The sequence below is a fragment of the Natator depressus genome, chromosome 1, assembly GCF_965152275.1.
Source record: "Natator depressus isolate rNatDep1 chromosome 1, rNatDep2.hap1, whole genome shotgun sequence".
NCBI lineage: Eukaryota > Metazoa > Chordata > Testudines > Cheloniidae > Natator > Natator depressus.
This window is the reverse complement of record NC_134234.1, coordinates 209,045,464-209,106,411: the sequence shown is the minus strand read 5'-3', so window position 1 is coordinate 209,106,411 and position 60,948 is coordinate 209,045,464. Positions and strand designations below refer to the sequence as shown.

The 60,948-nt window shown below is 47.9% G+C and overlaps 1 protein-coding gene across 1 annotated transcript; it reads right to left on the bottom strand.

Moving 5' to 3' along the window:
• Positions 1-8,236: 8,236 nt before the first annotated feature.
• On the bottom strand, positions 8,237-41,395 carry CLCN1 (chloride voltage-gated channel 1). Its single transcript, XM_074948015.1, has 20 exons — positions 41,323-41,395; positions 40,739-40,870; positions 39,882-40,010; positions 39,638-39,771; positions 37,985-38,062; positions 33,341-33,419; positions 32,899-33,024; positions 28,353-28,437; positions 24,789-24,890; positions 22,293-22,377; positions 21,661-21,810; positions 19,413-19,482; positions 17,791-17,901; positions 17,483-17,696; positions 16,938-17,071; positions 15,740-15,966; positions 11,044-11,082; positions 10,426-10,530; positions 9,186-9,272; positions 8,237-8,629 (listed from the first exon to the last, which is right to left on the bottom strand). Exons 1-20 carry the CDS (start codon positions 41,393-41,395, stop codon positions 8,237-8,239), a joined length of 2,553 nt encoding a protein of 850 aa, XP_074804116.1.
• Between the last annotated feature and the right edge of the window lie 19,553 nt (positions 41,396-60,948).

Genomic DNA, 60,948 nt, shown 5'->3' with positions numbered 1-60,948 from the left:
TACTTCCTCTTCCAGATTATTCATGAAGATTTTAAATAAGATGGACCTGGAACAGTCCTGCTTGACACCTCTCCAGCTTCAACTTTGCCATTTGCCAGCATGATTTCTTTACAGTTCTTCGGACAGTTCTTAGCTGCACATAGCAGTTCTCATATCCCAGTCACTTTAAATTATGACTGAGAGTGAGGGCAGGTCTACACTTATAAAGCTGCAGGTCTACACTTATAAAGCTGTAGCGCTTTAGTGAAGCTGCTACTATGCTGACAGGAGAGCTTCTCCCATCGGCACAGTTAATTCACCTCTGCGAGAGGAGGTAGCTATGTTGATGGGAGAAGCCCTTCCCTCGACATAGCTTTGTTTACACTGGGGCTAGGTTGGTGAATCACACAAACATCTCATAAAATATTGGACCAACATCCAAGTATGTTACAACTCCTGCTTTCTCTGTAACCACTTATATTGTATATCTCAGGAGCAAAAGGCAGCCAAGTTTGTTGTCAACTTATTCTTCATAAATCCTCAGTGCTGCCTTTTGCTCACAGTTCTGTTGCACTTGGGGTTAAAGGTTAGGCTTTGAGGAGATTGTAGCTTCAGCTTGTGTGGCTGAAATGCTGACCTTATGTTAGTGACTTTCCTTTTTCTACCTTGATTTTTTCTTTAATTTTCCTTCATTGTTCAGAGTCACAGGTGACTTTGCCGTTTATTACTGGGCAGCTTTAAGACATTTATTTAAAAATAAATAGTTTACATTTTAAAATCTGTCTTCATTATGGTTGTTTTAAAACTTGTTCTTGATTGGAAAATAAAGTCAGTAATAGCTCTCACATGTCCTCTCTCTCCATGTTTGTCTCTTTCTAGGCATTTATACAGATTAGTCATCTCAGTAGTATCCAAGTTCTTCCTTTAGCATCTTCCAGCTCAGGGACTTTAAGGCTTTAACATTAATGAACCAAGCCTCACAATGCCCCTGTGAAGGTACCATTGGTAATTATAAATTCTCCCCATTGTATAGGTGGGGAACACTGAGGAACGGAGTGGAGACTGGTTCTGTTATGGCTGCTCTGTGTGAATCCACTGAGTTGAGTTTGGGAAGGAGAAGGAGGCCCCAGGAGCATTGTCTACCCCTTAGCACACCTTGGCCGGAGGCGGCTCCCAAAATGCTACTGCTGCCTGTGCTCTCCGAGTGAACTGGGAGGGATGTGTCTGGGCACAGAGGGAAGTAAGGGGACGTGGAGAAGGCCTGGCTTCCCTTCCACCCCATATACCAGCCATTGTGGAAGTGCAGGCCTGTGGGGAACACATGCTATATCTGTCTTTCAGCTGCAGCAAGTACTGCTGCTCAGCTCCCTCCCTCCCTTAGTGCCTCCCTCCACACTGCCTTGTTACTGACAATATCCCCTCCCAGGACACGTACTCCACTAGCTCTCAGAGCCACCAGGTCCAGCAGGAGCCAGAAGTCTGGGTGGGGTTGTCTGTCTTCTCTGGAGAGAAAAGGGCTCAGGAAATCACCCAGAATCAGTTTCTCTCACCCTCCCCTTACTGCAGTGCTCCCTGGCTAAGCACTGGGCTACCAACATCCAGTGGCAACAGGCCATTCCGAGCATGTGGAATATTGCATTCTTCAAGTGAGGAAACGGAAAAGCACAGAGGTATAGAAAGGCTAGGGGAGCTGGGCAGGGCAAGGTGGTGCTAGGGAGTGATACAATCTGCTTTCAATTCTGTATGCTCCAGTGCTTCTTGGCTTTAAAGAATTCAGTTTTGCAGATGAAGGTTGGGCATATAGACCTGGGTTTGAATTTGTAGAGAAAGTTCAAGGCTTTGGTGATGGTTCAATTGTGGGATGAGGTTTACAGGTTTTGGGAAAAGATTTTGATTTTAAAGTAAAGCTCCCTGTGTGTGTTTTATGGGGTAGAAGCTGGAGATTCAGGTTCTGGGCTGAAGGTTTGGGATTCATGTTGTGGAGCAAAGGTTTCCAGGTCAAACTCTGAGGCTTCCTGCAGAGGTGCCAACTCATGTACCTAACCTTAACCCTCACCCTAACCCCAAGCGCCCACTCCCGCTCCACCTCTTCCCACCCCTGCTCCGCTCCTGCCCTGCCCCCACTCTACCTCTCCCCCCAAGCCCCCACCTTCACCGCACCTCTTCCTGCCTCACGCCACATTCCGCTCCCTCCCCCAAGCTGCCCAGCCCTCGCTCCTCCCCCTCCCCCCCCCACAGTGCCTTCTGCATGCTGCAGAACAGCTGATTGTGATGGGCAGGAGGCGCTGGGAGGGAAGGGGGAGCTAGCTGCTGGTGGGTGCTCAGCACCCACCATTTTTTCCCCATGGGTGCTCCAGCCCTAAAGCACCCATGGAGTTGGCATCTATGGTTTCCTGTACAGCACACAGGACCACTTCTATGCATGGAGAAAGGTATCCAGAAAAAAACAGGTCTAAGGGAGTGTGGTGCCTTTACTGTGTGTAACGGGAAGCCTGGGCAGAGTCAGAGACCAGCCCTCAGGGGAATCCTTCACTGCTCTACAGCACCTGTGGCCTGGCTACATGGCACAAAGGGGCTGCAGAGCAGCCTTCAGCATTCCTGAGGAATACCCAGGTACCCTATGAGAGCTCTGCACATGCCCTGCAGGATTTGCCAGTGCTGGGGGCATTCTGGGCCAAGGGCAGGAGGAGTCATGGACAAAGGATTCCTACACCTGATTATTCCCCAGCTTCCACAAGGTCTTTAGGCACTTCATCAGCTGAGGTACATATTGAGGTAGATCGGGGGTCTGATCTTACTAGCTCAATGACTGAACTGGCCCCCAGGATCAAGCGGACACAAACTTCCTTCCCTTGTTCTATTTGCTGGCCTCAGTACTTTCAGATGATGAATCCCCTTTTCAGCAGGGCATAGAAATGGCTTCTTATACTTTTAAGGCCAGAAGGAGCCATTATAATCATCTAGACTGAGCTCCTGCGTAACACAGTCCAGAGAACTCACCCAATAGTTTCTGCATCGAGCCCATAACTTCTGGATGAGCTAGCATGTACCTTTTAGAAAGACATCGAGTCTTCATTTAACAACGCCAAGTGATGGAAAACTCACCAAATCCATTGGTAAGTTACCTTCAGAGTTACAAATGTATGCCTTAGTTCTAGCTTGAATTTGTCTATCTTCAGGTTCCAACCACTGGATCTTGTTATGCCTTCTGCAAGATCAAAAAATCTCTTCCCCGTGAATCAATCAACTCACCTCTTAGCCTTCTCTTGGATTAACTCAACAGTTAGCTTCTTATAGCTCTTACTGTAAGGCAGGCTTTCCAGACCTCTAATTATTCTTGTAGGTCTTTTCTGAGTCCTTTCCAATTCTTCAGCATTCTTTTCAAAGTGGATAATAGAACTGGAGCCACTATTCCAGTAATGGGCTTATCAGTGCTGTATCCTGGGGTATATGAATCCACAACCAGTTCTACTTTTTTGCCCAACGGTTGAAGTGGAAGTCTATTCCAGGTGTTCACATGCATCATAGGCTACTGTATTGATATAGCTATACCAGCAAATCCTTTGATAGAGATGCAGCTTATATCGGCAAAATCACTTTTTGCTGATATAACTGCATGTACACCAGAGCTTTTGTAGCATAGCTGTCATAGAAATGTAGGGCTGTAAGGGACCTCGGTAGGTCAACTAGGCCAGTCCCCTGCACTGAGGCAGGGCCAAGTATACTTAGACCATCCCTGACAGGTGTTTGTCCAGCCTATTCTTAAAACCTCCAGTGTGGGGGATTCTACAACCTCCCTTGGAAGCCTGTTCCAGATCTTAAACTACCCCTCATAGTTAGAAAGTTTATCCTAACATCTAATTTAAATCTCCCTTGCTGCAGATTAAGCCCATTACTACTTGCCTACCTTCAGTGGACATGGAGAACAACTGATCACCAGCCTCTTTAAAACAGCCCTTTACACATTTGAAGGCAGTTAGCACATTCTCCCTCATGCTTCTTTTCTAAGACAGGACATGGCCAGTTTTTCTAATCTTTCCTCAGAAGTCACGTTTTCTAAAGCTTTTATCATTTTTGTTGTTCTCCTCTGGGTTCTCTCTGATTTGTCCACATTTTTCCTAAAGTGTGGTGCCTAGAAATGGACACAAGACTCCAGTTGAGGCCTCACCAGAGCATGACAATTACTTCTTGTGTCTTACATACAACACTCCTGTAAATACACCCCAGAATGCTATTAGCCATTTTCACAACTGCATCACATTGTTGACTCGTATTCAATTTGTGATCCAATATAATCCCCAGACCTTTCCAGCAGTACTACCATCTAGACAGTTAGCTATTTCAGGGCGTGAGTTTTTCACATTCCTAACCCACAGACAAAAACTCTTTAGTGTATACGAGGCCTTATTTTGAGCTGCCCCAGCCCTTTGTGGGCATCAGCCCAAGATTCCCCCTCTTTGTATTTCTCGGTCCCCATCTTAAGACCATAAGAACGGCCATACTGGGTCAGACCAAAGGTTCATCTAGCCCAGTATCCTGTCTTCTGACAGTGGCCAATGCTAGATGCCCCAGAGGGAATGAAAAGATAAAGGTAATCATCAAGTGATCCATTTCCTGTCGCTCATTCCCAACTTCTGGCAAATAGAGGCTAGGGACACCATCCCTGCCCATCCTGGCTAATAGCCACTTTAATGATCTGTCCTCTACGCATTTATCTATTTCTTTTTTGAACCCTGTTATAGTCTTGGCCTTCACAACATCCTCTGGCAAAGAGTTCCACAGACTGACTGCGTTGTGTGAAGAAATACTTGCAATACAATATTTGTTTGTTTTAAACCCACTGCCTACTAATTTCATTTGGTGACCCCTAGTTCCTGTGTTATGAGAAGGAGTAAATAACTCTTCCTTATTTACTTTCTCCACACCAGTCATGATTTTATAGACCTCAGTCATATCCCCCCCTTAGTCGTCTCTTTTCCAAGCTGAAAAGTGCCAGTCTTATTAATCGCTCCTCATACAGAAGCCGTTCCATACCCCTTTTCTGAACCTTTTCCAATTCCACTATATCTTTTTTGAAATGGGGTGACCACATCTGCACATCTGCATTCAAGATGTGGGCATACTATGGATTTATATGGAGGCAATATAATATTTTCTGTCTTATTATCTGTCCCTTTCCTAATGACTCCCAACATTCTGTTTGCTTTTTTGACTGCCGCTGCACATTGAGTGGATGTTTTCAGAGAACTATCCACAATGACTCCACGATCTCTTTCTTGAGCGGCAACAACTAATTTAGATCTCTTCATTTTATATGTATAGTTGGGATTATGTTCTCCAATGTGCATTACTTAGTATTTATCAACATTGAATTTCATCTGCCATTTTGTTGCCCAGTCACCCAATAATGAGAGACCCTTTTGTAGCTCTTCGCAGTCTGCCTGGGACTTAATTATCTCTTCTCTGTCTGTATCTGTCTCTGTCTTGCTCTCATGCACACACCTCTCTCCCTTTCTCTGATTTTTGATTTAAAGAGCCAGCTTCAACATCAGCCCAAGCCGCAGACCTTGCCATCCCAGAGAGGTAAGAACTCAGGCTTGGTGGCAGCTCACAGAGCCCTAGTGCTGATGGGGTATGACACACCAGATAGTTGCAGGTACTTTACGAGAAGATAAACCTTTATTGTTTCCTTTCTTTCCCACTTCCCCATGCTTTAAAACTTTAAGAAAAAGAGAAAAAAAGGGTGGCTACTCTGTTCTCCCCCCATGGGGGCAGGGAGGAGACAGGGCCTGTCTGAGCACTGCTGCCTGGGGGAGAGGCAGTCTCTGTGAATTGGGCTGCTGCCATGAGGCTTCCACCCCCCTTCTATTTACTTGTGTTAGTCTTAAAATTATGTTGCCTCTATGTAAAACTGGAAAAAATAAACACCAGCTCAAAAAAGAGTATGAGAGAAAGCATCTGTCCCCAAAGGGGAGGGACAGACATAGAACACAGAGATTCCAGTGCAGAGGGAAGGGTGAGCTGGGCAGGGACCCTGGGATTGCCAGGGAATTAAATCAAACCCTTTCTTCCCCAATATAACTGCCCCCAGCTGGACACAGGCCAGGTCAGGTCACAATGGAGACCCCCAGCTTCAGAAAGGGTTCTTGTTTACATGTACAAGCCTAATTGTTAGAATTGAGGCCAAGGAGGAATTCTCACTAGTATATTGGCAGGTGCCCCAGGATTTTACCTGCCTCTGGAGCATTGCAGGGGAACCATCTGCTTAAATAAGCTTGGCAAACCCAACATAGTTGATGTCTCCCAGTTGTCTCTGAGATGTCTCCCAGAACAGGGAACAGGGCAGGAACTGCGAAACGTGCTGCCTCTGGCTTTGTCATAGTCTCCAGGCAGCCAGCTCGTGGAGGTGCACCTGGCCAGGCATCAGGACATACCATAAAGTGCCTGGGATCTCCTCTCCTCACAGCCTGATCAGTGGGACTGTGTCTGGCAGAGCCCCAAGGACTGCTCCTGGTTTCTTTTATGAAAATTTAACAGTAGAAAGCTGCACAATGGCTGGGGAAATCTGCCGACCCTACAGCATTGAATTTTGCCATTGTACTGAGAAAACCTGGCAGGGATAGTGAGTTAGCCTGGCAGTCTCTCATCTCCCAGAGTCAGGGTGTCACATGCATGCACCAAGCTGCTGCAGCGTCTCTCCTCCGGACACAGGTGAAGATGGAACTGGAATAGCAAAGGGTGCTGCAAGTTACAATTGAGCTGTATTGGCAGAGATGTGTGGAGGGTACCCACTCCTGGAGTAGCAGGAGAGAGCAGTGTTTAAAGACAGGGGCCTTCCTGTGCTAGCAAAGGGGAAGGCAGGGGAGTGGTTTCTCTCTGCCGTTTCTCATTTCTCTCTCATCAGCCTGCTCCCAGCCTACAATCCCCCTCCGTGGACGATCTTATATTTTAAGACTATAACTTCATAGAAATTGCTGATAGTGGTTCAGAAACAAACACATGAATATCTGAAAGATAAAAATATATATACAGTCTTACTGCCATTTGCCCATGCCTTTGTGACCTCTGACCAACCCACTCCAATCTTGGCCATTCTGCTTAAAGACTTCAGCGAGCCAACCGGACAGCAAGGAGTCTTTCCTCCCGTCCAATTCTTTTTTAAAGTCCTGAGTATATTAAAGAACAGTGACACAGATCAGGCAGCCTTTCCTCCCTCCCAACCATGCTTATGGGAGCAGTAAGAAACCTCCCTCTTTGTGGCAGTGCTGGCAGGCCCAGGAGAAGCCCCAGCATTCCTCCCACCAAGAAAAATAACACAGGGAGAATCCAGAACAAGACCCAGTGTTTCTGGACAAGAATGTTCTTGGTGCACAGGATGGGAGAGGGGCCTGAAGGGGCTGCAGGGGCATGGAGTGCTGGGATTCTGAGATAGAAAGTTGCTTCCAGGATACAAGTGTGGGCAGCGTGTGCGTGTGAGGTGTCTGGGAAGATGGCAACCACCCTTAGGAACTGCAGAAAAGAGTGTCGTGCTAATGAATGAGCCACTGTTTATAAAGCTATTATTACCCCAGGGATGCTGGGTATCTCTAGGTGCCAGGCTGGCTCAACCCACAATCTCAGGGGATACAGCTGTGGCTGGGTGGATTGTACAGGATGGTCCTCAGGGGTCTTGCCCTCTCCCCTCTCATTGCCTGCACAATCCCCCTGGCCCTGTAAATTTTCACTAGTCAGAAATCCTGGGTTGTGGGGAGGTTCCTGCAGGAACTGTTGGGGGGTGGGGGAAGCAGAGAAAGTCATGCTGTTCTGCAGGGTGTTTGGGGAATGGAGAAGAGGAAGGCCTGTGGCCCCCATCTGCTCCCCACCACTCTCTCACAGTGGCACAATCTATCCAGACCATCTGCCCCTGCAGCAGGTGGTGTCCATGCCTCATTACGGTTCCTGCTGCCTCTCCCCTACAGGCTTACCATGAGTGCTGTGAAAGAAAGAGTAGGGGCCTTAATCCCAGCCACCCTCTTGCCACCTGGGGGAGTCCATCTCCCCCCTCTCACACACACACCCCCATCTGTCCCAGGTAGTACAACACTCCAGGCAGTGAGGGCAGCAGACAAAAGGGCAGTCCTGTGACTCCTCCCCCAACTAAGCTACTGCGGATGCTGGAGCACTGGCGAGAGAGTCCCCAGGCCTCTCCCTGAGGAGCATGTGTAGCAGGGCTGGCTCGCTGAAGGGAGTGGAGTGGGACATCCCCTCCTCCCACCGGTTATAGGGGCACATCCTCTTCATCCTCCTCCTCCAGGTCCGTGGAGCGCAGGCTCAGATCCTTGAGGATGTCTGAGATGTTCTCAGCAGCGGGGCCAGACAGCTCCATCTCCTCCAGCTCAGCGTCAGCAGCTGAGACAGAGCGCAGCCCTTTCCCCTCCTCAGGGAAGGGCGGAGGCTGTGGGGAAGGGGAGCTGGAGGGCAGTGGACTCCCCATCCCTGAGTCCGCAGCTCCTCTCACAGGCACCACACAGCTGTCCTGTCGGCTCCACACCTGTGAAACCTGGCTACTCTGGTCATTGCTGACTGAGGTCCTGTTGGTGTCACGGAAGCTGGCGAGGGGCGGACGGAGGCGGACACCAGAGCGCGTGGAGCCCTCAATTGCCTTCTGGAGCTATTGGAGGAGCAGAAGGTTAGAGGAACAGAGAAGGAATTAAAGGGCAGCTGATAAACCACAGCACAACAGTTCAGCTACTCTCCAAAATAAGGGGGCAGGAGACTAGCCCCTGGAGAGATCAGATTTTGCATTGCTACAGTGCCTTTCATCCCACAGCACTTGGCAAACTCCATGCCATCTCAATGTAGCCACTTCTGGGAGGGACACTGGCTAAATGGATTCGGCACAAGCCAAACAGGTAAGAGCCTGCATCTCACAAAAAGGAGTAGGGGATCTTTAATATCCATGTAAAGCAGACAGGCCCTTAGTTTGTTAAGGCCCCTTCTGAAAAACTCACATCCAGAAACGGAATTTCTCCCCTCAGAAGGGAAAAGGGCTAAGTCAGTGCTGCCAGGACTTGAAACTGGAATGCTAGGAAATGTACTGACTGCAGAGCTGAAACTTCCATCCCAAAGCTGGTTCTCACCTGCTGTGGGATATTGCGATAACACACAGAATGTCTGAGGCTGAGCAGGAGGTGGGAGTGTCTGCATGAAAACTTGACTGTATTTACCTCTTCCAAAGCCAGCACTCCCTTCAGCTTCCCCTTACTGGTCACATAGGCATGGCTGAGGCCCAGCAAGGAGAACAAGGTGTGTGTCTGTGGGAGAAAACACAAGAGAATCTCCATTACCAGTTGCAAAGGGCTTGATGTCCTCAAAGGCTGGGAATGAGAGTCTTGGCGCTAAGCCTAAGCCTGAGATCCCCTCTGGGCTCCAAAGCTAGGAGTGGGAATCCCAACTCAAATTCCTTTGGGTTTGGCACCACCCTGGTAAGAAGCTGCCCTAGGAGTGGGAAATCTAATGTTAATCCTTGGTGGGAGTCTCATTGCACTTACAGGGTGGTAGTGGGGACTCCAGAGGACCTGGAACTCCTGGTATATACCAGTAGTTAGCCCAGAGCAGCAGTCCCATACAGCTCAAATATTCCTTTTATTCCTGGGACTTCTAATCAGCCAGGACTCCCCTCAGGTCACACTGGTGCATGCTTGGGATGCTTTAGGGACACCCAGAACATTCTCACACTAGCTCACATCCCCACACCTGGCATATGGCTACGAGGGATCAGATCCCAGTCCACCCAGAAGGGACCAATGCACAGTGGGGTAGATCCTGCTGTGCTCTGGGGCTGAGAGTATGGATTCCAGCAATGCAAAAATCAGTGACAGACCCCTAATAAATACAATGATAAAGGCATTCTCAGGCAGGGAGGGTGAATGCCAGTATTCATGTGCTGGGATGGAGGTCCCTGGTCCGACAGGAGCCAGGAGTGTGAATCCCACCCCCACTGCTGCATGTGGATCTTGCAGCGCTCAGACCGGCTAATGTATGAAACCCATCATTAGTGTATCATTGCTTTTACAAACACCTAAGGTGTGGCTGCTTCTGTACTCAGTGCCTGAGAGTGGGAATCCCAGTGCTAATGTGTGTGTAACTAGACAGCCCCCAGAGGCTGGGAGAGGGAATTCCAACACTAATGCAATGGCTGGCTAGATCCTGGTGTGGTTCTCTGAAGCTCTTTTATTAAACTAATCTGCTCACGTTCCAGGAGACTGCAGTCAGACGCTGTGCTGATGGGAGCTCAGTGAGCTCCTCAGATAGCAACGGCAACAGAGAGAGAGCAAGAGAGAGAAAAATGCAAAGCGAGGGGAGGGAGACGGGGAGAGGGGAGGGGATGAGCCCTGGGGTGGGCTAGCACAGAGACAGACAAGTTGGAGAAGGATGGACTGTAGCTGGGAGGGAGGTCTGACCCACCTTGTGCAGGGAAGTCCTCTCCACTAGCTGAAAAGGGGAGGGGTCTATGCGGCAGCTGTCAAAGCACACCTCCTTATTCAGCTCGTCCTGCTCCCAAGCATCTATCTGACACAGGGAAGAGGGGATCACAATCACAGTGACCAACACTGCTCCCAGCCCATACTCCAAGCCTCCCCAGTCTCCTGCTGCTGTTTCCCGCTCCTCCCCATCTGCTGCCCCCAATATATTATTCCTCTGAGGTTTCCCATCCCTCCAGCATGAGCTGGGGCCTCCCTTTTGGGAACCTGGTGGTGCTGCAGCCACTAGAGGTGCCATTGATTGAGATGCCCCCAGCAAGGGTGACACACAGTGACACACAGTGAGAAAAGTAGCCAGGAAGGTGAGGGCTTCCCCAGGCCTGTTTAGAGGGGATGAGAGCTCCTTGTCTCTTCTTCCTGCTTCAGTCACTCCAGGATAGGCTGCTCCATTTCCATTGGATGAGGGGATAGTTGCTCTCAGGATGGCCTCTCCTTGTAGCATATGAGCATATCCTGGCCACTGGACCTTCCCAGGAAAGAGACAACTTCCAAGGGTGAGAGGAGAGATCAGCCTGCCCCCGCTTTCCTCATCCAGACTTACCTCCTCTGGCTTCATTGTATCTGTAACCTCTACAGACTCCTGGGGAGAACAGAAAACACGGCCATGGTCAGTGAAAGAGTACACAGCTCTAGCTCCACAGGAGAACCCCGGAGTGCAAGACCCCCTTATTCCTAATCTCAGCTGTATCGCCCACTCTCTGGCAACTAACCCTCCTGCCGCCCCACCCCATCCCTAAGCCCAGAAAGTCTTCATTATACTCAGGATACCCTGCTTCCTGTTCACCCCTAATCCCCACCGTGCACCCCCCAGATACTCAGGGGCCCCTGTCCTTCCCCGGGATATCATTGTCATAGAGGGTATAATCTGTGCACTGGGATGCTTCTGACCTGCACACTGATACAGGTTCTGGTTTGGTGTGGGGTTTTGCTTAGGATGCCTTTTGGACAGCCCCCTTGGCCTATACTTTCTTTAGATCTGAACAGATCATCATGAAGCCTGCCTCAGTACCTGCAGTTTGCAGTCTGCTTCCTTTCCCAGAGCTAGTGAAGAGCTCTGTATAGCTCGAAAGCTTGTACCTCCCACCAACAGAAGTTGGTCCAGTAAAAGATATGACCTCACCCACCTTGTCTCTCTCAGTACTGGCAGCACAGACAGCACCTAGCCAGCAGGAGCCTCACTTCTCCATGCATGCCATAGCCATTCTCTTCTGCGGAAATCCCTAATGCTTTACCAGGAGCTCAGTATAACAAAGAGGGGATTTTCCCTTGTTATGTGGTCTGTGAGCCTATGTGAGTCTTACTGTTTTGCATGAATACTGTGTGTGTCTCAGTTTCCCTCTGTGCTGCACCAATGCCTAGGTGGTGGGAATAAGGCTGTGTGACTTTGAGACCCTCAGAAGCAGGTGAGGCTGCTCCAGCTGCCAGCCCGTTAACCTGAGCCCCAGGAGGAGAATGCAACCAGGTGACACATTGCCTGGGAAGTGAGACAAAGACCAGGAAGAGGCACAACGGGGGTCTCTGAGGTCGGGCCGCTGGTAGCTGGCCGATCTGCCTGGAGGGACTGGAGCGGGGAGTCCAGGGCATCTGGCCCGGGATTCCCCCAAGATGGATTTGGCTGAAAGTCACTGATTTCCGTGCTAACAAGTTCTGTTCTACACTGTGTTCCTGTCGACTAATAAAGTCTGTTTTATACTGTTTTATGCTGGTTGAGAGTCACTGCTGACTGCGGAGTTGGAGTACAGGGCCTCTAGCTTCCCCAGGAGCCCCGCCCAGGCGGACTCGCTGTGGGAAGCACACAGTGTGGAAGGGGATGCTGAATGTTCCGAGGTCACACCCAGGAAGGTCGAAGCTGTGTAAGCTTCTTGCCCTGGCAACAGTATGCTCAGAGAGAGGAGGCATGCTACCCCAGAGTCCTGACTGGTTTCATATGGAGTAGTTCCAGAGCATTGGCCCAGTGACGCCATAACACTCAGCATCATTCATGCATCTCCCTTTCTGACACCACTGCCCCCACCCTATTACCAAGACCTCTCAGAGGGAGCCTTCTTTCCTTCACCTTCCCTCCCTCATTACTGCGCAGCTGGGCTCTCTGGGTCCCTAACCTGGGCAACACTCTCCATCTCTGGTGGCCGGTTGTAATGACACAAAAGCTGCTGGATCAGCTGCCTCACGCTCCAGAAACTCCTGGCTGCAGGAAGAGAATGAACAAAGAGGAGAAAAAACGAGGACAAGTGAGAGACTAAACACAAGGCACCAGGCCTCGCCCAAGGCAGGCTGGGGAGAATTCGGTGTTAGTATGAAAGGGTCCAGCCCGTCAGAATACACCATTCCATTGCTGATGGGGCAAGATCTGAGACAGGCAGGAATCAACCACACTAATCCATGCAATATCCCCTACCTACTGAGGGGCACTAACCCTGCAAAGAGAGAGCCTTGGAAGGTGGCTATCCAGAGAGCAATGATTCCAAGAAGGGGCCAGAAGCAGAGGGTCACCCACATGCAAGGTCCCAGTGCCATGCTGTTCACACAGAAAGGGCTGTGGAGACCCTGAGAGGACTCGTAAAGGAGGGGTGATGATGTCAGAGTGGTGGGTGAGGAACAGGAGTCTGGCAGCATTTTGGTTAAATTAGAGGGGAGCAAAATGGGTGCAGCAGAGGCAGGAATGTGGTTTGGGCAGCAGGGACAGACAGGGCAGGATGGGATCTGGAGATGCCATCATAGACGAAGCAGCAGCTGAATTTGTCAACAGTCTGAATGTGAGGGGTGTAGGAGAGAGAGGGGTCAAGGATAACACCATGGGCCTGAGGCTGGGAATGGAAAGGACCATGGATTATTCATCCTGATAGGAACAAGAAGAGAGGAGAGCTGATATTGATATGCAGAGTTTAAGCTGATGGTGACCCAGGAATAAAAATGAGGGAGGGGAAAGCCCTGTTCGGGCACATCTGCTCCATCCCCTCTTCCTCCCGCCACCTCAGGATGGCTCCCTGCAATCTATTTTGCAGGGCTTTGTCTAGCCTTGTTTAAAATGACTCAAGCAATGCCCCCCCCGCCCAAATTCTCTTGGGGTGACTATTCCTCAGACAAGTAAACCTTTGCCATCTGGTAAGTAGGGGGATTAGCTGGTATACTGCTCTGCAACCACACTGAGCATATAAGAGACCCTATTGTGCATTAAAGGCACTGGCCGACATTGGTGGTGCTGCAGAAAGGGGATTGTGCCCAAATGCTACACCCCAATGGAGTGCAGCAAGGAAGTGCTCTCTTCCCTAGCCAGCCAGCTCCACTGGCCAGGGTAGGGTGGAGAGTGAGACTATGGTCCCAGCTCCTTTTTGGACAGCTACAAACACTAGCCAGGAGCCCTGCCTTCCTTGCTCACCCTCAGGAGCTGGCCACCATTAGGCTCTCTCTGTGCAGTTCAGGAGGCACAGAGAGAAACAACAACACGGAGCAACAAATGTGATTCAGGGATCAGAGGAGAGACATGACTAGAGTCAGGAGAGCTCAGCTCATATGGTTCCAAACAGGGGAAGACAATATGTCACTGCACATACACCCCACGGACGGAGCTGGATCAGTAAAGATGTGTGTATATGTGGGGTAGGGAGGCCATTCAGCCTCAGGAGATGGCACTAAGGAGATAGTCTAAGCTATTAAGGATGAAAATGTAGGATAAGATGTCAGGACAAGAGTCTTCACAGGCAGGACAATGTGGAGCGGGTGGGCAAGTGGTGGTGGCAACTTCACCACAGGTTCTCTAGAGCTGGCTAGAAGAGATATTAGTGAGAAAGACGGTGTAATGAGTCCTGCAATCTGAGGGAGCCAGACTTGGTGAGCCTGATCTGCCCACATTACCACGAGTCTACAAAAGGCTACAGAGGAAGCCACATGCTCGTAGTATATGGTAACAAGGCACATTGCAGATAGTATTTCAACACAATCCCCTTAACATGCGGAGAGCAGATAAGCTCACAGGAGCCAGCACCTCCCCATCATCACTCATACAAACAGACACAGTGTCTCAGCTACAGCTGGTCAAACCTCACAATTTCCATTTTGCAAGAAATTTCCACATTTTGAAATTTGTTTTCATTCTGAATTGGACCAAAACAAGTATATTCAAAATTTGTGTGCTTTCCCCCTGAAACAAATTTCTATACAATGTCCATTTTGGAAAATGTGCATTTCAGAAAGTTTTGGATTTTTATTTTGGAACTGTGAATCCTCATTTCAAACGTCAAATTTTCATTTTGAATTTTATTTTATTTTTCATCTGTATGCAATTTTTACCTTACTTCCTGACGTCAGTAGTAGTTGTGCATAATATTGTTAAAATCATTAAGAGCAGCTACTACTTTTAAAAATAAACTAACTCCACTATTATATTATGACATGTCAATAACAGTAGTGCATTACATGTACTATTCATATGGACATGTCAGGACACACTATAAGAAAAGCAAAAATAATGTAAAAATGAAAAAAATAACATTTGAAACAAAATTTCAAAATGAAACAAAAACATTTTTGTTTTGAGAAAAAATTCTGTAGTAAATTTTGTCAAAACTGACACACGTTGGTGAAAAAAAAATTTTGAAATAGTTTTTCCAGTGAAAATTTTCCAGCCAGCTCTAGCCTCAGCCCCTCACACTCTCACAAGCAATAGGCAGTGAGGCTTTCCCAGTGCTGACTGGGACGTGGCAAGCTGGGGCACTCTGGAGGTCACAATACCTGGGGTTTCCTGGGGCCCCAGTGTTTCTGGCATTGGTTTATGAGGCGCCACTGGGCCATTGGGTTCCTCAGGGTGACTGGGAGCAGGAGAGGGTTGCTGAGGTGGCTACAGAAGGAAAGGAAATAAAACAAGAATCACCCTGAATAGCTCCTTTCCCTCCCTTTCCCAGTGCCTCTCTGCTTCTCAGGGCTCGTGTACGCATACAGTGCTGCTGTAGCATGTAGTTAAGACTCTGCCTACGCTGTCGAGAGAAGCTCTCCCCTCAGTGTAGGTACTCCACCTCCCTGACAGCAGTAGCTATGCTGGCGATGGGAGAATCCCTCCCAGGGACATAGTGCTGTCTACACTGGGAGTTCAGTTAGTATAACTGCGTCACTCGGGGTGTGGATTTTCCATACCCCCTGAGCGACGGAGTTATACGGACATGTTTCTAGTGTAGACCAGGGCTCACTCTCTCTCTCCCCCTCATCTCCCCACCTCAGTCTCTCTCTCCTCCCCTCCTTACCTCAGCCTTCTCCTCTTCATCCTCATCCTCATCCACAAAAGCAAAAGATTCGTGTTTGCAACTGGGCATGGCTGCCCACTGGCCTTTGCTGTGCCCGTCATAGGGCGCCTCAGCCAGCTTCTGCTGCATCTCCTTGATGATGCGCAGGCGCCGCTCCTGGCCAATATGCCTCTGGAGAAGAGCCTGCAGCTCTGACCGCTCCACTGAGCCCAGCAGGATCATGGACTCTGCAGGAGGAGATAACATGGGGAGCCAGTCGAAGGATGTGTGTGGGCCAACATTTCCTGCCCAAACTGGCCACATTAGCCCTGAGGATCCCAAAGATGGTGTGGCAAGAGGTCCTCCCCATGCTCATCCCAGCTCGAGGCCTCTACAAAACACTCCTGACTCCTTCTCCCTCCTGCTACCCAACAGATGGCCCTGACATGACACCCCAGCCAACTGACCTCCCACAAGTCCGAACTGCTGCTGAGCCCCATCTGTGCCTGACAACGAATCAGATCAGCCTCCTTCTGAAATACAACAGCCATCCCTGCAGCCAAAACTTTCTGCCAGAGTCTCCTTCCCGCTTTCTGCCCTCACCCACTCACTCCCCAGTGCCCCACCCTGCCAAGCTGCCCTCACAACCCGCACAACAAATGCCTATCCCACTCCCAGCTGTGAAACCCTCCTTGCAATCCCTTCTTCTCAAAAGTGCTCAGGCCTGAGTTTTTTCCCTCCCAGACAACTAGAGGTATTATAGTCACCAGTCTCTTCTGTGACAGGGGAATCCCTGTGTGGTGAGAAAAGGCAGCTACAGAGCCAGAGAGAACAACAGGGTCTGCCTTCTCCAACAGCCTCAGCAGAGACTCCCCCGAGTGGCATTACAGCCAAATCCTGTCTCTCTACCACAATGAACAATTGACATCCATTCCAACCAAAGCAGAAAACTAATCATGCTCTTCATCCAAAGATCTCAAAGCACTTTATCCACGTGGATAAGGAGCATGATCATTCTCATTTTACAGATAGGGAAACTGAGGAATGGAGAGGGTGATGGTTTTTTGGACAAGGTCATACAACAAATCAGCAGCAGAGCTAGGGTCACATCACTGGGTTCCCAGGCTAGTTCCCTATCTTCCAAACTACATACCTCTGGAGACAGACTCTTTCAACCAAGGAAGGCTTCAGAAAAGGTCAGATTCCCCATACTGCGTACCTGGTGAATCTACCAGAGGCAAGGTCTTGACAGTGGTGCTCTGAAGCAGGGTCTGCAGGTCCTGGTATGTACAAGTAGAGGAGATGAATTTCACATCACAGACCATAATATCCTCAACAAAGATATTGTATTTGCTAGAGGAACAAAGAAAATAAAGAGAGGGGTTAACATACCATTCAAATATGTCTAAAAGAAAAGCTTCCCAAAGAGGAAAGCAAAACAGGAGCTCCTTTCAGGTGTGTGCTTTATACAGCCAGATACATACTTGCATGTGGGAGTAACTACAGGGGAAGTGAGACCATCCACAAACCAACTGGGTTTCCACTAGGGCATGGTTCTGCTCCCGCCCCTCATGGATGAGCACCTCCTTCTCCACCGCCCTCCCGCTGTTTCTCTGCCTCATCCCACTCTATTTATGTGTCTGCCACCCCCCATCCCTGCTCCATTTCTTTGTGACCTAGCCTATCCCCCTTCATTTCCCATTGCCAGACCCTCTTCTGCTGTGTTCTCCCTCCTCTCCCCAATCCCCACTGGTGGTACCACACCTTATGTAATTCCAGCCCAGGTCAGGCAGGTAAGGCAGCTTCTTCACCTGGATGATGCTGTCATAGAGACTGGGCTGCAAACTCTGGGCCACCATGTTGGCGAGGATGACGGCAACCATCATGGGCAGGATGTGGGAGATCTGACCCGTCAACTCAAAGCAGATCACTGCTGTGGAGACAGTGTGGCTCACTGCTCCTGTCAGGGCTGCTGCGCCTTTCCCAGTTGTGGGGGAAGAGGAAAGACAGTGTCATGTAGACCAGGGGATTCATGGAGGAGGGATAGAAAAAAGAAAGACGTGGAGACTCACCAATGACGGCATATCCTCCAGGTAAGATTTTGTAAACAATGCCATCAAAGAGGATCCCATCAGGGAAGAGTGATGCCATGATTTCACCAATGAGACGGCCGAATGCAGCCCCTGGAAAGCATCACATGAAGTCACTGATTAATACCCATCCACCCAAAATGGCTGTGCTCTTCTGCCGATAAAAGCCATATGGTAATTTACCAGTGCTTATATGTTAAAACAAAAACTACATTATGACGGAGTTAAGGTAGAGATTTTGTATCAGTAATAAAAGGACAAAAACCACTCCAGGGAGAGTGTATTTATCCCAAAACACAGAAATACAAATCCAGGAAATTTAGAGTTAAGTTTACACTTAAAATAAATCCAAATATGTTCAAGTCTGAAAATGCACAGTTAAGGCACCCAAATAACCTTAACTCTGCCCTGTAGTGACACCATGCAATGACCATACAATTATGATTACTGTGAGTCTGTGGTCCCAGACTGGACAAAACTGGGTTTTGGATCATATTTTGGATGGTGCAAAGTTAAGGGTTCTTTGGGTGTCCAAGCTGTGCGTGTCCAGCCATGTTTGGATATCTTTTAAGTGCAACCACAACTGAATTTCCTGGGATTGCAATGCTTGGTTTTGGGATAATTACAACATTTTACTCTAAATTACAGTAGAACGTCAGAGTTATGAACACCTCAGGAATGGAAGTTGTTCATAACTCTGAAATGTTGGTAACTCTGAATAAAACATTATTGTTCTTCTAAAAGTTTACAACTGAACATTGACTTGATACAGCTTTCTTACTATACAGAAGAAAAATGCTGCTTTCTCTTTTTAAATTTTTTTAGTAGTTTACATTTAACATGTATTGTATTTGCTTTTTTTGTTTGTTTTTCTTTTGTTTCTGCTTCTGCCTTATTGTGTACTTCCAGTTCCAAATGAGGTGTGAGGTGTGTGGTTGGCTGATCAGTTTGTAACTCTGGTGTTCATAAGTCTGAGGTTCTACTGAACTAATGTGTACTCTCAATACAAATGACACTTTAACATAGTTTTTTTCTGTTATAGGATTAACAATCAATAATCAGTCATCAACCACTTGTCATGAATCACTTAATAATCCATGGCTGAGGTTGTAAGGTACTGGTTCTGAGTGAAAGCTGGATGTTGCTGTCTTGTAGCTGGGCCCACAGAGAGGACAGGGGACCTACTATTAGTACTAGTTAGGGGAGCTTTTCTTCAGCTCAAGAGGCAGGGACCTGAGTTTTTGGAACTGAAGCGTCAGGGTTCAAGTCCTGACCCTGTGTCTGATTTATCTAGTAAGTATGTCTGTTGTTTACTGTGCACAGTCCATTATGTGGAGAAACTGCAGGAATTTCCAGATCAGCATCTGTGAGTTTGGGGAGAAAGGAAGAGGAGCTGAAGGTCAGAGGCTGGGCAACTGGACTGTTAATGAAGCTCCTCATAGACAGCTTGTGGGAGCCATGATCCGAATTCCCTCTTAGAAACACCATTGTGAGCTTGCTCTCTCTGTCTCCCTGTCAATGATAATTTCTCTCTCTCTCTCTCTCTCTCTCTCTCTCTCTCTCTCTCTCTCTCTGAGAAGGCCAAGAAGGAGGTTAACACTCACCCAGTACAAAAACAGGCATGAAGCCTCCACAAGGTATCGGCATGGTAGTGGCGACGACAGACATCCAGAACTAGGACAGAGGGATATGGGGTCATAGTTAGTGTGTGGTAACAGCATCTCCTGCAGCTGCACCACATCCTCCAGCCTGCCTGCTTATGAGGAAATGCCTTTTGGGGAATCTGACAGACTCAGCAAGGAAGCCAAGGGCAGCTGGGAATGTGGGGAGCAAAGGAGAGTGGGAAGAATTCATGCAAACCACCATCACTCCCAGAGACTGTCTACTGCACAGAGCTTCCCAGTGACTGTTGTGCTGCTGGGGAAGCTAATCCATAAGGGATGGGCTGAACATGGAGAATTACTTTCCCTTTGATCCATAGAGATGGCCCCCCCCTTGCTGCAGGAAGTTTTATTTATTTATAAAATGGTGCAGGCCACAACCTCTGGGAGAGCCACAACAAACTATCATGCTGGAACTGGGCACCCCTAAACCTCTCCCTAGCTGATCTCACAGTCACCTTCTTCAGGAAATAGACCAACCTTGTCCCATGCCCTGACAGCCAACACACTTGGCCTTCGTCAGATTAAAAGGGTGAGTGAATTCTACCATTGATGGCTCCACAGAGAACTCTGCCACCCATCCCCAGACAGCTCACATCAAGGGATTCTCAGCAGGTGTGGCCCAGCAGATCTCAGCTGTTGAAGTGGTACAGTTCCTAGGGAGAGAGGCGCTGTCTATGGTATCCAGAGAGCAACACCTTGAATTTCCTCTAGGAGAGCTGAAAGTCAGTAAGCACTTCAGAAAGTGGGTGTGACACACTCTGCATCATGTAGTTGCTGAGTGCCTTTCAAGGGTAGCTTTGTGCAGAGTAGTTGATGTAAAAGGGCCATAAAGCTAGTATATCCAGCTACACCCCCAGCAGATGGAGAACCTCCAAGTGGTGTGGAGCCAGCAGAACAGCTCTACAGCTTCTAGTGTAGAGACATGCTAGGGGTGAGTATCCATGGCCTGAGCACCTCCACACTCTGGCTATTCTCGGCTGCTGCAATGGCCCCTTGGGTCAGCAGCCCTGTGGCTACTCTAACACAGAGGACCTGATTGGTTCTTGGCTGGTCCCAGAATCTGGAAGCTGCAACAGAGGAGTACAACCAGCTCTGCTCCCTTTCCACTGAGCAGTGCCAAACTCAGCCCAGATGCAGCTGAGTATTGGGACCAAGGTGCAATGCAGTGCAGAATCAGGCCCATGGACGACGGATCGCATAGACTGGGGGAGACTTTGCCTCCCCAAACAGCCAGGTGTGACCCCAGCCCCTGCTTACCACTGCTCCCCGTGTGCGGCTCCAGTCCTTCAGCCCCCAGCGCTCCGGCTGGGGAGGCTGGGGCCGCATCGTCCACCTTCCCGGCACTCCGGGGCTGGGGCCGCTCATGCTCTGGAGCTGGGGAAGCTGGGGCTGCATGCCGCTCGCCCTCCTGGCACTCCTTTGGGCCTGGGGCCGGTGTCTGCGATGGAGGGGGGGCAAAGGGGCAGGGCCTTGGGTGGAAGGTGTGGGGCTGGTTCACGCACGATCCATGATCAGGCCCAACCTTTGCCCAGAGCCACAGAGGCAGGGCTTCTTTGTGCGGTCTGCTCCTCTTTAACACAAACCAACAGCAAAATAAGCAGCCTGAAACAGCCACTCTAGCAGTTTGTCACAGCAGCAAAGAATCTAGAGGCAGGAATGACCTATAAAACTATATGGGAACATTCACATGACTCTAGAAGGATACGCTTCTTGCATTGCAGATCAGATGTACACTGCACCGCTACTCCCCATTGCCCACCATCTTTCAGTTCAAATAATTAACCCTTTATCTGCATGACAAGCAATCCCAGCATTACCAAAGAAGCAGAACCTGTTAGCGTCCGTTGGAAGTACATACAGTCTGCCCAGGATGGTATATTGGGACCCCTGTGCCCACTGGCCATTATTGTCCAGTCCTGATCTGGGAGATGCTGTCTCTCTTCCTTCCCCCAGGATAACACACAGTTTGTCCTCATCATTATTTTTCTGTAAGAAAATCTCATTCTTGCTAGTTCCTATTTTGGTCACTGGAGTAGAAAATCTCTTTCAGTTTCAGTCTCCTCTCTCAGGTAGAACTTTGTCATCAGCAGGTCTCAAAGCACTTTACAAACAGCAGGGTGGTGTCAAGAGCTCTGACCCCCACAAGAGGGGCGACACACTGCCAGGTCAGGATGGGTGGGCTTCCTACCTTCATGATGAAGAAAAGCAGGATGATGACGAAGACACTGACTTTGGGGTGGATCCAGATGGCAGATTTCCCTAGGATTTGTGGGTCCCCCATGTGCTTTGCCCAGGTGTAGTTATCAAACAGGGAGCTGATGGCTTCCCTGGGCATCAGCTTCAAGGAAAGAAGGCAAGAAAACAGTCAGTGATTCTCAAAAGATTAAATGGGGTCAATGTTATACCCAGGTTCCCCACCAGAGAGGAGAGAGGATACCCACATTTGATTCTCTTTGGATATTTCCTCCTAGAATATGAAGCGTTAAACCTTAACCCGCTCAGAAAAGAGAGAGGGCTTTGGATGGAGGATAATCTATTTAATCTCCTCTAGTGTTCAAGGGGTTACATTTCCCCGCCTAAACCCCCTAGGTGGGAATGGAGGGACCCTCCCCAGATCTGCCTGAAGGGGAGCATGGAGATTATTACTCTCAGAGAAATCTCTCCTTCCAGCCCAGGAGAGGTCAGACTCTTCCTAAATCTCTCCCTGCCTCCTGCTCAAGAAGGGGAACCTCAGAGTTCTTCTTACTCACCATGGTGTGTGTTTGCTGATTTGGGGATTCTTTCAGAATTACACATTTACTCCTTTATAACTACTCTCACCTCTCCAGCCATGAACTGCCCAAACCCCGGCGGGAAGGTCACTGTTGCTATCAGGAAGGTTATAACTCCTGGGTATACAAGGTGGCTGAAACAAGAAAGAAAGAAGTTTAACAAACTGTAATATCATGTTCTTTTCCTGCAGTCTTATTTCCTTGGCTGTGACTATGTCAGATCATACAAGCAGAGGTGGGCCTGGGGAATCACTCAATAATTTGCACTGTTCTGTTCACGCCCTCTGAAGCATCTGGCACTGGCCATTGTCGGAAGACAGGATACTAGGCTAGATGGACCATTGTTCTGCCCCAGTATGGCTGTTCTTATGTTCATAATGCTTGCAGAAGAGTCAACAACTAAGGTGCTAGACAGACTACAGAGAATAACTCACTAGGGGATGCTCTCCCCTCTGAATCAGCACTGACTCCAAGGTGCCAGTGTGGTGCTAGGGGGCGCTGTGCTGCAGGGAGTGGGGTGGGTGGCTTAGTAGTGGGGAGGGTGCTCTCCCCGCTGAATCAACACTGATCCCAATGCCCCAGTATGATGCTAAAGGGAAGTATGTTGCTTAGCTGAGATGTAAAGTTGAGGCAATGGAATCCTTTGGGCAAAAATATGATTTCAGTGCAAGATATTATTGTTATTCATCACACTTTTCTGAATTCCTCTCATGCAGCTTTTAGTATTAAACATAGGTTACTGGGCTCAATACAGGAATAACTGGGTGAAATACAGGAGATCAAACTAGATCAGGGGTGGGCAAACTTTTTGGCCCAAGGGCCACATCGGTGTTGTGAAACTCTATGGAAGGCCGGGTAGGGAAGGTTGTGCCTCCCCATATGGCCTGGCCCCTGCCCCCTATTCGCCCCCTCCCACTTCCCGCCCCCTGACTGCCCCCTTCAGAACCCCTGACCCATCCAACCCCCCCCCCCGGCTCCTTGTCCCCTGACCGCCCCCTCCCAAGACCTCCCAACCCTAACCACCCCCCGGGACCCCACCCCCATCCAACCCCCCCGCTGCCTGTCCCCTGACTCCCTCGACCACTGACAGGCCCCCCAGGCTTCCATGCCTATCCAACGCCCCCTGTTCCCCATCCCCTGACTGCCCCCCGGAACCTCCTACCCCTTACCCAACCCCCACACACACACTGCCCGCCCCCTTACCATGCTGCTCAGAGCGGCAGGAGCTCACAGCCCCACGGCCTGGCCAGACCCAGCCACACTGCCTGCGCTGCCTGGCAGGAGCGGCGGGCCAGGGCGCTGGCGGCACGCTGAGGCTGCGGGGGAGGTGGAATAGCGGGGGAGGGACCAGGGGCTAGCCTCCCCAGCTGGGAGCTCAGAGGCCAGGCAGGATGGTCCCGCAGGCCGGATGCGGCCCATGGGCCGTAGTTTGCCCACCTCTGGACTAGATGATGTAATGGTCCCTTCTGGCCTTAAACTCTATGAATCTATGTAAAAGTTGTTCACAAATATAACTTAAAATACTTGCTTCTCGGGCTCTGCTCTCCTTTTACACTTACTTTGTCATATTTTAGATTGTTCTCATAGTAGCCCAGCAAAAGGCTCCATAATGAATAAGAGAGAGAAAATTCTGCCTCATTAATCCAGTTCTTTTGACACTTAAAGGGAAATGTCACTGTTTTCCTTTAACTAGGAGCTCCTCACTACTCAGACCTGAAAATTGCTAGCTGTTGAGGCCACTCAGCAACTCAGAGGGTAAGGCCCTTAAAAATTTTAGGAGGCAATACAATATTTTATTTATTCTTTAAATGAACAATGCTCACTTAAAACACACATGTTGCAGACAGACATGTTTCTTTCTCTGTGTTGGTAATAATAATTTAGGATTTATTAGAGGTGAAAGATATTTCAAAATGTCCTGCACAAATGTCATTATTTTAAAGCTCTTTGTTATCTTTCTTTTTAATATGGCTTTCAGCTGGGACAAAGAACATCAACAGAATCAGTTTCACTGTTTGTTCTCAGGGATGCAATATTTGGGTTGATGTAAGGCAGTGTTTAATTGTTTTTTTAAAAATCACTTTTTCACTGGGATTTTTTTTAACATGGAAACATTTCTGTCAGCCCTAATTTTATAAATGTCTGTTTTACAAAACTGAAATACTGGGTCAGATTTCAACTGGCATTTTCTCTTTGATATATTCTAAAAATAAACTGTGGCTGTTATGAAGAAATTATTGATTTTCTACTTTAAGAACATTTCCTGTCTAACCAGTTATATTTTCTCCTCCTAATAAAAATTGCAGGGGTTGTTAGACTGTCTCTCCTGGACCAAGAAGCCATTTATGGCTTGTAAAGACAAAAGTTCAGCCCAGAAGAGATTTTCTTCCCTGCAGATAAAAATATTTTAACATGAATTAGACTCTTGGGGCCAGATTCTGATACTCTTACTGATGTTGAGTAGCACCTAACTCCACAGGTATTATCCAGTGTCAGGAAGGGTAATGGCCTCTAAGGCAGAGTACTGCTGCTCAAGCACACTCACTATTTGGTGAGAAATTGGCTCAGAGCCGTATGCCGTCGGACACACAGAACCACCTGGCGATTGAGGTAAACGAAAAAGGCTCCAAGGAACCCACAACAGATCCTAAAGTGGAGGAAATGAAATAAAGTAACATGAAGCACAACCCACAAAATGCCATTTATCCACCAGGGAATAAAGTCTAAGTATTTTTCACATATGGATATTCACCTGCCTTTTAAATGGCAACAAATGGGCAGAATCAAAGTTTGCACGTAAGGCTGCGTATCTCAGTCAGAGCAGCCACTTACTGATGTCACTGGGATTTCTGGTAAAGGGATAAAAAACGTATTTGAACTCCCTTCTCCCCCACTTTATATCTTAAACATTCCCATGTCCAAAAGGGGATCCAGAACATGTGTGAGAAGGGGACGCCCAGTCCTGAGTGCCACAGGAACCTTCCAAGGGTGTTCTAGTCTTTTGTCTGCTGCTTTCCAGCTTTTTATTTATTTTTTGGAGGGTGCCATCTGTTACAAAGGCCTCCAAAGATGCTTTCTGGAGGCACACACACCCCACCGCCCCATAGGGAAACCCCACAGTCAGTCTGTGTTACGTTGGTTGCAGGGATCCGGTGCAATGGAGGGGATACCACTTTTGCTCAGCAGTGGGATATAAGACTTGTCAGAGGTTCCACTTGGCATTACCAAGATGGAGACCAACCACACTGCACATCATTGTAGCTATGTGTACGAGCAACTGACTAGTTGCTCAGATACCAGGGTGATGGGCGAGGTTTAAGAAACTATGAGAGTTTGATAGATCCAATGGGGGGATGAAAGAGGGGATCCGGGTCAAGGTGGAGGACCAATCTGGCCAGAAGAATTGAGAAGTCAGATTGGACCAGGAAATACAATCATACAGAGTATACAGAGACTCTGACCCTGATTCAGCAAAGTAATGGTACCACTCATGTGCTTTCAGGAAAGCACATGCTTAAGTGCTTTGCTGAACTGAAGCGTATGTTCCTAATTATTCATTATTTAACCAAAAAGTGTCTCTGTGCTAGCATTTGCCTCTGTACTTCCTGCTGTAATCAGGACCAAGGAATGTAACCTGAGAGACAGGGTTGCGTCTCATTCACCCAATGAAGTTAAAAGGCAACATGCTGGAAACTGGTAAAAGGAAATACTGTTTTCACAGCACATAATTAAGCTGGGGAATTCATTGCCACAAGATATCGTCAAGAACTCACTTTTCATTGCATGCATTTTCAAAATTGATGAATTTTTCATTTCATGAAATTTTCTATCGAATTTTTTATCTTTTTAATTTCCAACTCCGCCATTCCAAATATTATTTTTTATTTCAAAATTGAAAAATGACAAAAAGATACATGTCATTTTGAAAAATTCCAGCCATGTGACTGGCCCCACCAATCAAAACTGGCAATGGGAACAAAAACTACTCACAACCAACCACTGGGCCTCACTGGCTGCACAGGCCACAAAAACCTCTGGCCAAGCTGCACGGGCCACACCTGCCACATCACAAACACCAACAGCCCGACAGAGAAACAAAGACAAAAACACCAGCAACTGAGTGTTTCACATACAGCATCTGTCCATATTTTTCAAAAGAAGAAAAACCCTAATGAGGAAACTTTCACCAAAATGTTCATTTTTAAAATAAAACCATTTTTCAATTAAAAAGAGTTTTGTTCAGAAAATGTTGACCAGCTGCCTTTACTCAAGAGAGAAATATTTTTACAACCAGACCTTTAACCAAGCTCTAAAATATTTTCTGGGTATATCCACAAGGAAAATGTAATCTTACTGCCAACCCCAAGCACTCAAACTCATGAGTCAGGCCCCAAAAAATCTTGAGATTGGCTTAAAAATCATGAGATTTTTAAACAATAAACAGGGGAGCTGTATTTCTTGGCCTTCCAGTTTTGGAGCCTTTGACATGCACTCAGGTGCCTTTTCAAGCTTTTCTTTGAAATCACAATGGCTAGAAACTTACTTTGTTTCAATGAAAGCTGAAATTCTCGTGAAATCACATAACTCCAGGACCTGGTGTTTTAACAGAAGTGCCAAACAGCATAAGAGATGATAAAATCACATGTGTTGTCTACACTATGTTTGTAACATTTGTTCATTTTCTGGTTTTAATAGAAAAGAAATTCCCTTTGGTGGACTCAGGTGTGCTCTCTCTAATCTGACGTGGATTTCTGTGCCCTCCTCCCCACCACCCTGGCACTGAGGGGAGGCGGTGCTCCTCTTAGAACAGTCTTGTACATTTACAAGCCCAGGAAAACAAAATCTGTTCACTCGTGTTGCCTGGACTTGTGTCTTTCTTTGTGCTTCCTGAAAGTGAGGAAAGATGCTGGCTAGAGTGGGGGAAATGCATTTCTAAATGGGTGGAGGATTAGAGCTATGCTGCAATGAGCTTTGTGAGTTCCAAGGTGGCACCTGGCTTCTCCCAGGGGAGGTCGCTGTCTCCCTTTATACCACACCGATTGCTGTGATATTTGACACTCCTTTTCAGCTTCAGAAGGGTTTTTTTAGTGTCCCATCAGTACACCCCTTTCCCAGAGGGGTGGTGCTGGAGAAGAACAGAACTACAGTCTGAGGCAGCTCAAAAGACAGCTGCAGGAGCTGTCACAGTCCTACAGTTTCAAAGTTAAAAAGCAATTTCCCCTTGCCCACCCAAACAAATGGACTCACCTACAGGCAGTAAGTGAGTGGACTTTTGCAAGGCAGCCTTAGAAGCAGGAGAACAAACTGGATGAGTGGGATTTTCAAAAGTGCCTAAGTGACTTTCAGTGGGACTCGTGTTCCTAGCTCACTATGGTATGTCCACACTGTGAGCTGGAGGTGTAAATTCGAGCTTGGGTAGACATATCAGAGCTAGTCCACTACAAATAGAGTGTAGCCACAGTGGCACAGCCAGAGGTGCTGGAACAATTTGTGTAGTGGGGGTGCTGAGAGCCATTGAACCCAACTGTAAACCCTGTATATGATGGAAACCACTTCAGCACCTCTAGTTCCCGCACCGATGGGCATGAGCCGTAGGAGAGGCTAGCTGCCCCCAGTATATGCCTAGCATCTCAAATGAGTACATATGTACTCAAGCAGCTAGCCCCTCCCATCGCTTGTGCCTGCAGCTACACTCCATTTTTAGTGTGCTAGCTCAATCAGAGCTAGCATGGATATATCACCTCATGCTGGAAGGTACACCTCCAGCTTGAATTGCAGACATTAGGTGCTTTTGAAAATTCCACTGCAGTTCTATACCCCCCTAGAATGGATTTGGGTGCAGCCTCCCAAAAGAAGGTGAAGAACCTGAACTGGATTTCTGCACTCTTTGAATGGGCTCTGGGCTCAGACCCTGTGAGCAGTCAAAGAACTGGGACTGGGTTTCCATGCTCATTCAAACGTGGTTGTTCTGCAATATCTCTAAGGGCAAGCCTCCAGAAAGAGTCCTATGGTCTAAACAGATTGTCATTCCATTTTATGTGAAGATTTGCAATGGGGTCAGCTTGATATCAGTTTAGCACTGCAATTTGTTGAGTCCCTTTGGACTTACCCTATCACAGCAAAGGCTGGCAGCTCCTGCAGATCAAAGGGGAAATCCATTCGAAAGTTAGTTCTGAACAGGGCCGTGATGGTGACTGCGTGAGAGAAGAGAGAGCAAGAGACGGGAAGGGGGGGAAAAGGGTGAGAAAGTCCAGTCCGCATACTGAATGAGAATATGAGATAGGATCTGTGGGGAAATAGCAGCATGGGCTTGTGTAATTAAAGACTGCATGGCAAAGCACACGCCAAATTAAGTGTGTGCAGACAGCTTTAACTTGGTGCAAACCCTTAATGTTCTTTTAATTTGTGTGGAGATGTAGGGTAGAGGGTTAATGGAAATGATGTACATTCAATCTAACCTCAGTTTGTCAAAGTTTTCTGCTTGGGAATAGTTTCTTATCCTCAGAAGATAAATGGGATTTTTCCTTTCTATTCACTGTATCTCAGTCAGCCCCTGATAAGATCATCCCTGTCACAAATTGACAAGATCACCTCATGGGGACAAAGCTGGGCTCCTCTCTGGGAACTGCATTTACCCAGTTCTCATAAAAGGTACAGAAGGAATTATCACAGTCATAGAAATCAAAGATGGAAGAGACCAATTAGGTCACATCTTATCCATCAGCCCCTTCCTACCCTTCTGCTCCCCCATCCTCACTGTGTTCCACTCTAGTTTTAAATGACTCAAGTGATGGGGTTACCACCTCTTCCCTTGGAGGCACCTACCCAAGAGTTAAAACTATAAACATCTATATACTAATGCAAGACGTTCAAAAGCTAAAATCAGTGAACTAAGAAGGTCTTGCAGCAGATGAGGATTTTAATACAATAGGCTTTACGGAAACGTGTTGGAATGACAAAAATTCATGTGATACTGCAATATCTGATTATAAACTATACAGGAAAGGCAAACTAGGCTGAAGAGGTGGGGGAGTAGCTTTGTGTCTGAAGGTTTCCATAGAATATGGTGAGATACAAATGTAGAGTGGACAGAACCACACAGCTAAATCTCTAGGGATACAAATTCCAAGATGTAAGAATGTACTACTGGCCTCCAGATCAAGCAAAGGAAATTGAGTACACAATGTGGAGAGAGATCAGAGGCAGGAAAACCTAATAAATGGTGATAATGGGGGGACTTTAGCTACCTAAATATAAACTGGTCAAACAGCACAACATGACCAAATTTAGAGAAACAATTTCTTGACACTGGGGTGATTGCTTCTGGGAACAGCTAGTTCTAGACCACAAGTGAAGAGAGGTTATTCTCAGCTTACTCTTATGAAACAGAGTTGCTAATTCAAGAAGTGACAGTAGATGAGTCACTAAGGGCATGTCTACACTTACCTCCGGAGCGATCGATCCAGCAGGGGTCAATTTAAATCAACCACCGAGCGCTCTCCCGTCCACTCCAGTACTCCACCGGAGCAAGAAGCATAGGCAGAGTCGACAGGGGAGCGTCAGCAGTCAACCTACTGCAGTGAAGACACCGCAGTAAGTAGATCTAAGTATGCCGACTTCAGCTACATTATTCACGTAGCTGAAGTTGCATAACTTAGATTGATTCTCCCCCTCCCCCCACAGTGTAGACCAGGCCTAAGTAACAGTGACCACAGTATAATAAGGCTCAACATCCCAGCGGCAAGTAAGGTACCAAAAAGTGACACTATACTTTAAAAAGGGACACTTCAATAAATGAAATGGTTAGTCAAAAGGCCCTAAAGTTGAAAGCAAAGGAGGTAAAAGCCCTCCAGGTGGAATGGATGCAATTTAAAGAAACATTAGTACTCTCAGAAGACATGTGCACCATTGAACAAAAAGACAACCAGGAAGGCAAGGAGTAAACAAATATAGCTTCAGGCAAGGCTTGAGAGCCTATTCAAGCCAAACAAAAATCCTTCAAAATTTGAAAATCTGACCCTAGTGAAGCCAGTAAACAGGAAAACAAACTATAGCAGGCATTAAGTGGGAGGGAAATTAGAAGGGCTAAAATGGAGTTTGAAGAGCAAATAGCTGAAGGTGTAAAAACAAGTATATGGGAAGCAGAAAACTGGAGAAAGAATTGGTGGGTCCCTTGGATCACCCCCAGGAGTTAAAGGAAGAAATTAAGGAAGATAAGGACTTGGCTGAGAAGGTAAGATGCATCTGTCTTTGCTGCTGAGAGTGTTGGGGAGATTCTGATCTTCTCTTTCCTAGCATTAGAGATGAGGTCTCAGAGATTGAGGTGTCAGAGAAGAGGTGCTGGAACAAACTGATAATTTCAAAGGCAATAAATCACCAGGCTTAGATGGTTACACCCAAGAGTTCTGAAATAGTTTAAAGATAAAGTAGATGAGTTGTTAATAAAAAATACACTCTCTCTCATTAACAACAGCCACTGCTTCCAAAGATTGGAGAGTAGCAAATGTACCTATATTTAAAAAAGGTTCTAGAGGTGCTCTGGGGAATGACAACCCAGTGAGCCTCAGATCCATAAACTGGTTGAAATGATCATTAAAAACAATAACAAAGTTTATGATCTGACAGAGTGTAACCTGCATGGATTCTACAAAGGCAAGTCATGTCTCATTGATCTCTTAGAATTCTTGGAACATGTCAGTAAAGTAGGGGCCGGTTGACATAATTTATTTAGTCCCGCACAAGATGGTAAGAGGCGAAGTGTTCTCATGGAGAAAAAACTGGCTATGAGACTGAAAGCAAAGTGTAGGAGTAAAGGGTCCATTTTCATCATGGCTAAAGATTAACAGTGGGGGCCACAAGGTTCTGTAATAGGTTCTGTGCAGTTTAATATATTAATGATCTGGAAAAGAGGGTGAGTAATAAAGTAGCAGAATCTGAAGATGAGAGTTATTTGGGTTAGTCAGGACCAACGAGGCCTGGGAGGAACTTCAGAGAGACCTAAACACACTAGGGGAATGAGCAACATGGTGGCAAATGAAATTCAGTGTGGATTAATGCAAAGTAACACACAGTGGAGGGAAAAATTTAAGCTGATGTACAGTGTAGGGTTCTAAATTAACTGTATTAACTCAGGAAGGGGACCCAGGTCTCATAGACAGCAGTGGTGACCTTTCCTCAATGTGCAGCTGAAATCAAAAAAACAAACAAGATGCTAGAATGCATAAGGAATGGGATGGAGAATGATATGGAGAACATTATAATGCCTTGATAGAAATCATGGTACAGCTTCATCTGGATTGTGTTTTCAGCACGGGTCACCTCATCTCCAAAGGATATTAAAGAGCTAGAGGGGGCTCAGAGAAGAGCAATGAGAATGATTGAGGACCTGGAAAAATTCTTGTATGAAGAGAGATTGAAAAGATTGGGACTGTTATCTTAGAAAGGAGACAAATAACAGGGGACATGATAAAAGTCTATGACTGGTCTAGAGACGGTAGAGCAAGAACTTCTATGCTCCTTGTCACTTAACACAACAACAAGGCGACATTCAATGACACTGAAAGGTGGAAAATTCAGAACTACAAAAGGAAATACTTTCCCACCCAACATGGGATTACACTGTGGAAATCACTGCCCCAGGAAGTAGTTGCAGCCAAGCACCTAGTAAGATTCAGAAAGAGACTGGACAAGATTAACAAGAATATCCAGGGTTATCATAGTTAATGACAGTGAGTATTGGAAGGGATGTTAAACCCCATGTTTCAGGCCCTAATTTAGTCTCTAACTACTAGGGACTAGGATGAGGCCTAATGTGGGGGGGCAGATCTGCATACTGCAGTGCTCTTATACCTTCATCTGAAGCGGTTGGTCCTGGCTACTGTCAGAGATGGGACACTGGACTAGATGGACCATGCACAGTTTAACAGCCCCTCAACATTAGAAGATATTTTCCTCATATCCAGCTACTTAATCTCTCTCTGTCTCCATTACTGCAATATCTGAAACTTTCCCTTTACCTCCCTGCACCATCCTGAACAAGCCTCACCCCCTGTGGTGTTTGTGTCTGCATGAGAATGCATTTACCCTCTTCTGCTACCTGTAGAGTTATTTTGTCCTTTTTCATCATCATTAACCAGTATATTTTGCTCTTTCAATCTTTCCTCATAAATCAGTCCTTCCAGCCTCCAATCAGTTGGTTATTGCACTTGTCTGAATTCCCTCCAATTTGTTACCTTTCTGCTTGACAGGTACCCAACTGGAGCACAGCATTCCCAGTGTGAGGCTGCAAATACTGTCACCTCCCTGCTCTGGGATGGCATGCCTCTGTGTATGCAGCCCCACATTACATTGACCAACTGTGAATTCTCACCTCAAGAATCCTCCCAGTTCTTGGGCACTCATGTATCCGCATGGTGAATTTTTTGGGTAACCCCAGACACACCTAGGCCTCAGAGGAATCGGGGAGTTAGCTAATTTGTGACAAAAGTTTGCTACTCTCCTGCTTCCTTCCCTGTCTTTGCCTGTTATGTATGCAAGGAAAATGGTGGAGGAAATGTCACATCCCCACTGTATTTCTAGATTTGGGGAAAAATTGGAGATGAAGTAGATAATAGAGGCCTATGCACCAGACACAGAGGTCATGGTTCTAGCCTTACCTGCATCCTTGTTCCACACGGCGAGCACTCGGAAGATGAAGGCACTGAATGTGGCTGCGAAGAAACCACGCCAGTAATTGCGCACGGCAAAGTAGGTGGAAGTGACCTCAATGCTGAAGAGCACCCCTAGAGAAAACAGAGATGTTATCACCTGGACATATACTGAAAATCTCCCCAGAACGTCTAGAATCCCGTCCAGCCATCCTTGGCCACTGCTCCCATCAAGTTTGGATCAAAAAGAGTTTGCAAAGAAGGCTGAGTTGAAGGGATGGCAAAAGTGAGAGGGCAGAGTCTCTTGCTGATGGAGGGTGTCTCTCTGTGGGGAGGACATAACAGGGAATCAGTGTGTGTGAGGCTGAAACTATAGGGAATGGTCATTGAATTGGGGGTCGGGGATGAAGGTATCCTGAGGAAAGGCAGAGGAAGGGGAGCAGCCACTTGCCTCCAAGTGGTGTCCCGAAGCAGCAGCCAACCCCCACAGCACAGCCCACAGTTAGGACATCAGTGTAATAATACGGCTGCTACTGGTGGAAGAGACAGAAGAGAGACAGACAGACAGAAGACAAGAGGAAAGAAAAGGGAGAGTGAGTGACAAAATTAGACCAAGTGTCACAGCTTGTCACCAACCCGCTATCACTAATGCTTGTGGGGTGTATGTCCATAATCTCTCTCTCATTCCTCCCTCCTGGACACCTCCAAAATATCCAAAGGGGCTGAGGTAAAATTGGGTCTGGAATAAGGCATAGGCACTAGTCAAGTGATGAGGGCACAGTCTCAGCTCTCATTGAAGTACATGTATTTCTAGCCCTCATGGTTGTGAAAAATGCCCCAGCCAGGAATTCTGTGTTGTGGGGACTCTCACAGCAGCCACTTCATCATGACTGCTGGTGTGGTGTCAGCGGAGGCCCCATATGCAGACCAGTGGGAGCTAAGTCCTTCCTCCTCCAGTGCAGAGGCAACGCGTGGGGGAGCATGGGTGGGGGTCTCAAATGCAGGCAGGGAAGGAGAGGGACTCTATCCTCCTCTCCCTGTGCCTCTCCCCCACCCCACCCCCTGGCATGTTCAGCCTCTCTCCCTGGCAGCCAGGCAGGGAGTGGGACGGAGCTGCAGCTGCCAGGGAGAGCAGCCAAACATGCACTGGAGCGGCGCAGAGAGCCCACCCCCTCACAGATAATGTGGAATGGGGAGAGTGCTGTGGCCCTGGGCTGGGTTCAGGGCAGGAGGGGTCACTAGGCAGGGAAGACATGTGGGGCGATCATGTGTCCTCATATTTACCTTGTGCCCCTCCAGTATGGGGAGGCACCAGTCATGTATTGCCTGTCTGAAGAAAGGGGGTGATGGTCTAGAGACAGGGGAGGCCCCAGTTTTCCCAAAGAGGAGTGCTGGTGGGTCAAACACCAATTCAGCAGACCGCTCTTGTGCGGATGGTCCCTGACACCCCAAGGAGGGTAGAGGCCATAGCTATAGCGCAGGAGCAAGGCCCAGGGGTACCCCCAAGTGGGGAAAAGCCTAGGGACCCATCTTGATTTAATCTTGCCCTGTGGGAACCCCTGAAATCCACTGCTTAAAAATGAAGAGAGAGGAACACACCATTCCGTGGTAAAATATATATCAAACAGGAAAATACCTCAGAACAAATCCATCCAAACAGGAAATAACATTAAACATATATCTGAACAGGAAATAACCTCAAAAGGAGCTAGCTAGGACAAGAAATGACCTCTACTTGCTACCGTGGCAGAAACAGGAAGCTAAATCACGGTTAGGGCCAGAAAAGCCATTATGAAAACATGGTATCTGGGTATCTCTGCATTTATTTGCCACACCTTCAAGGCTGGTGGGCCCAATCAGTTGGTGAGTCTGGAAGAAGGTTTCATCTCACTGCTGCTAGCACCCCAGCTCATTCCAGCAGTGTTTGCTTTGTGCATGCATATCTCTGATAAGCAGTGAGGTTCCCACAATTAGAGCAGACACAATGAGCTTGGCAAAAGCCAAATTAAATGCCTTTTGCTCCTTCTGTGAGTCTATCAGCTCCACATATGGAGTTTGGGGGGCCAGGAGACTATGGGAAGAGATTCTCCTGTGGTATATCTATCTTTGTAATTGCTATGTGCAACTCCTGTTTCCTTTGTGCTGCAGTTCTGCATGTCCAGGAATCTGCTGTTTGCTGGGGTGGCTACCATTTTTGTAAGGTGGATTTTCTGCAGCCTGTTGCAAAGGAGAGACACACATTGGACTGTCCCATGGAGAGGCCACTTTCTTTTGTTTTTGTTTTGCTTTCTTTTACCACCTCCCCACAAAAATATTCCTATGGGAAGCACTGGATTCCTCCTCAGGTATTGTCACTGTTGGGCTGTGGTACCCCCGCCCCTTCTAGGGATTGGACAGCACACTCAGTGGCCAGCACTAGAGTTGCTCCACACACCATGCTCACATTCTGCGTGAGCAATGGAGGATTCTTTACTAAGGTTTGGAGACAAGAAAGAGTCCATGTACACTAGGTGCAAGGCTTAAACATGTATATTAATGGATGTTGCAGTCCAGTAGAGAGGTAATGGGCTGCCCACAGGGGTTAAAGTGAAGTGGGGTGGGGGCATTTCTCCCCCTCCTCTGCTAAATGTGGAGGGAGCTCCCCCTCTTCCCCCTGGCTTGGGTAAGCAGTGCCCCTTCACAACTCACCCTGCTTCTTGGCTGATGCTGTAAGAGAGCCCTCTGCTGTTTTAATCTCCTTTAACCCCTAGTTGCTCCTCTAGTCCATCCCTCTCTTGGAGGTAATTAAGAGTTGGCCTGCAGACCCCACTGGCCCATCATCTGGTGGGAGCCCCTTTGCACTGTTCTCTTGTCATCCAGATAGGGAGAGTCTCATGCCTCGTGTTTGTAGAGGGCTCCTCCTGTGTGGTGTTGCTGGCCCTCAGCCAGTCACATCCTGCTTCTCTGCTAGACACCTGGCTCTCATCCAGCCTCCTTGTTGCAGCTCTCAGGCTGCCTGCTATCTAGCCTTCCCTCTGAAGCCAACATCAAGCTGCCTCCGTCCTGCTGCTCCATTCTCACACACATACCTCTGTCTCTTTCCCTTAGAAGGATCCCCTGCCCTCTGGATGTCAGGTCTGTTACCAGTCTGCTAAGCATTCAGAAGCCCTGTATTGGCTAGATGCTTAACTGGCTGCTTTTTGTTTGTGGCAAACAGTAATGAAATGAACTCTTTCGGATGGCCTGAGCCAAGACTGGGCTACAGTTTATTACTCCCCTCACTCACTCCATCTAAAGACAGGAAGTGAAGTATTTGTCTCAAGGAAATAACACAGTATTTGAACAACCATCAAACTGTGAATACCCTCAAAATTACCCTGGGCACAGCGTCCAAGTGATCGGAGTAGTGCCTTGGGGTGGGGTGGGCACACTCAGACACCTGCTCAGGACTAATCAAAAGGAAAACATTCTATGACAAATGATCTATGTATCAGTTTTCTCCCTCTTGACTGGAGGCTGTTGCACCTTGTGTACTGTTGCCCTGGGCCTTGCCCATCTAGCTGAACAATAGATATATCTCTATATCTCTGTCATATGTGTTATTTAAGAGAGTGACTCTGATTCAGAAGCAAAGATGTGAGTGATTAACACTCACATTTCTCTCCAAAGCCATATTATTCTCTAGCTTACTGATAAAGAATTTATTTTGTGCACTAAAAATATAACTTCCTGTTCATGAGTATTATCACTTGCTGCCCATGAGTGATGTCACTCCCCGCCACTAGTGTTTTTTGGTCCTTCCTCTCTATTGTGGAAGGTGGTCTTCACTGATTGTGCAGGCAGACCCATCTTTGGAGGTTCGGCCTGATACGTGGGGACTAAATAGGCTCAGCCATTAGTGATGACACTTCCTGCCCAAATGTCACTTCCTCTATGGCATTCCCCCCCCCACTTCCCCCCGCCTTGCCTTCCATCCTCCATGATTACATGAAAAAAGAAATAACATTTCACCACAGAACTGGAAAGGAGGTAAGTCTGTGCAGAACTTGTTTTCATGTAGGAGATTCACAGTGAGACAGTTGAGGTGATGTATACAAACTGTTGTATATAAGAATACACTTGCCTCCGAGAGGAGCCCCGAAGCAACATCCAACTCCAACCGCGCAAGCCGCCACCAGGAGTTCGAGCTGCCTGTACACATTCTGGAACAGAGAGCCCAGCCAGAGAAGGGCATGCCAGGGTTAGAGGGAGCACAGCCACAGGGTTAGTCCCCCCATCCTCCAAAATGAAGCAACAGCCAGCAGCAAATGCAGATGTCTCTGCTATGGTGAGCCGGGCTCTACACATTGCCAGTCTTTAGTACAGTAAGCTTGTCTCTAATATGGAGATCTGGCCACTAAGCACAGCCAAGGTCTACTGTACTGCTGTGATGTGGTGCCTGCATGCCACCAATCTACTCTTGTGCACCAGTCTCTATACAGATCTGGTCTATATAAACAACTGCTGTAGTTATCTTATATTACACAGCCAGTCTCTGCAGGGAGCCAGTCTGCACAAGCTGTTTCTATTACAGTGAGTCAGTCTCCCTATATAGCATATAGTTAGCCTCTAGGGACACTGCCAGTCTTAATAAACAGCTCATTACTACAATGATCTTTTTACTGTAAAGCTCATCACTACAGCAGATATATAGACCACTCCTATGATTAGCAGTGCTCTGTGCATGCACATTCTAAGACAAACTGGTCTTTATGCAAAGCTATTTGGCAAGTCTTTATGCATAGAGGGTGACTACAATGAGGCAGCTTATGGCTTCAGCACTATCAGAATCCAGACTTGCCAGATCATATTCCTAGCCAGTCTGTTCTGTAACTTAGTATGCCACATACCAGGCCAGTACTTATAACTTACTGGACTGTATACCTGGCCACTGTCCATAATCCTGGCCAGTGCATGTAATGTACTGGTCTGTAACACCTTGGTGAACTGACTGCATTCCCTGTACCAATATCCTGCCCCCTCCCCCTGCTATGCCCTCCTCCAGAGAAGAAATCATGTTGCCTCTCCCAGGAGATGGAGAGTTCAGGACAAGTGTACGCAGAAACCTGTGCCTTACCTCATACATGCCACAGAAGATTGACATGAACTTGCTGAGCACAGCAGCACAGATGCTGGCAATGTGCACGAAGGGACCCTGTCAGAGAAGAGAAGGGAAAAGATGATGAGGAAAGAGGGTCAGTGCATTGTGCAACTGACATGGATTTAATAAACACAGAAGTTGGCGCACGCTCTCCTCTCTCTCTCTCTCTCTGGTCATCTCTGTCTCTCTCCCCCCACCTCTCCCCTCTTTCTCTCAGGTAGGAAATCACTGATTTGAAGGTATCTCAGCATCTTCCTGACAGGTTTGGTCACAGAGACCCCCCTTGGGACTGTCACCTGATGTGCTGAGATTACCTCTGAGCCCATTTTCCCTGCCAGCTTGGGACTCCAAAACCCTGCCTTGTTGAGCCAGACACACTAGCCTCCTGCAACACAGACCCAGGACTGGTCCCAAAGCTGCAGACTTTAACCAAAAACTGCTCAGCAGGTCATCTATCTCCAGCACCCAGACACCCAGTTCCCAATGGGATCCAAACCCCAAATACATCCATTTTACTCTGTATAAAGCTTATACAAGATAAACTCATAAATTGTCCACCCTCTATAACACTGATAGAGAGGTATGCACAGCTGTTTGCTCCCCCAGGTATTAATCACTTACTCTGGGTTAATTAATAAACAAAAGTGATTGTATTCACTATAAAAAGTAGGATTTAAGTAGATTCAAATAATAACAGACAGAACAAAATAAGTTACCAAATAAAATAAAGCAAAAACACGCAAGTCTAAGCCTAATACATTAAGAAACTGATTACAGATAATATCTCACCCTCAGAGATGTTCCAATAAGCTTCTTTCACAGACTAGACTCCTTCCTAGTCTGGGCCCAATCCTTTCCCCGGTACAGTCCTTGTTAGTTCCAGCTCAGGTGGTAACTAGGGGTTTTCTCATGACTGCAGCCTCCTTTGTTCTCTTCCACCCCCTTTTATAGCTTTGGCACAAGGCGGGAATCTTTTGTCTCTCTGGGTCCCCACCCCTCCTTCTAAATGGAAAAGCACCAGGTTTAAGATGGAGTCCACCATTCTTCCTGGGCTGGCTTACAGGAACACAGGAAGGCTTGCAAGTAAACAGAGCCATTTACAACCAATTGTTCTAGTCAATGGGAGCCATCAAGATTCTAAACGATCATCAATGGCCCACACTTTGCATAATTACAATAGGACCTCAGAGTTATACTTTATATTTCTAGCTTCAGATACAAGAATGATACATGCATACAAATAGGATGAACACACTCAGTAGATTTTAAGCTCTGTAATGATACCTTACAAGAGACCTTTTGCATAAAGCATATTCCAGTTACATCATATTTACACTCTTAAGCATATTTCCATACATCATTATGGAGTGCAATGTCACACTTCCTTTAACCCTTTCTCTAGCAAACCTTTTACAGAGTCAGGAAAATGACCAATGGGAGGTCAATGCTGTAGGGAAGTTCAGAAACAAAAGCAGAGCGGGGGGTGGAGGGAGAAATGGCCCCTTGTCCATAAAGATAAGATATTTATAGCCCCTTCCTCCCCAGGGCTTCACAGTACCCAAAGAGACACCTATACCTGTCTCCCCCTCCCTGGCCATTACTCCACACAAACACAACAGCAACACTCACCTCTTTCCCTATAGGCATGCCACTCCCCAGCCCAGCTGTCAGGCCTACGACTTTGGCCACAAAAGCTTTGAGCGTGAGGTATTCCTTGAGGACCACTCCCCGCATGATTGTTTTCAGCTCAGGAATCCCAGACCCTGAAAAAAACCAGACCAGAGAATGAATAAATAAGCCATAGAAACAAGGAACATGCCATACAGAAAAAGAGACAGACAAAGGCAGATCTTCCCTTGCCCCCTGCTCTCACCAACAGCCTGTGGGGAGACAAGGTGGCAGAAGACAGCAGCAAAGAGGATGAGGATGAGGGGGTAGGTGACCCAGGCCAGGTACTGCATAGGGACACTCGGGTGCAGCTCCTTGTACATCCACTTGTAAGCTGTGGGCAGACAGAGCAGGAGTCAGCGAGAGCAGTACCTCCCCAAAGGGGCTGATGAGCATCAAACAAACCCAGCTCAAAATCAGGATAGCCCAACCGAGAACAATCCAACCACGTTCAGGACTGAACCCCTCAGCAGAAAGGGTCCTGCCAGCAGAGAGCAAGTGTCACAGGGAGCAGTGTGTATTAGGGGGATATGAAACACAAGGCTGAATGAACCTGAAGACTGAATTCACCCCAGTATAAAGAGGACGTGGGGACTGGATTAGAGGAGCTGTGTGTACGTATGTATCTTTAGGGGAGAAATATAATATTAAATTAACACGACTTCATGGTCAAGCCATACCATTCTACCTTGGCCTGTAACTGTTAAATATCCTAAGCTAAGCAGAGGATGTCTGGCCTATATTTTGAGGAGCAACTTCCAAATAAAATGAATGTTCTGCAAGATCTAGTGTGACTCTTTAGAAGAGGATACTCTCCCCTCTAGGTCACTACTGATCCCAGTGCCCCAGTGTGGTGCGAGAAAAGCTGTACTCAGGGAGTGGTGTGGGTAACAAACTAGGGGATATTCTGCCCTGGGAGTTAGTACTGACCCCAATGGCACTATGGGGCAATGTGCTGCAGGGAGCTGGTGCTGAAGGATGAGGAACATGAGACATTAGGCATAGAAGTGAATTGTTCATGTGATTTATGAGGCAGTTTCATAGCACCTGAATGGGACCCACCCTGCAGGCTCTTGGCGCTGGCATAATCCATTCCCCAGCTCACCAGCGCCATGACCAGACCCAACAGAACCAGGAATATCCAGTCTTCTCCAAGCTTCTTGGTAACATATTTCTGAATGTGTCTAGCACAGTCTGTGGATGAGAAAAAGTCTTGAGACAAGAGGGTAAGCCAGGGAGGGTCAAGAAATATTGAGGAAGCCCCCTGTCTGTCTCTTCTTTCCCTTATTGAGGATGGCAAGATAGCAGTGTGACATTCTATACCTTGGGGGAGCACCGTGTAACCCCTATATTCCTCATTTATATATAATTGTGATCTTGCATATAAAGCAAGCCATGTGAGGTACCAGGGGAAAGGTTATAATCTGCTGAAAGTCATTTTTCTATCCAAATATGTATATCATTAATGCCTATGAAGTTGTGAGATTGTGTATGGTTGTCACTAAACCATGCTGTAAGTTGGGGGATCAGCCAGATATTAGCTCCCCAGAGGCAACAGCAAGGAAAATAACCAATGTCCGGGTGGGATGTCGAACAACCCATCAACAACCATTGTCCAGCAAGGGAGCTACAATTCAATGACTCACCTGAATGAATCATGAGGCCACACCAGGGGAATTGCTCAACCTTGCCTGGAAACTCAGCAATGTCCCCAGACATGCCTGGACTTGTGCTCCCCAAGTACATGGGACTGAGGGTATAAAACAGAACACAGTGGCCACATGCTGGGCCTTTCCCCTGCCCCCACCTATGCTGCAAGCAACAAGGACACTCTGAAGACTCCAACTGAGGGGACTGGCCCAGATTTCAAGGGTGAAATCTGTATACTAGGGACTGCAATATCCAGTGGGGTGAGAAAAACTGCTTAATCTATATGTTGCCGAGTCTAATAGGGTTGAAAGTTTAGACAGCGTGCTTATATTTTATTTCTTTTAGTAACTAACTCTGACTATTTGCCTGTCACTTAATAACACTTAAAATTTATCTTTTGTAGTAAATAAATTTGTTTAACTGTTTATCTTTACCAGCAAGTTTGTATGAAGTGTGTGGTAAATCTGCTTAGGTTTTGCAAAGGCTGGTGTATATCCACTTTCCATTGATGAAGTGGTGAACCAATTAATAAATCGGCATTGCTCGTCTTAAGCAGTGCAAGACAATATATTCCCGGGGTATAGTGCTGGGAGCTTGGGGGATTTGACTCTGGTGCCTTTCTCTATGTGATTCATGAGTGGCTCTGGGAGCATTCATGCAATAAAGCTGGGTATGGGGCTCCACATGCTGTTGTGTTGAGTGATCACAGTGCCTGGAGGGGCTTGCTGTTGGTTGCTAGCAAGGCATTGTGAGAGATAGCCCAGGCTGGAGAGAGTTCAGGGCACACAGCAGTCCCACAGTCTCAGGCTGCACCCTGGAGATCCCATCAGAAGCAGCTCCTGTGGAAACATCATGTCTGAGTGCTGGAGGACTCGGGACATATCCCTGTGCTATACAGTACTGCCAAGTCTTCTGCAGTATGGGCAGGATGGGGTGTTTAACCTCTTGCGCACCAGAAGGAGAGATCTCCTCAAATGATCCCGCAAGTGTGAGAAAGGCCTCTTTCTACAGATCTCCCCCTACAAGAGATCTGTAACCTACTGTGTGATGGAAGGAGAGACTGCTCTGAGAAAAACTATCCCTTGCTGTCACACATATTCCTGGGAGGCAGATGGGAAAGGAAATTTAGCCTCTGCTAGCTTCTCCTCTTCCACCCAGTGGGACTTCTTCCTCCTTCTCCTGGAACAGGGCGCACTTGTCCCCCTTTTGCCCCACTTGAATTCCATCCCTCTGCACCTCCAGCTTGAACTGTCCATCTTTTGGTAATAAAGTGAGCCTGTCTGTCCAGTGCGGCTGAGTGGTCCTACCTTGGCATTTGGAGTACCGCTCCTCTTTGACTTTTGTCTGGCTGTCTTGTTTCTGGGGGCTCTGGCTGTTCCCTTGGGTCTCTTTCTCACCCAGTAGTTTTGCCGCTTCCTTCTGTGCAAAGTCAGAGAGCTGGTCTGTGTACTGCCTATAGAGCTAGAGGAGCCAGAAGAGGGAAAGATGAGAGGAAAAAGCAAGGTTAATGTCCCAATTCACAGACAGAGACAAAGAGACAGCTCCACAGATGGACAGAGAGTACTACAGACAGTCAGATGCACAAACCCAAGCAAACCCAAACAGAGAAGACAGAAACACAGGAAGACCCAGACAGACAGAGTTTGTCTCATTGTCCTTCTCCTCTGCTGGTCCTTACCTATTGGGAGGAAACAAGTTCACACCCAGAGTAGCCCATCCACTGTTCCCTGCCTACAATCTCTCCCCATCATCTCCAGCCACTTACGACTGGGTGTGAGCTCTGTGAGCAGCTCCTCTCCACAGCAAGCGTGGTCTGGGATTGGGGGTGGCATGAATATTACATACTCCATGTGACTGATCTTCCCTCAAACATGTCTGTCTCCTGTCACCATATTGCTGGGGCCAGGCCATCATCCACAGCCTACTCCAGGGCTACAGACTCCCAACAACTTCCATTCCTAGTAAGGACCAACAGGCTCATTTAGGGCAGAATGGGGCTTCTGCTGACCGTCCCATCCTCCCTCCACATTGTGCCAGAATTGGGTGATCGTTAATCCACCAGTGATAGAGCTCAGCTTGAATCTCTCAGTGGTGACAAACCATCTTTCTCCATTGCCTGGACTAAACTATAGTATTAAAGCTGCATTTTCCCTACAATGGTTTGAAATACAGCCTTGCTTTCATAGAATCATAGAATATCAGGGTTGGAAGGGACCTCAGGAGGTCATCTAGTCCAACCCCCTGCTCAAAGCAGGACCAATCCCCAACTAAATCCCAGCCAGGGCTTTGTCAAGCCTGACCTTAAAAACTTCTAAGGAAGGAGATTCCACCACCTCCCTAGGTAACGCAATCCAGTGTTTCACCACCCTCCTAGTGAAAACGTTTTTCCTAATATCCAACCTAAACCTCCCCCACTGCAACTTGAGACCATTACTCCTCGTTCTGTCATCTGCTACCACTGAGAACAGTCTAGATCCATTCTCTTTGGAACCCCCCTTTCAGGTAGCTGAAAGCAGCTATCAAATCACCCCTCATTCTTCTTTTCCGCAGACTAAACAATCCCAGTTCCCTCAGCCTCTCCTCATAAGTCATGCGTTCCAGTCCCCTAATCATTTTTGTTGCCCTCTGCTGGACGCTTTCCAATTTTTTCACATCCTTCTTGTGGGGCCCAAAACTGGACACAGTACTCCAGATGAGGCCTCACCAATGTCGAATAGAGGGGAACGATCACGTCCCTCGATCTGCTGGCAATGCCCCTACTTATACAGCCCAAAATGCCATTGGCCTTCTTGGCAACAAGGGCACACTGTTGACTCATATCCAGCTTCTAGTCCACTATAACCCCTAGGTCCTTTTCTGCAGAACTGATGCCGAGCCATTCGGTCTCTAGTCTGTAGCGGTGCATGGGATTCTTCCGTCCTAAGTGCAGGACTCTGCACTTGTCCTTGTTGAACCTCATCAGATTTCTTTTGGCCCAATCCTCTAATTTGTCTAGGGCCCTCTGAATCCTATCCCTATCCTCCAGCTTATCTACCTCTCCTCCCAGTTTAGTGTCATCTGAAAACTTGCTGAGGGTGTAATCCATCCCATCCTTCAGATCATTAATGAAGATATTGAACAAAACCGACCCCAGGACCGACCCTTGGGGCACTCCGCTTGTTACCGGCTGCCAGCTAGACATGAAGCCATTGATCACTACCCATTGAGCCCGACAATATAGCCAGCTTTCTATCCACCTTATAGTCCATTCATCCAGCCCATACTTCTTTAACTTGATGGCAAGAATACTGTGGGACACCATGTCAAAAGCTTTGCTAAAGTCAAGGAATAACACATCCACTGCTTTCCCCTCATCCACAGAGCCAGTTATCTCATCATAGAAGGCAATTAGATTAGTCAGGCATGACTTGCCCTTGGTGAATCCATGCTGACTGTTCCTGATCACTTTCCTCTCCTCTAAGTGCTTCAGAATTGATTCCTTGAGGACCTGCTCCATGATTTTTCCAGGGACTGAGGTGAGGCTGACTGGCCTGTAGTTCCCAGGATCCTCCTTCTTCCCTTTTTTAAAGATGGGCACTAAATTAGCCTTTTTCCAGTCATCCGGGACCTCTCCCGATCACCATGAGTTTTCAAAGATAATGGCCAATGGCTCTGCAATCACATCCGCCAACTCCTTTAGCACTCTCGGATGCAGCGCATCCGGCCCCATGGACTTGTGCTCGTCCAGCTTTTCTTTTTCCAGTCCCCCCACAGAGGGCTGGTCACCTCCTCCCCATGCTGTGCTGCCCAGTGCAGTAGTCTGGGAGCTGACCTTGTTCGTGAAGACAGAGGCAAAAAAAGCCTTGAGTACATTAGCTTTTTCCACATCCTCTGTCACTAGTTTGCCTCCCCCATTCAGTAGGGGGCCCACACTTTCCCTGACCTTCTCCTTGTTGCTAACATACCTGTGGACACCCTTCTTGTTCCTCTTAACATCCCTTGCTAGCTGCAACTCCAAGTGTGATTTGGCCTTCCTGATTTCACAACTGCATGCCTGAGCAATATTTTTGTAGTCCTCCCTGGTCATTTGTCCAATCTTCCACTTCTTGTAAGCTTCTTTTTTGTGTTTAAGATCAGCAAGGATTTCACTGTTAAGCCAAGCTGGTCGTCTGCCATATTTGCTATTCTTTCTACACATTGGGATGGTTTGTCCCTGTAACCTCAATAAGGATTCTTTAAAATACAGCCAGCTCTCCTGGACTCCTTTCCCCCTCATGTTATTCTCCCAGGGGATCCTGCCCATCAGTTCCCTGAGGGAGTCAAAGTCTCCTTTTCCGAAGTCCAGGGTCCGTATTCTGCTGCTCTCCTTTCTTCCCTGTGTCAGGATCCTGAACTCGACCATCTCATGGTCACTGCCTCCCAGGTTCCCATCCACTTTTGCTCCCCCTACTAATTCTTTCCGATCTGTGAGCAGCAGGTCAAGAAGAGTTCTGCCCCTCATTGGTTCCTCCAGCACTTGCACCAGGAAATTGTCCCCTACACTTTCCAAAAACTTCCTGGATTGTCTGTGCACTGCTGTATTGCTCTCCCAGCAGATATCAGTGTGATTGAAGTCTCCCATGAGAACCAGGGCCTGTGACCTAGTAGCTTCCGTTAGTTGTCGGACGAAAGCCTCGTCCACCTCATCCCCCTGGTCCAGTGGTCTATAGCAGACTCCCACCACGACATCACCCTTGTTGCTCACACTTCTAAACTTAATCCAGAGACTCTCAGGTTTTTCTGTGGTTTCACACCGGAGCTCTGAGCAGTCATTCTGTTCTCTTACATACAATGCAACTCCACCATCTTTTCTGCCCTGCCTGTCCTTCCTGAGCAGTTTATATCCATCCATGACAGTACTCCAATCATGTGAGTTATCCCACCAAGTCTCTGTTATTCCAATCACATCATAATTCCTTGACTCTGCCAGGACTTCCAGTTCTCCCTGCTTGTTTCCCAGGCTTCTTGCATTTGTGTGTAGGCACTTGAGATAACTTGCTGATCGTCCCTCTTTCTCAGTATGAGGCAGGAGCCCTTCCCTCTCACGCTCTCCTGCTCGTGCTTCCTCCCAGTATCCCACTTCCCCACTTACCTCAGGGCTTTAAAAAGCATGTCCATATAAATGCCATGATAGGGCTACGTGTTTATCATTTCTCAGATCAAACGTATGCAGTTTACTAGTAAAAAACCATTTTCACCTGCTGCTAACTTTGCACATTCAGCCTGGTATTTGAGAGTCAAGCTGGGCTCCTTCCCTCTTCATAAACCATAATAAAGGTTCTGCTACACAAATTATGTCCTCACTGACACCTGTGCAACCCCATTGTCTTCAAAGTGTAGTCTTATTTGTGCCTGTAAACTGCCCCCCACCACCTCCCGAAAGGCACAGGTGTCACAGAGATCCTAATTATGTTGATGTTGTGCAGGATGGAAAGATCCCAGCTTGACCCTCACATCTCAAAGGGATGTTGTGGTGCTGCTTTTAAAAAGAAAACTTTTTTACTTGTAAATGGAGTACAATTGATCTGGAATCATTGAGATAGTAAATACTAAGGCTATGTTTACACTTTGAGCTGGAAGGTGTAATTAGCAGCTTAAGTAGACATACCTGCACTAGCTCAGACTGAGCTAGGGTGCTAAAAATAGAAGTACAGATGCAGTGGTGGGAGGGGCTAGCTGCCCACAGAATGTGCCTTGCATCTTGGATGGGATCATACTTGTGGCGGCTTGCCATTTGCACCACCATGGCTACTTCTATTCTCAGTGCACTAGCTAGATCAGAGCTATTGCAGGAATGTCTACTCAAGCTGGGAATCACTAGGGTGACCAGATGTCCCGTTTTTAAAGGGATAGTCCCGTATTTAAGCCCCCCTGCAGGTGTCCTGACTTTTTCTTTAAAATGGGTAAATTTTCCCATATTTTCTGTCTCCCCCCACGCCGCATCAGTACTGGCGGGTCCTACTGCTGGCCAGATCCCTGCTCGTCAGTCACCAGCCCACCAGCAGGGAGCGGTGAGGGGGTACAGTAACTGACGATGGGGGTGCGTGTGCAAGGCTGGTGACGGAGCAAAGATACAGCGTGCAGGGCCAGCCGCTCCCCCCTCTGGTCTGTCAGCACAGCCCCTGCTGCGTGCTGGCTTTTGGCCCTCAAGACCTGTCCCGCATCCCATTTCTGGCTGGCACTGGCTGTTCATTGCAAGCTGTGGTGGTTGGTGAGTGCAGGCAGGCACCAGGCGGCGGCCAGTTACGTGTCACCTTTATGGACTCCCCCTCTCACTGTCCTCTCCCTGCTTTGCCCCTTCACCCCCTAAGCCCCGCTGCTCCTCCATATCGCCCCAGGTGGGGCACATCCTGCTCCCAGCACTGTGCAGAGAACCAGCTCCTGGTCAGAGCTCTCAGCTCATCACAGCCTGGCTGTCAGGCTCCTTCCTTCCCCCACTGCCTCTGGCTGGGCCAGCGCCCTGGGAAAGCTCAAGACCCTCCGGCCCAGTCACTGGCCAGGAGGAGCCAAGCCCTACATGTGCCAAAGCCCCGCACAGCACTGGCATGGGAAAGCCTCTCCACCCCTCAGCTAAGCTCTGGAGTTGGGGGGGGGGAAGCAATTTCCAGCTTGTTCCTGCCCCAAACCTGTAGGCTCCACAGCAGCCCCCGAGGCAGGGGCTTATCACCCTCTTCACCTCCTCCCCCATCCCTGTCCTGCCACCAGGACTGGGGGCCTGCTCTGTCCAGAAGGTATCCTCCCCTGCTGAGCCACCTCTCTGGCTGGTTCACTGAAGGCCCTGAAGTCAGGTTCCCTGGGCCCTGGTGCACAATATGTCCTTAGGGCTTAACCCCTTCCTGCCCATGCTGGAGCCGGGGGACAGGAGGCGGCTGGGTTATGTCAGTGCCCAGCAGCAGCCTGGAGGTATTAGCTGCCTGATCCTGCTGCTGTTGGAGAGGGTTAACGTTGTTCTTCTTGTGATTATTCAGATTTTCTCTTCAGAGAATTATTTTTGTAGAGCTCTTCTTGGCAGAAATATGAAATGTGGGGGGACTATTTTCAAATAAAAGTTTTTATTCCTCTTGTAAAAAAATTAAATAAATACAAAATTAAAAAAAAAAACAATGTGCAGGGAGGAAGGAACAAGCTGCTTCCAGCTGGGAATGGGGGGCACGAGGGGAGAAGAAAAAGAAATGAACTCTGCAAAGACATGGCCAGGTCATCCCTTCCTCCCCTCCTCCCCCCGCTGCATCTGGAAGTAGCTCCTGTCCCTTCCCTCCTGCACAGTGCCAAAAGGTTGCTGCTGACCATATTGTGGTGTGAACCCTGGCAGAAATCTTGGGGGGTGGGGGTGGGCATGTGACCCTGCATGCCCCCCCATGTGTTGTCTCGGCAAGACGTGGCACCAGGTATCGGGAGAGCATTGTCTCATTCTGTAAAGCCCATGGGGGTATTGTTTTGAGCTTAATAATAGTAATAATACAGTGTAAAGGTGTAAACATCCTCAGATCCCTCTCCAGGGAGGCCTGACTCCCCTGTCAAAAGTCTTTAGTGTTTCCACTCCTGCTCACCTTGCTCGCCTTGTCCCTATGTCCCAGCTGTGGATCCACTCCACCTCACGGGGCTGACTAGTGTGACCCTGCTTCCCCTATTAGAAAAGATGGGCCAAATTCAGATCTCATGCAAAGCAGTTGGTTTCACTGGAGGAGCACACACTTACACCAGGACTGAATTTAGCCCTCTATATTTTAATCTAAATGCATGGTCTGCACCCATCCCCCTTTCAGGTGCTATTACTTCTGCAAACCCCATAAACTAAACTGGACTATGCCTGGTAATAGTTGGAGGAGAGACCTTCTGAAAAGGCCAGGTTGCACAGAGTGGTGTGGGTAACTCAAATAAGCCAGTAAATATATAGAGATGTACAGTATGGTATAATCAAATGTGAAATTTCTTCTGGTTACAGACACTCCCTGGAATTGGTGTAGATGTAAGGGGACTGTTGTAATGATGCTGCCCGTGGGAGCCAGCTGAGGTCACTCAATTAGGGTGAACTGCAAACAGAACGGGGCAGACAAACCCCAAAACCTGGCGGATATTCCAATATTTAGATATACCAAGCCAACACAAAACAGCTTCTATAGTACAGTAACTCCTCACTTAACGTCCTCCCGCTTAACGTTGTTTCAAAGTTACGTCGCTGCTCAATTAGGGAACATGCTCGTTTAAAGTTGTACAATGCTCCCTTATAACATCGTTTGGCTGCCTGCTCTGTCCACTGCTTGTAAGATTTTGTGGAAGAGCAGCAACTTTACAAGGGAGCATTGCACAAGTTCCCCTTCTCCACCTCCTCCCCTTCCCTCCCAGCGCTTCCCCCACTTTCTGGGAGGGAGGGGGAAGAGCAGGGACGCGCCGCATCTCTGCTCCTCCCCCACCCTCCCAGAAAGTCCTAAGCGCAAAGCACTGGGAGAGGGGAAGGAGCAGGGAAGCGCCACGTCTCCACTCCTCCCCCTCCCCCCCAGAAAGTCCTAAGCGCCGCCAAACAGCTGTTTGGCGGCGCTTAGGACTTTCGGGGAGGGGGGGAAGGAGCAGGGATGCGGTGTGCTCCAGAGAAGAGGTGGAGTGGGAGTGGGAAGAGGAGGGCCTGGAGTGGAGCGGGGACAGGAAGAGGCGGGTCTGGAGCATCCCCTGGCAAAGTCGACGCCTATTCTTCTCCGGGTAAGCTGCCACTGCTGCTGCGAAGGTGCTTCCTAGCGTCCTTGCCTGCAGTGGGCTGTGCCTGTGTGGGGTAAGCCAGGGGCACTTCCCAACCACAGTACAGTACTGTACAGTATATAATGCCTTTTGTCTGCCCAAAAAATTTTTCCTTGGAACCTAACCCCCTGCATTTACATTAAATCTTATGGGAAAATTGGATTCGTTTAACATCATTTCACTTAAAGTTGCATTTTTCAGGAACATAACTACAACGTTAAGTGAGGAGTTACTGTACCTCACTGGTTACTCAGAAGTTCAAACAATGCCATTCCCTTAAAGTACCAAGCCTCAGGCCTCTATCCAGCCACACGTCAACCATATGATGATGACTTGGCAAGGAAGGGATAGCTCAGTGGTTTGAACATTGGCCTGCTAAACCCAGGATTGTGAGTTCAATCCTTGAGGGGGCCATTTAGGGATCTGGGGCAAAAATTGGGGATTGGTCCTGCTTTTCAGCGGGGGGTTGGACTAGATGACCTCCTGAGGTCCCTTCCAACCCTGATATTCTATGAATTCTGAAAATCTTACTTCATCATATAAAAGAACAGGTTTTCCCAATCCCAAAGGATCAGGCCCCAGACCCAGGTACAATTATAACTTAGATCTTACCCAAAATACATGCTATAGTCAATTTTTGTTAACTAAACTAAAATTTATTAAAAAAAGAAGAGAGAGTGTTGGTTAAAAGATCAGTCTCCATACAGACTTGAATTCAATTCTTGAGGTTCAGATACATAGCACAGATGAGCTTGTAGTTGCCAAAAATCCTTTTAGAAATAGTCCATAGGTTATAGTCCAATGTCCATATTCAGGGTGACTCCAGTCAGTGACTGGGGATCTCAATCCTTATGGCTTAAGGTTTCCCCCTCTTGAAACCCAAAGTAGATCTGAGATGAAGAAGGATCATGTCCCAGGGTTTTTATAAATTTCCAACAGCCTTTTGGCCTGAGAAAACAATAGGCTTAACTTTCCTTCTCCTAAACATCATGGCAATTAGCACAGGGTAATTTATCCATTAAACAGTTCAGATACAGGTTACCACAACCTTCAAAGAGACATATAGACAACAGTACTATTTCACTCAAGTGTCTTCATAAATGTTAATATTCCTTTTTTGATCTTTGAATCAAAGCTATAGCAATAGACAAGACTTGTTTGCTTACATCACAAGACCTGAGCACACATCTACCCTTCTATCTCTCATAATGCAGGCTTGCATTTTAAAGCTCTATTCATTTACATATCTTCCTAACCAGTCTTTAAAGTTCACCTATGGGTCAGCTCAGTCTGTGAGTTAATTAACTCTTTCTGGCCTTATCTCACCTTTCAATGAAATATTATACTACACTCATAACGTCACAGGGGGTGTTTTGGTTGGCTAGCTCCTAGTACCAAAAGAAAGGGGAAGGGTCGATGGGAAATCAGGACCCTGAGACTGAGAGTCCCCATGAACAATGGGGAGAGGCCAATGCTCCAGGTCAGCCTGATTGACAGGGCCGGCAGGCTAATCAGGGAGTCAGGAGGCCAGTGGGGTCCTATCCTCCGTGTGAGCTGGAATTGCCTGGGTCAGACAGAATGAGTCTGAGCTAAGAAGAAAGCCTGGGCCCAAGCTGAGCTAGGGAGCAGAGCTGTGTCAGATCCAGAGGGGTCAGAAAAACAGCCCAGGAAGCAGGTCAGTGCTGGGAGCAGAGTGACAGAAGCAGCCCACACAGCAGACCTGTGCTGGGAGCAGAGCTGCAGCGAGCAGAGCCAGACGGGCCAGAGAAGCAGCCCAGGGAGCTGGAGGCAGAGCAGCAGCAGCAGTGCTGAGGCAAAGTGGAGCTGGGGCTGGACCAATCTGGAGCCAGGTGCAGTGAGCAGCTGGGGAGAGCGAGGGGGACCCTGGGCAGCGGTCCCAGTGCAGGAAGACACCCATTCAGGCCAGACTTCGAGGGGGATCGTAACCTCGACGGGGCGGGGCGATGCTGGGAAGAAAGGTCCTGCCACCTACAGCCTGAGAGCGTATGGCCACCGCCAGAGCAAGTGTCCGACCCACAGCATCCCTGCAGCACAGCCAGGGCCTAAGAAGGAGGCCTGGGATTTGTGAGGAACAGACTGTGAACTTCCCTTACATTCCAGAGATGCTGGTTGTGATGTCCCCATGCCACAAAGCAGGGTTATGTGTTTTCCTTTAACCTTTCCCATTTTTTCCTTATTTTTTTAATGGATTGCTGTTTAATAAATTGTATTTACTTTGAACTGTATGAAATGATCAATGGGTCAGGGAAGCATCCAATACAGAGAGAGCACCCCGGAGTGGGGACACCCTAGCCCCTGCCCTAAGTGACCACAACAAGGTTGGGGGTCAAGCCCCCCAGGAATCCTAGGCCCAGCCTTGTTGGGGTTACGAGGACTCTGCCACACAGGAGAGTGGAAGGGGAGCCCTTGAGGTCAAGCAGGCCTCTGGTTAAAGGAAGTGGGAGCGAGAACTCAGATCCTTTCTCTAGCCCACTTCACCAGGGTAGTGGATAAGCCAGGAAAGTTCCCTACAATAGCAGGACCATTCCCCCGCTTACACAGATGCCCTCAGGTATTGACATGAAATCCCATGAGTTGCAGTGGGGCTTTCACTCACTGTTGCATTGTGATGCCATGAGAACACAGCATTCTCCTCAGGGAGTGGAGACTGCAGCAGCTGTGGGTGTGCATGGGACTCTTGAAATTATTTTACCACTTTAGTTATCCCACAAAGAACTCATAAACCCTGTGGGTGTCCTGGGAATTTGGGGATAGGTGGAAGCTCCACCCTTCGCTGTAGACATTGCAGGTGCCTAAAGCCAACTCTACCTCCTTGAATGTGCATTTTTTAAATGGTATTTTTAAAAATTTGTCTGAAGGTGGCAGGGGATAGGGGTTTGCTCAGTATTTCAGTCTTTCTTCCACCACCTGCCAGCCAGCCTTCAATCTCCTCTGAGACCCCCTTCTTTGGGTACCAGATACAGCCACAAGTATGTCCAGCTCTCTTCAGCCAAAGAGAAAGATGGGCTGAGAGATACCATTTGGGGAATCTCTAGGGAACACATACAGGGGGCTGGTGCAGCTCACAGTAGGGTGATGCCCTCAGGGCTGCCTCATGCATTAGGCATCCCTGTCACACCTCCCTGCAGCCAGCTGGGATCTCTCACGTCCAGATGGCTGCAAGAATTGCCTCCAACTTCTCTTCCTGCCAGGGTGGGTGGCTGTGGGACTGCCCTGCAGGCAGTGTGGCAGCCACTCTGCTTCCCCTCTCGCAGCTACCCGTGCTGGATTCCAATGGGGAGGGAACAACAGGCAGAATCAGCAGAGACATGTGAGGCAGACCTAGTGCTGGCCTCAGCCACTCCCTCAAACAGCCCTCTCTGAGCACATAGCTACCCCAGACCTCAGAAACAGCAGCCACCCAACCTACCACTCTCCAGCACCCAGACCACTACCCAGCACCCACACACCTCCACACCTCCTCCGCCAGAGATGCCTACTTCTATGTGGCTCCACACCCTGTCTCCATCACTGCTTGAAAGTATAAGGCTATGTGCAAATTAATTAAAATATGCAAATTACATCATTAAATAATTTGCATAAAATGTCCCACATGGAGCTGCACCAAACTTGGCAGCCATGCCACCTCACAGAGAGAAAGAGCGAGAGCAGGAGAGATCTCTAGGCAGGGACACACCTGAGCTGAGGGAGACAGACCAGCTCAGAACAGTATGACTTCCCCACCCTTTAATGTCCTCAGAGACTAGGTACTCCTAGAAGGTCCGGGGTTACATGGAAACTCCAGGGATCCTGGCTGTGCTCTCTTTTAGGGTATCAGGCTCCAGAGGGAGTAGCTGCCCTCCCTCCTTCTGGGCTCAGCAAGTAGGGTGGGGAGTGATTTGTTTGAGAAGCTGAGAATAGGCGGCTCCTTGTCACATGCCCTTCAATGACCCGACGTTGGCTTGAGGGCTCATTGAAGCTCGTGTTCCCCTGCTGGTGGCATGTCCTGAGGTCTTGGCACTTCACACCTCCCAGAATGTAGCCCTCCCCCCCCCACTCCAGCCCACACACACAAGAGTCCTTTAAGATTTTCTGAGTGTCAGGAGGGGGATGGGCCCTGCTTGGAACAGCAGAACCAGACACTTCAGCAGGAGAATCACAGGATATAAAAGAGAGAGACATAAAGCATCATGAGTTACGCTGAGCGCCATACATGAGGGTTTGTCCAGACTCATTTGTAAGTGCCGCAGGAGATGGGGCTGCCATCACGTCCCTTGGGGATTCTAACCAGGCCAAAATGTCCCCCATTTGCTGAAGTTCAGCTACCTCCACTTGTACCAGCTTGAACAATCCCTCTCTAGAGTCTTTGGTGTTTACGCTCTGGAGATACTTGTAAGCAGTTATCACGCTCCCCTCACTCAGTCACTGCTTTTCCAAGGCGTTTTCCTGGCTGTCAGAGACTGCCGAGTTCCCCCTGCACACTGTATGGTCCCATACCACCTGCTGGGCATGCTCCTCAGCTAACTACACTGTTGTTGGAAATGCTCCTTATCCCTCCTCCACCCTAGAAATGCACCTTGCCTGCTGCAAGGCTACTGTAGGCCATCCAGGGATAAGGAGGGAACTAGTGGGCAAGGAGTAGAAGCTGGAGGGGTTAGTATGTATCTTGAGTACTTGGGGGGTGTTAGATCATTTCTGTAGTGGGGATGTTGTGTAACTGGAGAACTCAGCATTATAGGAAGGGAGTTGGGAACTGAGTGAAGGAAACCTGCAGTGGTGGGGCCAGGTTGGGCACTTTTGGGAGGCAGAGGCAGTCTGTACACTGAGATGGAGCCAAGTCTCTGTCAAGGGGAAAAAGGGACAAAGAGTTAGAACAAGGGATTTCATTCTTAATGCCAGTCTTTTAGGATAAATCCATCTCCCCCGCCATTAACACGAGCAGGAGTTACCCACACTGAGTTACATAAGAAGATCTCTTCCTCCTTTTTGTTCTTCCAGACCCCAGCTGGTGGTCACAAGGACAGCTGCCCATACCAGGAAACCTAAACGTGCTGGGCAGAGGAGCTCAGAGCTCACTGCAGGCAGGTCTGGGAAAGAGAGGGTCAGTTTCATTTAGTTACTAACTGCTTCCCTGGTCAGACATTTCCATCCAAGGATCTCAAAGCACGGAAGACATTAAGCCTCACAGCCTCCTGAGGCGAGGTAGGTCAATATTATTATGCCCATGTTACGAAGAGAGAAACTGAGTCATCAGGTAGGAAAGGGACTTGCTCACATGGCAAATAAGTGTCAGCATCAAAAATACAACCCAGGAGTTCTGACTCCCAGTTATCTGCCCTGGCCGCCAGACCATGCGCCATCTCTCATTCGTGATGTGGATTTCACCCAGCCACTGCATTTGAGTGTATCTGGATCACCTCACCTAATGTTTGCTCCATTATCACACATGGACCAGGGATGGACTGTCATTAGTTCAGGTCAAATGAACAGCATCCAAGCTATGAACTGGAATCTGAGCGATGTATGATGCTCAAACAAGACTGCTTTAACTTGTCTAAAGAGGCCTGAAAGCAGAAACTCCAGGGGACCACCCAGCTGAGTGCTGCTGCCAGCCAGTCAGCCTCCTGCTGCACTTGCAGCCTCATTTGACAGGAGGATGAAAGAATCAGGACCTGGAGGAAAATGAGTTAGTCCCAGGGGGCAGGGAAAGGACTTGGAAGAAAGGTCTGTCCAGTGAAGACAGGTTAAAGTCTGTATGGAGCTTGTGTGTGAGTGTTTGTTTGTTGGGGCTGAGGAAGAGTCTCACAAGAAAGAGGAATCTGAACTAGAAGAGGCCAGGTGAAAAAGCCTATCTGAAGTAGCTAGAAAAATTTGTTGATTCAGGCTGGTTAGACTGGATCCACTGGAAGGGTTGCAATAGCCCAAGTGAAAGGCCATTCATACAGCAGGTCCTGCCCAATTGGAAGCAAAAATCACATTAACTGTCCAGTTCTGATGGCAGACCAAATATCCAGGCTTCTAGGTGCTTCTAGACCTCTGGAATTGTCTGAGATCATAAGGAGGAAGGGGTAGGAGGAAAGAGTACGACAGAGCCTTGAAAATTAAAGCATCTGGCATTCCTAGTACTTAGGAAAACTGGGATATGCCAGAAAATCCCCATTCTGTCAGGGGAGAAGAGATGTATAACTAAAAAAATAGCACAACAGGTTTCCTGCCATTGACTGGGGGTGGGGTATGTGTGTGAGAGACAGTCCCTCTCTTGATGGGACTAGTTCAGTGACTTCACTTTTTCAGCACAGGGAGCAACCTCAGTACCAGAAAAACCCAGGAAATTTGCAGAGGATCCTGAGAAGCAGCTGGAGGGATGGACCTGAAAGGAAAGATTAAAGGGGCTAAGTATGTCTAGCTCAGCTAAATGATGACGAAGAGGGAACATGATAACAGTCTCCAAATATCTGAAGGGTGTAAACACTGAGGAGGGAGAAGAAGCTAAGAGTAAATTAAATGAAATTGGGCAATGGTAAATTTCAGGCTGGATATAAGAAAACATTTCTTAATGGTGAAATCTAGTAATCTAGTAGAGCACAGAAGAGATTCCCAAAGGAAGTGAGGGAAGCCTCATGCCTTGAGTTATTCTAAGGGAGGCTGGAGAGAGCACCAGGTAAAATGTATGTACGTAGTGATGATCTCACAAGACTTACCGATTTACTAGTCTTGTCCTGGGCAACTGCATGCAGTTGCCAGTATAACTCAGTCCAAAACACGAACTGCTTCCCATTCACCTTAGCCTTAACAGCAGCCTCCTCATCCCCTGCTGTCCCAGTGCTGGGCTGCCCATACAGCCCTGCCAATGCCCCTCAGTCCTGCCCTGGAACCCCCATGCTATTCCAGTGCTGGGCTCCCCACACAGCCCTGTCAATGCCCCTCAGTCCTGCTCGGCAGCCCCCTACTATTGCAGTTCTACTTCAACTAGCAGTGTGATGTGGCCACAGTTCCTCTTGGGCTTGACATTTGAGACCTCACTATATTCATTTCATGTGTAATTTTAAATGTCAAGATGAGTCTCTAGACTTAACAGATGGGACATAAAGTCATTGCCTCATCCACCATGTCTCCCACAGCAATCTCCTGGTAATCATTGTACCTCCACTTCCCCTTTTGCTCGCCCACCCACTGCTCAGAGAACCCCCCGCTGCGAGTGGGGGACTCAGAGTGGGAGACTGTTCTAGTGTGACTCACAACCTGCTTGCTGCACTCCCTGCAGCACCTGGAACTTCTTTGGGAAAGCGTCTTATTTCTGATGTAGAGCTAGAATGATCCAAAACTCCACTGTGCAGCAGCGTTCATGTATAGATGATTCTTTGTGGGTATGCATCGGACAGTGCATGTGCATGAGGGTCTCTCTGTGTGTGTATGTGGCAGAGAGCAAGAGAGAGAGAGATTCTGTGAGTGGGAGATTGGGAGGCTGTGTGCATTCACATATATGCACAAGAGGTTATGTGCGTGCATGTGTGTCTGTGCAAGTTATGTGTGTGAAGCTGTGAGTGTCCACATATGTATTTATGCTGGGGGGTTGTGCACGTGCAATATATGTGCATGAGAGATGTGTGTGCAAGGCATGTTTGTGCATGAATGTATCTTTTTGTGAAGCTGTGTGTGCATGTACATGTTTGTATGTTTGAGACCTATGTACATATTGCTGTGTGTCTGAGTGTGTGCATGTGTTCAGTGAGTGTGCAAACATCTGTGTGGCTGCATGTGTATGGATGTTGAAGGAGAATGTGTGAGACCATGTACGCATATATATGTGGGGGGGTATGTATGTGTATGTGCATGCACACATGTGACTTCATGCTGTTTTTTGCATGAGGGCGTGTTTATGCATGTGCACTCAGGTAGAGGACATTGAGGGAAAACATGTGTTTGACTACTTGAGGTATGTGTCTGCTTATAACTCCATGCAGTGTCTGGGAACCAGGGCATGTGTGTAGGGTGTTTGGTGTCATTGTTTGTGGTGTCTGTGACCCTGTGTGCTTGTTTGTGTGTGAGGGCAGGTGGACATGGGGGTGGCATGTGGCTTTGTGTGTGTCTAGGTAGCTCTGCTTGTGCGTGAGGTTGTGTGTGTTAGTGCACCTGTGTTTGTATGGATGTGCTTTGATGATGGAGCATGCATATATTATATATTATCTGGGTATGTGTATGTGTTTATCCATCTGTCTCTCATTCTGTGTGCTGTTAGGCAATCTTTAGAAGAGAACAATTTATATATAACAAATTTAGACTACTTTTCTGTTTGCAGACACTTTCCAATTTTTCCATTTTGGCTGGTTCTTCCAAATTATTCAGCAAATGGTTCTTATGAATATATTTCAGTCTAGGGGCCACTTGTAACTCTTTGCTGTGGCTGCTATTGCTGATGAAAGTTTGTTATTTTTGTCCGTGTGATTGGTCACCTAAGCCACATGATCTGCCATTTTGCTCCCTGATTGGATGGCTGACACCTCTCTATACAGGAGGATAGAAATCAAAGCATTCTCAAGATGGGAAGCTGTGCATGAATATTCACCAGATTGTCACTTTCTGATACCAACAAAAATCACTCATCCAAATATTTATGAAAAACAGCTAGAAAGAGGCTGTGACGGGTTCGGTCACAGAGACCCCCCCGGGACTGTCACCTGATGTGCTGGAATTACCTCTGAGCCCGTTTTCCCTGCCGGCTTGAGACTCCAAAACCCTGCCTTGTTGAGCCAGACACACTAGCCTGCTGCAACACAGACCCAGGTCTGGTCCACACCCCAGAGCTGCAGACTTTAACCAAAAACTGCTCAGCAGGTCACCTATCTCCAGCACCCAGACACCCAGTTCCCAATGGAATCCAAACCCCAAATACATCCATTTTAATCTGTATAAAGCTTATATAAGGTAAACTCAAAAACTGTCCACCCTCTATAACACTGATAGAGAGATATGCACAGCTGTTTGCTCCCCCAGGTATTAATCACTTACTCTGGGTTAATTAATAAACAAAAGTGATTGTATTCACTATAAGAAGTAGGATTTAAGTGGTTTCAAATAATAACAGACAGAACAAAGTAAGTTACCAAGCAAAATAAAACAAAACACGCAATTTTAAGCCTAATATATTAAGAAACTGTTTACAGATAAATCTCACCCTCAGAGATGTTCCAATAAGCTTCTTTCACAGACTACACTCCTTCCTATTCTGGGCCCAATCCTTTCCCCTGGTACAGCCCTTGTTAGTTCCAGCTCAGGTGGTAACTAGGGAATTTCTCATGACTGGCAGCCCCCTTTGTTCTGTTCCATCTCCTTTTATAGCTTTGGCCCAAGGCGGGAACCCTTTGTCTCTCTGAATCCCCACCCCTCCTTCTAAATGGAAAAGCACCAGATTTAAGATGGATTTCAGCATTATGTGATATGGTCACATGTCCTGTGAGACCTCATTCTTCATTCTTCTAGGGCTGGCCCGCACATACCCAGGGAGGTTTGCAAGTAAACAGAGCCATTTATAACCAATTGTCCAAGTCAATGGCAGCCATTAAACTTCCAAACCACCATTAATGGCCCACACTTTGCACAATTACAATAGGACCTCAGAGTTAGACGTCATATTTCTAGCTTCAGATACAAGAATGATACATGCACACAAATAGGATGAACACACTCAGTAGATTATAAGCTTTGTAATGATACCTTACAAAAGACCTTTTGCTTAAGCATATTCCAGTTACATCATATTTACACTCATAAGCATATTTCCATAAAACATATGGAGTGCAACATCACAGAGGCCAGAAAAAACATCCAGACAAACCGGCAGCATTTTATTCAAAGAAATGTTTGCAAATACTTTCCAGCTGTTCACTCTCTCACTCTGTCTTTCACTCTCTCACTCTTTCTGTCTATAATCACTGGGCTAAATTCACTGTCATTGTAAAGCCCCTTTGTTGCCAGCCAAACCTGAGCAAAGTGGCTGAAAAGCAGACATAAGGGCCTCCGCAGGGAATACCAGTGGAGGAGGCCTTTCTGTCAGGCACAGAGCTAGCATAACCAGCTCCTCATCTGCCCCCGCTGGAGCCTCTGGTGCAGGGAACATGCCAGGGGCAGGTCATGAGCATGGCAAGGGGAGGGAGGTTGGCATGGGTGCAAATCAGAGCAGCGTTAGGGGTTGAATAAACCTTAATCTGCACAAGGAGTCATACCAGCCCCCAGAAGCCCCAGGATCAGGGAGGGGGTGTCTCTTGTTGGTCCCTGTGCTGAGCTCAGCACTAGTGCAGGGATAAATCATGGCATCGGGTGTGTGTCTTTGTCTATACATCTATATGTGTTCTCTCTCTTTTTCTCTCTCTCCAGATCTCTCTAAATATTATCACAGTGGTGTCTCAGTGCTATGCTATTGTGGTAGACTACATTTCTCTTATCACACTATACATGTGTTATGGGGGCAGTTTTCTTCCCCCCACCCCACTTTCCCCATCTCCACTAAGTACTCTGCGTCCCCTGAAGGTGGGAGCAACCCTGGACAGCACTATTCAGTGTTCCTGAATGTAAGTGCCACCACAGAAACCTGGTGGATGGGCCAATTCCAGCTCTGTGGGCCAAGGAGCAAGGGGAGGGAGAGGTTTGGAAGGGCACTCTGATAGGGCTGCATGCTCCACAGCACCTCCAGGAGGACTCCCCAGAACCATTTCAGCCTCATCCGCCCATATCACCCCACAGAGATCTATGCTGCCCCAACATCCCCATTGCCCAGCCCTACCTGTGGATGGCTGAGGGAGTTCTCCAGATAGTGCAGGTCATCCCCCGTACCCCTTGCCTCGCACCCTGCCTCCGACGGGATTCCGTAACTG

What these genes read in the sequence shown, in the direction of transcription:
- CLCN1 (XM_074948015.1), bottom strand. Translation starts at nt 41,395, where the DNA reads ATGTCTGGGGACATTGCTGAGTTTCCAGGCAAGGTTGAGCAATTCCCC. An exon ending in AGCCAATTTCTCACCAAATA is followed by an intron (nt 22,378 to 24,788) that starts GTGAGTGTGCTT and finishes TTCTTGTTTCAG; the next exon opens with CCACCTTGTATACCCAGGAG. An exon ending in TGCTTTTCTTCATCATGAAG is followed by an intron (nt 19,483 to 21,660) that starts GTAGGAAGCCCA and finishes CCTCTGTCCTAG; the next exon opens with TTCTGGATGTCTGTCGTCGC.